Source organism: Hordeum vulgare, chromosome 7H (genome assembly GCF_904849725.1).
Source record: "Hordeum vulgare subsp. vulgare chromosome 7H, MorexV3_pseudomolecules_assembly, whole genome shotgun sequence".
Taxonomy (NCBI): Eukaryota; Viridiplantae; Streptophyta; class Magnoliopsida; order Poales; family Poaceae; genus Hordeum; species Hordeum vulgare.
This window is the reverse complement of record NC_058524.1, coordinates 465,708,330-465,780,418: the sequence shown is the minus strand read 5'-3', so window position 1 is coordinate 465,780,418 and position 72,089 is coordinate 465,708,330. Positions and strand designations below refer to the sequence as shown.

The 72,089-nt window shown below is 47.2% G+C and overlaps 1 protein-coding gene and 1 long non-coding RNA gene across 7 annotated transcripts; both read left to right on the top strand.

Annotated features, from left to right (window-relative positions):
* Positions 1-21,004: 21,004 nt before the first annotated feature.
* LOC123411944 lies at positions 21,005-43,695 on the top strand. 6 transcript variants are annotated; one of them, XM_045104910.1, is made up of 11 exons: positions 21,005-23,812; positions 23,887-23,990; positions 24,250-24,319; positions 35,140-35,952; positions 36,298-36,500; positions 36,876-36,999; positions 39,942-40,148; positions 41,576-41,856; positions 41,968-42,090; positions 42,903-42,991; positions 43,070-43,488. In XM_045104910.1, exons 1-8 carry the CDS (start codon positions 21,104-21,106, stop codon positions 41,717-41,719), a joined length of 4,374 nt encoding a protein of 1,457 aa, XP_044960845.1. In that variant the 5' UTR covers positions 21,005-21,103; the 3' UTR covers positions 41,720-41,856; positions 41,968-42,090; positions 42,903-42,991; positions 43,070-43,488. The 6 variants fall into 6 exon arrangements, with proteins under 6 accessions (XP_044960845.1, XP_044960847.1, XP_044960846.1 ...); XM_045104912.1 differs by lacking the exons at positions 42,903-42,991; positions 43,070-43,488 and adding an exon at positions 43,497-43,695; XM_045104911.1 differs by lacking the exon at positions 42,903-42,991.
* Positions 43,696-44,026: 331 nt separating this feature from the next.
* Positions 44,027-45,211, top strand: LOC123410949. Its single transcript, XR_006613135.1, has 2 exons — positions 44,027-44,358; positions 44,731-45,211. It is a non-coding gene; the product is annotated as an uncharacterized LOC123410949 (long non-coding RNA).
* The last annotated feature ends 26,878 nt before the right edge of the window (positions 45,212-72,089 follow it).

The following is a 72,089-nucleotide window of genomic DNA, read 5'->3' as shown; positions in this document are numbered from 1 at the left end:
TCCAGAAAAAATCGTTTCGTAGCTCAAACCCGTGTTCTTGCTCTTCTTGCTGGGATTTTCGATCTCCTTGTGCAAAGCACCATTCACCAAGTTGTTTTGGGGAAATTTCTCCTTGGTAAGCGACTCCTCCATTGGTCCAGTTAGTTTTTGCTCTAGTGCCTTATACTTGCGTATTTTTGCTGCCTTGGTGACCCTGTTCTTGAGCTTTGCATGCTAATTTTAGCTGGTATCAAGTAGTTTTTATGTGTGATATAGCCTCTAGGCACTTGTGGGAGTAGTTGCTACAAGTTTAGTTGAGCCTTGTTCACTTTTCCTTAGAGTCACTGAAAATTTCAGAAAGGGAAGATGTTCAAGAGAAACTATCATGGTGGTTCCTCAAGCAAGAGGGGTCCCCGTCTCGCGATTCGGGAGCCCGATCCTTACCAACAGAGGAACGCACAGGTACAACCATGTGAATGGCCTTCTGATGAATTCATGGTTGAGGCAGGTTTCAAAGACGAGTTTGATACACTTGTTCACAACGTCGGACTCAAAGAATTCATCTCCGATAAATGTGAACGGTATGTTACTCTCAGTGCCTCTTTTGTTCGTAGATTCAAATTTTCAGCTGGCCGTGACACATCCGTACTGTTTGATCTCTATGACAAATCATATACCTTGGATTTAGAGGATTTCAATAGAATTTGCAAGATACCTATTCGGGGTAGTCTCAATGATCCTCCTAAATCTTTGGTTAGAGATTTTTTTTCTCTGGTATAACTGTCGAAGAAACTAGAGATATTACACAGGCTACCATGGGGAGCATTCATTTTCCTGCCTTGCATTACTTTGCCCTCTTCATAGGCAGATGCATTAATGGCAAGATTGAGCATTGTCATCTCTGTGCACCCGACCTTAGTATTCTTAAGAGCATAGTAACAGGTGATAGAAGTTTCAACATGGGAGCTATAATAGCAAGGAGGCTGAATAAGAATGCTAATGAAGGGGATTTCTTTGGTGGGATCTAGCCACTCGCATAGCAAATTTTCTTGGAGTACCTATCCGCGAAGGAGATCCCCCGCTCCATACAGCTTCCCTTGATCGTGCCGCTTTTACACGCTATCAGTTCCTTGAGAGGGATGATGAATCCCTCCTCTACCTGTTAATATTTAACCGACATCGTGTTTTCCATATTACCCTTCGTGCTCCTGCCTTCTTTTACTTTCAGGTAAAACGGAGATATTACATAACCAGAGGAGAGGCAGAGGAGTATGAGAGGGAGGCAAAGGTTGCTCGTCTCCGTGAGGCAGCTATTCAGGCAGTGGCTGCAGCGCTTCCGTATAACCCCCATTATGATTTTGGGTATCGCCCGAACCATCAATGGGAGTAGACCAACATAGGCCAAAATCCTAAGCTTGGGGGAGTACGTGTTTCTCACCGACTTTATATTCTTGCTTACGCTTTCACTTTGTTAGTCGGTGTTCACACTTTGCCACTGTGTCATCCATGCTAGTTTATTTCTTTTTCTCGTTTTCTTCTCGTGTGTTTGTCTAGTTTGAGAAAACCCAAAAAGATTTTCTTGTTCTTATTTTTCTTGTTGGGAGCTTTCCCGTGTAAATAGTTTTATTTTTCTTTGGGTCAAGGTAGAAGACCATGTGTCGTGGGTATAAGCCTGACAGTAGATGTGTAGGGTACGAAAAGGATGGGCAGAGCCTTAGCTACGGCGAGGTTGTATGAGTTCAGGCCCCTATGCGGTGGAGGTAATAGCCCTACGTCTCAGTGCTCAGGGAGCTTGTTGTCGAGTGGAAATATAGAATACAATGAGTTGCTAACCCCTCTACCAGTGGGGGAGGGTGGCTTATATAGAGTGCGCTCCCCTCCACAACGGTTCCGGTACAGGGGTGGAGTAGTGGGGATTGAATGTGTACGTTACAGGTAACGTACGCCCTAAATGCTAATAAATGCACCTGGAAACGTACGACTGTTTCCTCCACGGGGGTTACGATGTACCGAGTGGTATCCAGTCGGTTAGCTTGATATCCTCCGAATGTTAATCTCCGACTGGATGGTCGAGGACCTGTTACCGGCTGGATGATGGGGACTCCTTAATTCAGTGGGAACTGGCTAAGGGCCTTGTCCTTTGTGAGAGGTAGTCCTTGGGTAGGACCTACATGACAGGCCTATGACCCTACCCTAGGACTATAATCCCATCATTAGTCCCCGAATGGATTGGGGTTGAAATGACGAAGCGATGCTTGAAGTTTGGATCCGACTGGAGCGGGTTTGGCTTGGGCGTTGCTTGCCTCAATCTAGTTTATCTCTTCTGACCAACGATCCGAGTGGAAGTACTCGCGAAACAGATTGTCGGAAGTCGAGTGCTTCTGCGGCATCTTTTGACGCGACCGGTCAACCGACAGCGGCGGATTTTCCGGGATCTCAAATTTCGGGTTCCGCGCGCTCAGCGGGGATGACGCCATCGCGCTCGAGTAGCGCCTGACGCCTCGATTCTCGCGCCTTCAACCTCTCCACTAATATCGTCGCGGTGGGTCGGGGGATAAGGTTTCGGACCCACCCGCCAGCGACCCAGTCGGAGCCCTACTTAAATCTCGGAGGCGAGGGTTCTTCGTTACGCTTGCCGAATCTCTTGCCCTCACCTGCTCCGTCTCTCTCGCCACCTCCAGCGCCTCTACACTCTTCCCTCCCCCTTCCTCCCGCGGGCTCGCAGTTTCCTCCATGACCAAGGGTCAGACGAGCAAGATGGAGGCGAGGAAGAAGAAGGGGAAGGCGGCGGCTCCTGCTCAGCGGCGGCAGCGGCCGCTGCCGGCGGGGTGGATTCAAGGAGACTTCCTCCCCTCCACGGTGATGGAGGGGGATCTGCTGCAGCTGGTCGAGCACGGGATGATCATGCACAAGACTTGGAGGCTGCCAGCGGAGAACGAGGTCGAGTCGGTCAGGAACTGGCAGTCGACGTGGTTCTACTGCCAGGATATCGCCTGTCCGAATGCTTCGACAGGGCTGCCTCCCTTTAGCTTAGATCGGCCCGCCCCACCTAAGCAACTCGCGCTCACAAGGGCGGAGAAGAACGACATCCAGCCTCAGGTCGGGGCGCTCGTGGATGTCGTCAGGAGGGGGGTCACTGGCATAGACTTGCTGGAGGTCTTCCTCGGTCGGCGTATCCAACCCCTGCAGGCTCGCGACCACGCCATGTGGCATTATACGGGGCCCGAGGATTCCACTCGGACCAATGTTGTGGGCGTGACTGAGGAGAGGGTGACCTCGTGGGTGCTCCAGATCACAGGCCCCTGCGAGAATCCCAAAGGATCTCGGCGAGTGAAGCCCTTCTGCGCGGATAATCCTCCTCCGAATCAGGTGAGTGGCACTTGTCGAGTGCTCCTTACTGTCTTAATCTTATCGTTTGCCTGAATCTCCGTGTGACGTCTGATGTCGCCGACTGAATTTTATGCAGGAGTGGACCAACTGGTTTTCTCCCGTCTCGAACGGGAACCCGGCCGAGGAGGAGGAAGGCAGCCAGGAGGGCAGCGTGGAGAGCGCTGAATATGTCTCCGACAGCGGGGAGTCGGAGGAAGAGACAAACGAGGAAGAGGAGGAAGACGAAGAGCAGGACTCGCCGCCTCCGCAAACAGAGCATCGGACCAAGCGCCGACACGAGCCTGCCGTTCCCTCGGCCCCTGCAGCATCTTCGAGTGCTCCGCCCACTGCCCCGGTGGTCCCGAGTGCTTGGAGCACCAAAAGGGCTAGGGATGCTGACGCTGAGCCTGCGGGTCAGTCTTCCAAGGCGTCCAAACCGAGTGGGTCCAAACCTCGGAAGGCTCTGCCGCGGATGAGGGTTGTTGTCCCCGTCACCTCCACGTAAGTGTATCGATCTTCTAATTTCTTCTGATATCCGAGCGAATTCTTGTTCATTGGTCGAATGGATTTCACTCGACAGAGTCGCTACTTCTGCCACCTCTCCGGCGCGCCAAGAAGATGACCCCATGGACACGGACAACGTCGTCTCGTCCCAGCCAGGTGCGTTGTAGTGACTTCGATTGTTTTATTCTATCATAGGTTCTGCCTCTTTATTTTTCTGAGATCTTGCGTCGTTCAGTCTATCAGGGGCGATTTGCGTGGACAAGGGCGATCAGGGGAGAGCTGAACAGACTGCGGAGTCCGTTCTTGAGGCTGCTCCGCCTGTTGTTGCTCTCGCCGCCGACGTGTCGCCGACTGAACCGGAGCTGGTGGTTGAGGTGCCGACTGGAGCGAACCTCGGGATGCCTCAGGAACTTCCGACGATGTCAGGCTCGTCGAATGTCGAGTTCAACATCCAGCGTCTCCTGGAGGAGCAGGTGGGAGCGGCCAAGGGAGCCATGGTGCAGGCGGAGCTGATGGCTGGGGAAGCCAAGAGGGCCTACAACTCCGTCGCGTCCTTGTACCAGCGGAGCTTGGAGCTGCGGGATGATATCCGAGTAAGTGGGCTAGTAAGTATTTACTTTTCTCTTGTAACCCACTGGGTGTTTTTGGATAGCAGCTGTTGTTTGCAATGGGTTCACTCTGAGTGAACCCAGTGGGTGTAGTCCCCGAGACTTCTGTCGAGTGCTTGCACCGGCAGTTGTCTTTATACATATTGTCTTTGCTTTGGTCAGGTCTGTAAATAACATGACCGAGTGCGCGTAGTTGTGGCACTCGGAGTGCACTTACTGTAAGAGTCCCCGAGAGTAATTTGTACTCGGGTCGAGTAGTATTGGCCTCGTAGGCGTAGGTGGTAACATGCATCTCAATAGGGCGGGCCTGCTTGAGTTGCATGCCAGTGGGGTCACTCTTAGTGAACCCACTGGGTGTAGTCCCCGAGGCCGTTGTCGAATGCTTGCGTCGGCAGGGGTCTGAAGAACTTAGACTTTTCTTGTTGGATTTTCTGATTGTCCCTTGGTGTTTGCTGGCAGAAAACTTGTGAAATGGGAACAGCCTATGAGACTCTCAGGGCGGAGAAGAATCGGTTAGCTGGTGAGCTTGATGCGGCGCTGCTTGCAATGGCTGGCATGAAGGATGCTCTAGCGGGACGAGAGAAGTCATTGGAGCAGGCGCGTGAAGCGAACAAGGTGTTGACTGAAGAAGTTGAAAAGATGGGGAAACAAAGGACTGCTCTGATGGGACAAATGGACGTGCTGAACAAACGGTGCAGGGCACAGGAGAAATACGTCAGCGACTGGGCTCGATAGATGATGACGCGTCTGGCTGGTAAGTCCTGCTTTTTCCGAGTGTTTGTGTTATGCGCGTCACACTCGGCGCTTATTGTTTGCTTGTCCTGTTGTCGCAGATTTTTGCTTTGACGCTGAAGCTGAAGCAGCCGATGTTGAGCGGTCGATTCTCAAGAACGTTCCACTCGGCGAGGACGCCAATCGGGATCTGCTCCGTGCGCACATCCGCGTGGGCAAAGTTGGTCCTTTCATCGGTCGACTGAGAGAAGTCGTCGGCCGAATCGACAAGGAGCTTTGGCCAGAAGATGAGTCGCGGCAGGAGATGGAGAACCTGATGACTCGACTGGAGGAGATTCCGAACCGAGTGCAGTCGTGGAAGAAATCTGCAACTCGTTGTGGTGCAGATGTTGCTCTATCCCTAGTCCGAGTCCATTGCAAGGAGGTGCGCGAGGAGAAGTTGAAGACGTTGAAGGTGGCCAACACGAAGAAACTTCGATTCGAAGACTTCATGGAAACCTTCCTTGAAAGTGCTACCCGCATCGCCGACGGTATTGATCTGGACACGTTCGTAGAGCCCTCCAGTCCTGGTGTTAATCCAGATGAAGCGTAAAAACACTTTTATCCTCGGTATGCCGAGTGTTGATCTGTAAAAAACTTTGGCCACTGCTGTTGGCCGTCACATTCTTGGTTCGGTGTGGGTAAGCTTGATCCACACCGAGCTACTATCTTTGGTTGAACTTTGAATCGAATCTTTTGCTCTTCTGTTGCAATGTTGACTCGAGTTTTTGTTTGGCGTTTCTTGGTGAAGCCAAAGGCAAACATTCGGAACATGTCAGTTGTTTTGACATCTGCATGAGCCTCATTGAGGGTCCGTGGAATTCCCTAAGTCCCCGAGTGTGACGTTAAGTGTACACTCGGAGAAGGTTAAAACTTAGGCGATTCTGGATCGCAGCTAAGTCCCCGAGTGTGACGTTAAGTGCACACTCGGAGAAAGTTAATACTTAGGCGATGCTGGATCGCAGCTAAGCCCCCGAGTGTGACGTGAAGTGCACACTCGGAGAAAGCTAATACTTAGGCGATTCTGGATCGCAGCTAAGCCTCCGAGTGTGGCGTTAAGTGTACACTCGTAGAAGGTTAATACTTAGGCGATGCTGGATCGCAGGTAAGTCCCCGAGTGTGACGTTAAGTGTACACTCGGAGAAAGTTAATACTTAGGCGATTCTGGATCGCAGCTAAGCCCCCGAGTGTGACGTTAAGTGTACACTCGGAGAAAGTTAATACTTAGACGATTCTGGATCGCAGCTAAGCCCCCGAGTGTGACGTTAAGTGCATACTCGGAGAAAGTTAATACTTAGGCGATTCTGGATCGCAGCTAAGCCCCCGAGTGTGACGTGAAGTGCACACTCGGAGAAAGTTAATACTTAGGCGATTCTGGATCGCAACTAAGCCCCCGAGTGTGACGTGAAGTGCACACTCGGAGAAAGTTAATACTTAGGCGATTCTGGATCGCAGCTAAGCCTCCGAGTGTGACGTTAAGTGCACACTCGGAGAAAGTTAATACTTAGGCGATGCTGGATCGCAGCTAAGCCCCCGAGTGTGACGTGAAGTGCACACTCGGAGAAAGTTAATACTTAGGCGATTCTGGATCGCAGCTAAGCCTCCGAGTGTGATGTTAAGTGCACACTCGGAGAAAGTTAATACTTAGGCGATTCTGGATCGCAGCTAAGCCCCCCGAGTGTGACATGAAGTGCACACTCGGAGAAAGTTAATACTTAGGCGATTCTGGATCGCAGCTAAGTTTTTTTTGAGACCGGAGTCTGCAACCGCGGAAGAACTTTGAACCTGCAAAAACTCAATCTGCTTTATATTATTTCACCAATACTTGTTCTTTACATTGCTTCAGTCGACGGTCACGTGTAGAAGCGCTTCAGGAGATCTCCGTTCCATGCACGCGGCTCGTCTGTCTCCCTCTCGATGTTGTAGAGTCTGTATGCTCCGTTGTTCAGCACCTTGGAGATGACGAAGGGTCCTTCCCAGGCCGGAGCCAACTTGTGAGGTCTTTGCTGATCCACTCGGAGCACCAGGTCGCCTGCTTGGAACGTGCGAATTCTGACGTGGCGTGCATGAAAACGCCGCAGATTTTGTTGATAAATGGTTGAGCGAGTTAGTGCCATCTCGCGCTCCTCCTCCAGAAGATCCACTCCGTCTTTCCTTGCTTGTTCTGCTTCGGCTTCGGAGAAGAGTTCGACTCGTGGCGCATTGTGAAGCAAGTCACCCGGAAGGACCGCTTCTGCTCCATAAATGAGGAAGAACGGTGATTGCCTTGTAGATCTGTTCGGGGTTGTGCGAAGTCCCCAAAGCACTGAAGGTAGTTTGGTAACCCAAGCGCCAGCAACATGTCCTATCTCTCGCAGGAGTCGGGGCTTCAAACCTTGCAAAATAAGTCCGTTTGCCTGCTCTTCTTGTCCATTGGACTGAGGATGCGCTACGGAAGCAAAATCCACTCGGATGCCTTGGCTTGTACAGAAACTTTTGAATCTGTCCGAGTCAAAGTTTGTCCCGTTGTCCGTGATTATGCTGTGAGGTACACCGAATCTGAAGATGATGTCCCTGACAAACTTGACGGCTGTTGAGGCGTCGAGCTTCTTGATGGGCTTCGCTTCGATCCATTTCGTGAACTTGTCGACTGCCACCAACAGATGTGTGTATCCACCTTGGCCTGTCTTGAATGGTCCGACTGTATCTAATCCCCAAACAGCAAACGGCCACACAAGAGGGATCATCTTCAACGCAGACGTCGGCTTGTGGGACTTATTGGAGTAGAACTGGCATCCCTCACATCGGTCAACCATATCTTTAGCCATCTTGTTAGCCTGCAGCCAGAAGAAACCAACCCTGAATGCCTTGGCGACGATTGCTCTTGAAGAAGCGTGATGACCGCAGGTCCCCGAGTGAATATCCTCCAGAATCAGTTGCCCCTCCTCTGGGGAGATGCATCGTTGAAGAACGCCTGAGATACTTTCTTTGTACAATTGGCCATCAATGACAGTGAACGACTTCGACCTGCGGATTATCTGCCTGGCCTGGACTTCGTCTTCTGGTGGTTCCTGCCTCAGGATATATGCAATGATCGGCAAAGTCCAATCGGGGATGACGGCAAGAATCTCCATGACCAGGTCAACCACAACAGGTACATCGACTTCAGTCGGATCCGTTGAACTCTTTGGTTGTACCGGCTCCTCTGTGAAAGGATCTTCTTTGACTGAGGGAAGGTGGAGGTGCTCGAGGCAGACGTCACTCGGGACTGGTCTCCGAGTGGATCTGAGTTTTGCCAACTCATCAGCTGCTTGGTTCTTCAGTCTTGGAACATGGTGAAGTTCTAGACCTTCAAACTTCTTCTCAAGCTTCCTCACTGCATTGCAGTATGTAGTCATGGTGGGGTTCCTGACGTCCCACTCTTTCATCACTTGATTGACCACCAAATCCGGATCTCCGTAGACCATCAGGCGACGGACGCCGAGTGAGATGGCCATACACAACCCGTAGAGGAGAGCTTCATACTCTGCCTCGTTGTTGGAGGAATCGAAGTGTATTTGTAGCACGTACTTGAGCTTGTTGCCCCTTGGCGATATGATCACAATGCCAGCGCCGGAGCCATTCAACATCTTGGACCCATCGAAGAACATTGTCCAATGGGCCGAGTAGATGTGGGTCGGTTGCTGTTGATCTACCCATTCTGCTATGAAGTCAGCCATAGCTTGAGACTTAATAGCTTTCTTGGCCTCGAACTTGATCTCACAGTACATCATCTCCATCGCCCACTTTGCCACTCGGCCTGACGCGTCTCGATTGTGGAGAATTTTCGACAATGGAGCATCAGAAACGACACACACCGAGTGGTCTTGGAAATAATGGGCCACCTTCTTCGCAGTCATGTAAATCCCGTAGATAAGTTTTTGATAGTGGGGATACCTCTGCTTGGAAGGAGTCAGGACCTCGGAGACGTAGTACACTGGCCGCTGAACTTTGTATGCTTTGCCTTCTTCTTCTCGTTCGACTGTAAGAACAGTACTGACGACTTGATTTGTAGCCGCGATATACAGAAGAAGGGGCTCTTTACTGAGCGGAGCAGTAAGAACCGGCTGGGTGGAAAGTAGGACTTTGAGGTCGTCGAATGCGACTTGGGCTTCATCTGTCCACTCGAAAGTATCTGATTTCTTCATGAGTCGGTACAGAGGAAGTGCTTTTTCGCCGAGTCGACTGATGAACCTGCTCAAAGCCGCTAGGCAACCTGTGAGCCGTTGAACATCGTGTATTCTGACCGGCCTCTCCATTCGAACGATGGTCCCGATCTTTTCGGGGTTGACATCGATCCCTCGTTCGGAAACGAAGAAACCGAGTAACTTTCCGCTGGGAACGCCGAATGAACATTTGGCGGGGTTGAGCTTGATATCGTACCTACGAAGGTTGGCGAATGTTTCTGCCAAGTCAGTCAGCAGGTCGGAACCTTTGCGTGACTTGACTACGATATCATCCATATACGCCTCCACATTCCGACCGATCTAGTCGAGGAGACATTTTTGGATCATGCGCATAAAGGTAGCTCCTGCATTCTTCAGACCGAATGGCATAGTGATGTAGCAGAAGCACCCGAATGGGGTGATGAAGGCTATTTTTAACTCATCGGGACCATACAGACGGATCTGATGATAGCCCGAGTAGGCATCAAGAAATGACAGATGCTCGCAACCCGCAGTCGAATCGACAATTTGATCTATGCGGGGGAGCGGAAAATGGTCTTTCGGGCAGACCTTATTGAGATGCTTGAAGTCGATGCACATTCGGAGCGACTTGTCCTTCTTGGGCACCAGGACAACATTGGCGAGCCACTCGGAGTGGTGAACCTCGCGAATGAAGTTGGCTGCCAGCAGCTTGGCCACCTCTTCCCCGATTGCCTTCCTCTTGTGCGCGGCGGACCGGCGCAGGCGCTCTCGGACAGGCCGAGCAGTGGAATCCACGTGCAGTCGGTGCTCAGCCAACTCCCTGGGTACACCTGGCATGTCGGAGGGTTTCCATGCGAAGATGTCCCAGTTCTCACAGAGGAATTGGGTGAGCTCGGCTTCCTATTTAGGATCGAGGGTGGTGGAGATGTTCGTCGGGGCAGCAGTGGCGTCCGTCGGGTGGATGCTGACCTTCTTCGTCTCTCCCGCCGACTGAAATGCAGACTCTGAAGCTGGCTTCTTCGAGCGCATCAGGTCGGCGGGGTCGACTGTTTTCTTGTACTCGTCCAGCTCGAGGACGGCCATCTGCTGGTCGGCGATTCTTGATCCCTGCTGCAGACACTCTTCAGCCCGCTGTCGATTGCCTGTGATGGTGATCACACCCTTCGGGCCTGGCATCTTCAGCTTCAGGTATACGTAACATGGACGGGCCATGAAGTGCGCATACGCTGGGCGACCCAGAATTGCGTGATAAGCGCTCTGGAAGTCAACCACTTCGATCGTCAGCTTTTCCTTGCGGAAGTTCTTGTCGGAGCCGAAAACGACGTCCAACGCGATCTGACCGAGTGATTTGGCCTTCCGTCCAGGGATGACTCCATGGAACTGCATGCTGCTCTCGCTGATTTTGGACATCGGGATGCCCATCCCCTTGAGTGTGTCGGCGTACATGATGTTCAAGCCGCTGCCGCCATCCATGAGGACTTTGCGCAGTCGGACTCCTTCTACCACCGGGTCAACGACTAGAGCCTGTCTCCCCGGGGTGGGTACATGCGCCGGATGATCCGACTGGTCGAAAGTGATCGCAGTCTGAGACCATTTGAGGAACTTGGGGTTGGTAGGGGTGGCCATGTTCACCTCTCTGTTACCAGCTTCAGTCGGCTCTTACTCTCGACGTCAGCAAAGATCATCAGGGTTGCATGGACTTGGGGGAACGGATCCTCCTTATCCTCCTCATCCTGTTCATGGTCCTTCTCACTCGGTTGCCCTTCGCTGAACCCCTGGATCAGGAGGCGACACTGTCGAGTGGTATGCTTCGCATATATGGGGTTGCCTTCTTCATCCATCTTCGTATGAACCAGACAAGGCTGGTCCAGGATGGGGTTATTGAACTGCTTCTTCTTGGGGGTGAACTGAGCCTTCCCTTTGCCCTTGAACTTGGCATTGGTTACGGCTGCAGCTTCTGCTTGCGGAGCGGTCGGAGCTTTCTGCTTCTGCTTCCGAGTGTTGCCCCCATCGCCATCAGCGACTGTTTTGTGCTTGCTGCTTCGGATGCGGTACTCTTCTTCACCATTTGCATAGCATGTTGCTATCTCCATCATCTTGCTCATGGAGATGTCGCCTGTTCGGCCGAACTTCAGGTACAGATCCCTGTACCGCACGCCTGCCTTGAAGGCGCAGACTGCTTGATGCTCGGTGATGTTCTCCACCGTGTGATAGAGAGTTGTACAGTGTTGGATGAAGTCACGCAGGGGCTCATTCTGCTTCTGGACGCAGTGCTGGAGCTCCACAAGGCCAGCAGGACGCTTGCACGTCCCTTCGAAGGTCCTAATGAACACTCGGGCCAGATCTGCCCAACTGTAGATGCTTGAGGGGGCCAACTGGTTCAGCCACGCTCGCGCCGAGCCGTCGAGCATCAGAGGGAGGTGCTTCATGGCGACATGGTCGTCCCCTCCTCCGATCTGGACTGCCACTCGGTAGTCCTCCAGCCACGTTTCTGGCTTGGACTCTCGTGTGAACTTGCTAATTCCCGTCGCCAATCGAAAGTTGGGAGGGATGTCAGCCGAACGGATGGCTCGACTGAAACACTCGGGACCAGAAACGGTGGCCCTGCTTCCACTCGGACGGTCGATATCGCGACCATCGCGGTGGGCCCGACCCCTGTCGACCCTCCGCTGGGCGATATGCCCTCTTGCGTCGGGCCTTGGGTCGTAAGTGTCACCGACTGAACGCCGATCATCATGATGTCGGGGCCCGTAGGGCCCACCCCGCGGAGGGGTGCGTGAACGGCGGCGATCTTCGTGATTTATGGAACGGCTGCCTCCTCTGTGCCGCTGATGGGAACCTGGGTTGTGAACCGACCGATGCGTATTCGCATGAACAAAACTATTATAGATCCTGTTGTGCGACTGGGAGACCGCCGAATTCTGCTGCTGCGCCGTGTGCAACAGGGCTCGGATCTGCTCGATCCCTCTACCAGCCTCTGAATCAGTCGGCTGTAGGGAATCGGCTATCTTGGCAGATGCAGCCAAGTTGAGGAGGGGTGTGCGGGACAGCTCCACGTTGCTCCGCCGAGTGTGCCGACTGGCAGAACGGCGAGGTGGACAACGTGCGCCGGACGCTTCGCCGATCTCGTGCTCGTTACGGCTAGCTTGACGGGGATCTTCATGGGAATTGGCCATGTGTACTTCAGCTGCAGGCCCGCGACCCGCATACTCGGAAGGAAACTCAGTCGGAAGCGAGCCCGAGCGCTGGGACGGCGGGGCAACCACAACTGACTCTAGAACTGCCACTTGTGAAGATATGTTCTGGCGCGCCTGGGCGTGTTGCACCCAACGCTGGAGCCGCGGACGGCGGGACCGCTTGACGCGGCGCGTGACGGCGGTGTAGGTCGACACCGGAGCCGACTGCCGGAGAAGAAGAATGCCGCGGGCGCCGGCACAGAAGTGCGTAGCCCCGCGACGGGGAAGCGCCTCGACGTCGAGGGGCGCATCCCGAAGCCACGCCGAATCGTCGACGATGAAGGAGAGAGCGCCGAAGAAGATCTGGTGACCCATGCTCGAATCTCCACCGGACGACGTGACGAAAGGAAGTAGTCGCAAACTCGCCGGAAGTCGCTTAGACGCCTGCCCCACGGTGGGCGCCAACTGTCGTGGGTATAAGCCTGACAGTAGATGTGTAGGGTACGAAAAGGATGGCCAGAGCCTTAGCTACGGCGAGGTTGTATGAGTTCAGGCCCCTCTGCGGTGGAGGTAATAGCCCTACGTCTCAGTGCTCAGGGAGCTTGTTGTCGAGTGGAAATATAGAATACAATGAGTTGCTAACCCCTCTACCAGTGGGGGAGGGTGGCTTATATAGAGTGCGCTCCCCTCCACAACGGTTCCGGTACAGGGGTGGAGTAGTGGGGATTGAATGTGTACATTACAGGTAATGTACGCCCTAAATGCTAATAAATGCACCTGGAAACGTACGACCGTTTCATCCAGGGGGTTACGATGTACCGAGTGGTATCCAGTCGGTTAGCTTGATATCCTCCGAATGTTAATCTCCGACTGGATGGTCGAGGACCCGTTACCAACTGGATGATGGGGACTCCTTAATTCAGTCGGAACTGACTAAGGGCCTTGTCCTTTGTGAGGGGTAGTCCTTGGGTAGGACCTACATGACAGGCCTATGACCCTACCCTAGGACTATAACCCCATCACCATGGCTACAATGTTTAGTGGCTCTCGCATGCATATCTGTTTATCTGTCAAAGAGCCATATTACTTTGTCTTCTCCTTTGTGTTTGCTTGCAGATTCCAGCTTAGTCCAATGCACGAGCACTCTTATTATTGTTCACATCATTCGATCGTGCAAGTGAAAGGCAATAATGACGATATATGATGAAGTGACTGAGCCTGGAAAAGTTGGTATGAACTCGATGTATTTTGTTTTTGTAAATATGACTAGCTCATCGTTCCAAATTCAGCTTTGTTGTGAGAGAAACATGTTTGCAATGACAACTTAGAGATCATAGTTTCTGATGACATGCTTAATTAGCTAGGAGCTTATAATGGTTTGTCTTGGATGCCAACATCAATTTTGAGATGACTATGATGTAGTATGATAGGATGGTATCCTCCTTTAAATGATTCAAGTGGCTTGACTGGGCGCATGTTTACGCATGTAGTTGAAACAAAATCAACATAGCCTCTATGATATTCATGTTCATGGTGATTTATGTCCTACTCATGCTTGCACTCAATGTTGGTTAATCTCAATGCATTTTGATGACTCTTGTCGCTCTCTAGTTGGTCGCTTCCCAGTCTTTTGCTAGCCTTCACTTGTACTAAGCGGGAATACTGCTTGTGCATGCACTTCCATAAACCCAAAGTTGTTCCATATGAGTCCACCATACCTACCTATATGCGGTATCTACCTGCCGTTCCAAGTAAATTTGCATGTGTCACTCTCTAAATCTTCAAGAAATAATCTGTTTTGCATGCCCGAACCGCTCATGTGGTGACAAGGGGCTATCAGTATCTTCCATGCTAGGCGTGTTATCCTCGATATGTGTTTATTCACTATCATTCACGAGAAAGGGGTCGGTAAATGGAATGCCCAGTTCCATGCTCAAATCGAAAAGATAATTGCAAACAAAACTCCCCCTGGATTGATGTTGGTATGGACGGCACCCGAGTATTCGGCTAGTCGTGGAGTGTGATTGATCGGTGGTGGGGGAGTCAAAACTTTACTTTTCTGTTTGGGAACCGCCTATAGCATGTGTAGCGTGGAAGATGGTGAGAACTCTTGGTCATTGCATTGACAATGAAAGCGTGCCACCCAAAATTACTATCTCTGTTTTCAAAGCTTGAGCTCTGGCACCTCTGCAAACCAATGCTTCCCTGTGCGAAGGGCCTATCTATTTATGTTCCTCTTCAGTCATCCTCTTCTTATAAAAGCACCAATTAGAGAGCACCTCTGTCATTTTTATGCTTTGCTTTTAACTATGATTGAGTATGACTGGATCTTCTTTGCCATGAATTGCAATGTTTAGTCAGCCCTTGGTCTTTGAAGGTGCTCTGCATTTATGTTTTGCAGTCTCAGAAAGAGCTAGCGAGATACCATCTGTTCGTACTGCTTCATGATTGTTTTGATTGAAGTGTTGACATTTGAAACTTATTATTATTTGCTCGCTAGTTGATTATGCTATTGAAGTATTGATATGAGTTTACCGTGAGACCTATATGTCATTTGCTTATGTGGTTAGCTTGTGATCTTGCTAAAATTCTGGTTATGAGTTAGACATAGTTGCAACAACAAGATCAAACAGAGTTCGTAAAAGTTTTTCTTTTGTCTCTTTCAGTTTGTCAACTGAATTGCTTGAGGACAAGCAAGGTTTTAAGCTTGGGGGAGTTGATACGTCTCCATCGTATCTACTTTTCCAAACTCTTTTTCCCTTGTTTTGGACTCTAATTTGCATGATTTGAATGGAACTAACCCGGACTAACGTTGTTTTCAGCAGAATTGCCATGGTGTTGTTTTTGCGCAGAAATGAAAGTTCTCGGAATGACCTGGAAATTTACGGATAATTTTTGTGGAATATATAAAAAATACTGGCGCAAGAATCAACGGAGGAAGTGGAGCGTGGAGCCCACAAGCCCACCAGGCGCGGGCCCCGCCTGGCCGCGCCTGGCAGGCTTGTGGGGCCCACAAAGCTCCACCGCCTCCAATCTCAACTCTATTTAGCCTCTTTCTTCCGAAAAAAAATCAAGGAGAAGAGTTCATCACGTTTTACGATACGGAGGCGCCGCCACCTCCTGTTCTTCCTCTCGAGGGCAGATCTGGAGTCCGTTCTGGGCTCCGGAGAGGGGAGATCGTTGCCATCGTCATCATCAACCTTCCTTCATCGCCAATTCCATGATGCTCTTCACCGTTCGCGAGTAATCTCATCGTAGGCTTGCTGGACGGTGATGGGTTGGATGAGATCTATCATGTAATCGAGTTAGTTTTGACGGGGATTGATCCCTAGTATCCACTATGTTCTGAGATTGATGTTGCTATTACTTTGCCATGCTTAATGCTTGTCACTAGGGCCCGAGTGCCATGATTTCAGATCTGAACCTATTATGTTGTCACCAATATATGTGCTTGATCCTATCTTGCAAGTTGTAGTCACCTACTATGTGTTATGACCCGGCAACCCCGGAGTGACAATAGCAGGAACCACTCCCGGAGATGACCATAGTATGAGGAGTTCATGTATTCACTAAGTGTTAATGCGTTGGTAAGGTTCTTTATTAAAAGGAGAACCTTAATATCTCGTAGTTTCCATTAGGACCCCGCTGCCACGGGAGGGATGGACAATAGATGTCATGCAAGTTCTTTTCCCTAAGCACGTATGACTACATACGGATGCCTACATTACATTGACGAATTGGAGCTAGTTACATATCTCTCTGTGTTATAACTGTTGCATGATGAATAACATCTGGCATAATCATCCATCACCGATCCAATTCCTACGAGTCTTTTCCTACTGGTCCTTGCTACGTTACTTTGCCGCTACTGCTGTCACTGCTGCTACTGTTACTCTGTTGCTACTGTTGCTACTTTGCTGCTACAACTGTCACTTTGCTGCTACTGGTTACTATTGCTACTGCTGCTATCACACTACCTTGCTACTGATACTTTTCTGCAGATACTAAATCTTTCAGGTGTGGTTGAATTGACAACTCAACTGCTAATACTTGAGAATATTCTTTGGCTTCCCCTTGTGTCGAATCAATAAATTTGGGTTGAATACTCTACCCTCGAAAACTTTTGCGATCCCCTATACTTGTGGGTTATCAAGAAGCATGCAGACATGACCGAGACACCTCTCCGGTCAATAACCAATAGCGTGGTTTGGATATCCATGTTGGCTCCCACATGTTCCACGATGGTCTCATCGGATGAACCATGATGTCGGGGATTCAATCAACCCCGTATGCAATTCCCTTTGTCTACCGGTATGATACTTGCCCGAGATTCGATCGTTGATATCCCTATACCTTGTTCAATATCGTTACCGGCAAGTCTCTTTACTCGTTCCGTAACACATCATCCCGTGGCTAACTCCTTAGTCACACTGAGCTCAATATGATGATGGATTACCGAGTGGGCATAGAGATACCTCTCCGTCACACGAAGTGACAAATCCCAGTCTTAATTCGTACAACTCAACAGACACTTTTGGAGATACCTGTAGTGCACCTTTATAATCGCCCAGTTACGTTGTGACGTTTGATACACCCCAAGCACTCCTACGGTATCCGGGAGTTGCAAAATCTCATGGTCTAAGGAGATGATACTTGACATTAGAAAAGCTTTAGCAGACGAACAATACGAACTAGTTCTATGCTTAGGGTTGGGTCTTATCCATCACATCATTCCCTAATGATGTGATCCCGTTATCAATGACATCCAATGTCCATGACCAGGAAACCATGATCATCTTTGATCAATGAGCTAGCCAACTAGAGGCTCACTAGGGGCACATTGTGATCTATATATTCACACATGTATTACGGTTTCCAATTAATACAATTATAGCATGAATAATAGACAATTATCATGAACCAGGAAATATAATAATAACCACTTTATTATTGCCTCTAGGGCATATTTCCAACACTTATTCCTCAAGTTGATTAAATGCATGCATGCTGAAATTCGTCAGCCACCATTTTTCATCATGCATTCCAAATTCCTCATACTATAAGTTAAATGCATGCGTGGATTACAAAATATAGGGGGAGATCTCCATGATATAAATCATCAACGTGCATTTGTAGTCCAAAGAAAATTACTCAAACATGCACATCTTCAGGGGGAGTTTCTCTATATCTTGCATCTAGTGCCCATTAGTGATTTTGGTGGATTGAAGACTTATAGGTTAAAAGACTGATATGTTTGTGAGTGTACACATGCTCTATAAGTTCCTGTGGAGTTTGAGTTATCCGAAGAATATCGTCCCCTAAAAATGTATGTCTTCGGGTGAAGACTTTGCTCATTCCTTGAAGACTTTGATACCGAAGAAGTTGCTATTCCTCATGGAGACATTGAAGATGAGGAATTCAGTGTATCCCGAAAAAATGCTTCGAAGACTTTGAAGCTTGAAGATTTACTCTTTCTGTTTCATTTTCTTCTTTCTTGAGTCATAGGAACATCGTACTGTTAAAGGGGGTCGAGGTAATACTAAGGAAAGATTTCCTCATGATGCTCAATTCAAACCTACACATACCAAATCCTTCAAGTGAGGAACATGAGAGACATGAGGACTTTCACAGCTGAAAGATCCGACCGTTGCCGCGTCGCGCGCCACCTATCCCCAATCTTATCCACACAACGGTCGTATCATTGGGGGCACTAATGTCATATCATGTCAGGATGCTCCTAGTCTATAAATAGCCGCCCCTCAGAACCACTAGTTGGTTGGCTGCTCCAAGAGAAACCGACACTTGTCATTTAGAGCAACCCAATCCTCGAGGACTCTGGGCGAAAATCATCAAGTGAGGAAAAACCCCAAACACCCAAACATAAAAACCAAAACCCAAGTGATTGAGCGTCACTGAAGAGATTGTTCCTGTGTGGAATCGATGCTTGTTACCTTTGAGGATTGTGCATCTTCCAAATGGTTAGGCGTCATGGTCTAGAGCATACAACAGTCAATTGTGGATCGCGAGGTGACCAAGTTTGTGAGGGTTTGGAAGTCTGCCCCGAAGACTTACCACGAGTGTTGGGCGAGGACTCCGTGTCTTTAGCTCAAGGAGAATACTGTAGGGAGTGTGTGTCCCGGGACTGTGTGTCCTTTGGTTTGAATACCAAGCCGCTTCAAACTAGACGTACGACTGTCACAATAGTTGGAACTAGGTCATCAAATCATTATCTTCATCAAGCTACGAGTTCTATTTCTTCAACTCTTTCATTTCCTTAATTGCATGTTGACGACTTTGATTTGTACTGTTTGAAGAATTTGACTGAAGACTTTCTTTGAATTCCTCACCTCAAATTCTTTACTTCAGTTATTCATCACCTTCTTATCCTGTTCACGTGACTTGTGCAAACCGAACACTTCAACTCATTCTCAGGACTGAGCTATAGTCATGTTTGCATATCTGTTTGAGTACTTATTCCGTTGCACTCAGTTCATGACTGAGGACTTTCCTCACTAGGAATTTTCTCAGTGATGAATTCATAAAAATCGCCTATTCACCCCCCTCTAGTCGATATAACTCACTTTCAACTACAAACCACCACCACCATACTGGATCGACGCAACCATGATCTAGCGCAGGAGTGAACTCATGGACAATGCCTTCAAAGAGGAGAACAACGTCCACATATTGATGTCGCCGCCGCCACTGCGAGCAGCACAAGCTGCACCATGCTTTCACACAAGCGCATATTGATGTCGCTCGCGAGTCCAAGCTCCGACGCATATGGTCCACCGATGAGGCGTTGAGCTTCTACGACTAGCCTCCCTTGGATCTTGAAGGCCATTGTGGTGCTTACCTATGTATGTACTCGAGTAGTGTATGGAAATTCCTCTTCTTGACACTTCCCTAGTCTAAAAATGTATGCTATGCACATGAACTATCATGTAAATTTTATCATTACATATATGAACTAACAAGTTTCAAGTGTTTGATGCTGACCTTGCCAAAGTTTATTAAAAATCAATGACAAAAAGAAATTCATTATATGCAAATAAAAAAGAAATGCAATATAATTGTTTTTAGGCCGGGATACGACAAAGTGAGTTCTTAAATACGCTCTGCAATCGAGGAGGCCTATCTAACCCTAGCCGCCCCTCAGAAAAGCTAGGGCTCCACCGCCTCCCGCCGACACCGTCGCTGGTTCGCCCCGTCTCTGGTGGCCTTAGGACCATGGAGGCGGAGTGGATCTTGGCCCTTGCCAATGGGAGGGCTCCGTTTGTAAATCTTTCTTCGAGTTTTGTTAGGGTTTGTGTTCTACTGAGGAAAGCGAGACGATGGCAGTTCCCTGGAGATGGAATAAAGGTCTCCCCGCCCAGCCCTCATTCCAGTGATGCGTCTAGCATCGTCCGTGGGCGTGTGGAGGTGTGTCTTCGACGGATCTGTCTTTGGTGGATTTGCTCGGATCTGTTCGTCGTTCATCTTTGTTCGTGTGTTTCTAGGTTGGATAACTCCGATCTACACTCTTCATTTGCGACGGTTGCTGTTCTGGTGTATTGGTCCTATGGGGCCTTAGCACGATGACTTCCCGACTGTCTACTACAACAACATTTGCCCGGCTCCAATGAGGGAGGGACGATAACAACGGCTCGCTTCAGTGCTCGTAGTCGTCGCTACTCGCTAGGTGGTTTTCGCATCTAGTTGTAATTTTTTATTTTTCTAGTTTTTATTGTACTACCATGTTTGAAGATGAATAGATTGATTTTTTTCTCTAAAAAAAGCTCTGCAACCTTCAATATTTTTTGGGGGTGCACTCCAACACATTTTTGAGACCACAGAGTGAACCAACCAAAATTATATGCACATTAACTCTCTTTTCTTTTGAAAAAGAGTTATATTTTATTTAGAAAATAAAAATAGAAAAAACATCTTAATGAAACTACTCTTATTAAAGAATTAATTATCAAAAAAATAATCTTATCAAAGAGTTTCCCTTAAAAAAACTACTCCCGCCGTTCCTAAATATAAGTCTTTCTGGATGTTTCATTAGTGTACTACATACGGATGTATATAAACATATTTTAGTGTGTATATTCACTCATTTGATTCCGTATGTAAATCCTTAATGAAATCTGATAAAAGACTCACTCCTTCCGTTCCTAAATATAAGTCTTTTAACTGATTTCACTATGTGTCTACATACGGAGCAAAATGATTAAATGTACACTCTAAAGTATGTTTATATACATCCGTATGTGTTCACTAGTGAAATTTCTACAAAGACTTATATTTAGGAACGGAGGGAGTAGTATTTAGCAATCCGAGGGAGTACCAAGGAAAACAGTTTTTTTAGCAGACCAAGGTAAACAGTTGACAATACAACGAGCCGTTCCCCAAAAGAGAACTAGAGAAGTCGCCGCTCTCGTGTTACTTGTGCCGTACAGTAGTCTAGTTTACCCGCCTGGGCTGGGAGACTGGGATCATCCAGCGACCACCGCCGGGTCGACTCTCCTCCTCCCAGATCTCCCCGTCCATGAAGTGCCACTCGGTGGCCGCGCTCTGGTCGCCGTCGCCGCCTTCCCACCACATCACCGCCGTCGCCGCCACCCCCGCCGCGCTCTTCACCGGCGCTGCCGACGGCACCGTCCTCTACTGGCCTCTCCCTCCTTCCCCGCCCTTCTGCCCACGCCCCTCCTCCCTCCTCTGCGCCCACGCCGCAGCCATCACCGCCCTCTGCCCCCTCCCCTCCCCCGCCTCCCTCCTCGTCTCCTGCACTGCCGGCGTCCTATCCCTCTTCTCCGCCTCCGCCCCCCTCCGCTGTCTCCGCCGCCGCTCGCTCCCGCCCTGGGCCGGCTCCCCTTCTCTCGTCGCGCTTCTCCCCACCACCTCCTCCTCCACCGCTTCGTCGAACCCCCGGGTCGCGATCCTCTGCCACCCTCACGACGACGGCCACGCCCACCGCCACGTGTCCGCACTTGTGGTCGTCGACGCCCGCACCCTCGCGGTCCTTCATACCGCCTTCCACGGGGCCCTCTCCGTCGCGCCCCCTAGGGCGATCGCGCTCACGGTCTGCAGCGATGACAATGCCGTCAGTGTTGTGCTGGCTGACGCGCATGGGAGGGCGCAGATGGTGCCCGTGGCGGAGGGCGCGGCCATCCAGGGTGACTCACCGAGGCGGCTCAGCGTGAGCTCCTTGTCCAGCTTTGCATCTGCAGAGGCGCCGGATGGTTCGGTGGAGGCCGTGGCGTTATCTGACGACGGGAAGGTCGTTGCCTTGGTGCTGAAGACGAGCTGTTTGTTGAAATGCGTTGTCGAGGGTTCCGTGCTGGGTGAGGTGTCTCTGGCGAACACTTCGCTATGCAAGGAGGAGGAAACAGGGGTCAAGGGCTGCCTTGCTGGAGTTTTTTTTCTCCACGGTGGGGAGTGTGGAGGCCCTCGCTCTGAGGATGGCACTGTGGTCAGGAGCTTGGTGTTGTGGAGTAGCAATGGTGGTGCCATGGTGTACAAGGTTGCTGTTGGTACTCCTCCATTGTTTGGGTTTGAGGCTGTCTGTGAAGTTCCTGGTATTTCATCTGAGCAGGGAGAAATGCCAGTAGTTCAATATTGCCAGATGGGCAACTGCCTTATTAGGGTGGAATCTCGGCCGTATAAGATTGGTGGTTCCTTGTTTTGGAAACCGTTCATCTCCATATGGTCTATGGATCAACTGGATTCGAGTATTACAATGAACACAGAGAGCCCACCTTTCAGCAAAGTTCTTGGAGAAGGCAGTCTTCAGGGAGAAGAATTTAGGTCAGAGCTCTTTCATTCACTACCCAAGTCAGACAATGAAGTGGAAATAAGTTCACAGCTGTGCTCGTCATATATCAATGGATCGGGAAAGCACGGAAGGACCGTATCTTCTTCCATGGTACTTTCCGAGGATTCTCATGCTCCGTATGCCATAGTTTATGGTTTCCATAATGGTGACATAGAAGTTATCCGATTTCTTAATCTGTTGCCAGCCGCACAATTTGGTAGTGGAGGGGTTTACCCACATATTTCTGAAAGATTTTTCTTGGGGCACAAGGGAGCAATTCTTTGCTTGGCTGCACACCACATGCATGCCCACTCTGACTCTAGAATCTTCCGACGAGCACTCATATCGGGGAGTTTGGATTGTACGATCCGTGTCTGGGATCTTGATGCTGGCACCCTCCTTTCTGTGATGCATCACCATGTTGCGTCGGTTAAGCAAATAATACTACCACCAGCTTCGACTCACCAACCTTGGAATGATTGTTTTGTTTCTGTTGGAGAAGATGGCCTTGTAGCGCTTGTTTCTCTTCAAACCATGCGTGTCGAGAGGATGTTTCCTGGGCATTCTTGTTACCCATCAATGGTTGCTTGGGATGGAGTAAAAGGGTACATTGCTTGTTTATGCCGTAGTCTGCACTCTTGTAATGATATGGGCAGCATATTGTATATATGGGATATGAAAACAGGTGCTCGAGACAGAATTATTAGAGGGACAGCATCTCAATCAGTATTTGAACACTTCTGTAGGGGCATTTCCAAAAATGCAGTTACTGGTAGCATCTTGGGAGGGACAACTTCAGCATCTTCCTTACTTGTTCCAATTTTGAAAGGCACTAGCACCCTTCAGTCTCATGCAAACAGAAATGGGCTGAACATTTCATCTATACCAATGAACCATCACAATGCTGCACATTCCATAGCCTTGAGTGCCTCTGCTGCACATGATGTGAAGGGGAAGACACCAGCTCCAGTTGATAGAGATAATTCTGCATATAATTCAGGAAAGTCTGGCTCTGCTCAGATAACAAACAAAAGAAAAAAGTACCCCATAAAGTGCTCATGTCCATATCCTGGCATTGCAAGTCTGAGATTTGACCTCACTGTAATTATGTCCGCACAAGGCATGTCAAATGGCAATAGTGATAGGCAGTTGAGAGATCATCTTTATGGTGATGCTAACAAAGAAACTATGCCGCCTGGAGCTTTAGATAGTATTTCCGGAATCCAAGAAATGGATAGCCCATCTAGAGAGTCACTGGAAGGGCAATTACTTCGATTTAGTCTCTGTTTCCTGCATTTGTGGGATGTTGATTGTGAGCTGGACAAATTACTTGTGGATGAGATGCAAGTTTGCAAGCCAGAAGGTTGTCATATAGCTTCAGGGGTGGTAGGGGATAGAGGCTCGTTTACGGTGATGTTCCCAGGGAAAGAAGCTACTCTTGAGGTGGGCTGTTAACTTCATTGTTGCTTCGCATTTAAGCACATTTGAAGTCTAAATATGATATTTTTCTGTTTCAGCTTTGGAAGTCCTCTGCTGAATTTTGTGCTATGAGGTCGCTATCAATAGTTTCTCTTGCCCAACGCATGATCACATTATCTCGGTCTTGTACAAATGCTAGCAGGTACTGGGTCATCTGTTCATTTGCATTTCATGCGGGTTCATATTCTACCTGTGAGCACCAAATGTTTGGGAACTCTTTTGTAATTTGGTTAACCAGCATTTGTATTGTACCACTTCCTGGTTGTCGTATCAAATATGATACCATTACACTATTTAGTTGTTTTTCTCAGTTGTGATAAATATGATTCTTTGTTACTTTCAAGATAGCATCAAATTCATGTCTTCCATTTTTCTCATCTACTCTGCTTGACTTGCTGCAGTGCCTTGGCAGCTTTTTATACAAGACACTTTGCTGAGAAAGTCCCAGATATAAAGCCCCCATCCCTCCAGGTTCTACTGTTATTTATTGCTCACATTGTTTCTTTTAGTCCTATGATTTTTTTCTTTTATGAAACCAATTTCTTTGATTATCTTTATCGCGTGAAGAAAAACATAAAGTGGAGTTATATTTCTTTTGTTGCAGTGGCTTGTAGGAAATTAATAGATAATAGGTGATATTCTACATATAGGTGAAGGCTTAATTAATATCTGTGATACTCCTCCCAGCCTAGTTGGCTAGTTTGGTTAGGCCATGAGGTGTCACTGCCTCAATATATTGCCCTCATTTCTTGTGTTCGTCGTGGGTTATGCCAATGGGATTTGGAATGCAGGGTGCTAGGGTCCGTTAAATAGACACAAGACAACATATAGATTGGATGTATTTTTGGTTATGGTTAGGACCACTGCACACTTGTCTTTGATCAGCCACTAAGATTTTTATGTGACGTCTTGATTTGTCTGGTTAAGTTCTGTGTGTATGTCCCTCTAGGAACAAGTAGGATAGGATTAACCCTTTGAAGGCACGCAATGAAGACAAAATTTAGCTGTTTGTGGCTTTGTGCACATTGGGGCCTTGGTGCATCACAATTTATTATCACATAAAAAATATTCTGGCATGCTTATACTTTCGAGTTCCAACTGGGTCACCAAAATAGATCCCCCCACCCCGTGATGTTCATAGATAAATGTAAATGGTTCTGTAGTTTATTCTAGAGCCATATTCACATACATAAGAGATACTTAAGGACCAAATAAATGTCCTTAGATGCATTCCAGATAGTCTGCTTTTTCCGTATCTATTGACTTAGTAGCAGATGCAACTGTCATGCTGTAGACCTGATTATGGCGATATCCATTACCTTTTACTAGACCATAAAGGCATGCCTTGCCGCGCCCGTTCATTATTAAACGAATCAAAAAATATAAAAAAAGTAAATATAGTAGTAATATACGATAAATTTTAGTGTTTCAAACTACATGCCTACAGTGTTTCAAACAGGTAAACACTAGACGGTAGTTTTATTAGAGCACATGTTGTCTACTCCCTCCGTTCCTAAATATAAGCCCTTTTAGAGATTTCAATACGGACTACATACAAATGTATATAGACATATTTTAGAGTGTAGATTCACTCATTTTGCTCCGTATGTAGTCCATATTGAAATCTCTAGAAGTGCTTATATTTAGGAACGGAGGGAGTAGTGCTCAACCAAGAACAGAAGTTGCAGATTCTCATTCCTTGCTGCAACTGAGCAATAGACCATCCACATCTGCGTTTTCCAAGCATTGAATGTATTCCTAGCTTGCATGGGACAATTCATCAATTGTTAAATAAAGTAAATTTTCTTCTTTGTAATGATCCGATAGGTTAGAGTTAGTGAGTACTCCCTCAGTCCCAAAATAAGTGTCTCAAGCTTGGTACAATTTTATATTAAAGCTAGTACAAAGTTGAGACACTTATTTTGGGACGGAGGGAGTATTATGTAAGAGCACGAACGGAAAAAAGAAAAACACTGAAACTACAATGAGATGAGAATAACTTTGTATATCTTAGAATTTGAGTTTTGGCAGATAACCTTGGAAACTGAATGTATGTCATTCGTCACCCATTACCTAGTATCTACTAAGAAGAAATAATTTATAAATGACGGACATTAGACTAAATATTACTTTGATTCGGAAATAAAGAATGAGAATCAGTTTCTTTTTTGCCGTATAAGATAATCAGTTTGCCCCCCCCCCCCTTGTTCCGTAATTAAAACATACATGCCCTTAGCCACAACATCAGGACCATCTTTGCTGTCAGCATTTTCTCCCCAAAGAATCTTGTGAATTGCACTGAAACAATGAAAATTGAGTTTTGGTGAACATATTGAAAGAAAAACAGATTGACAGATTGCACATGGAATGCAAATGGACAGCACAAAAATTGCGTGCTACACGTGCGACCTAATACTTAAGAGTCATCAGAAATTATGGCACAAAAGATTGATATAGATATCGCCAAAAATATTACACCCTCTGTTCATAAATAGGACGTTTTGGCAGTTCTATTTGAACTGCCAAAACGTCTTATATTTAAGAACAGAGGTAGTACAAGTGTACAACACAATAATAGCTGAGTGCTTGAATTATCACACATGTTAGCCAGAAATAAGGACCGACAATAAGATCCTAGTAAACATCGGCTAGCTTATCAAACTCAAAATATTTTTTTCTGAACAATTACTATCAGCGAGCTTAGATAGGTGGTACTGTTATGACCGGTACAACGTACCAACGGAGGACGCCCAATGGGCAGGGTTAATTACGGGCTTAGCCCAAGTTATCTTACCTATCTTAGAGTCCAAGTTAGAGTCCAAGTTATCTAGGGTTTAGTGGAGGCTGTCCTCCTATATAAACACATGTACCCCTTCGATATTAAGCAGACAATAAACCGTATATTCTGTTGTCGTCTCCCTCAGGAGACGAGAGCCCCAAACCCTAGCCGCCTCTCTCTCTCTCACGCCGCGACGGCGCCCAACCGCCGGCGCCAGCGTCCCCAACCTCGCAGCCCGCACTTCCACCCCTACAACCTACGTCCGAGACCTGGTAGAACCCTAGCCTCTACCAATTTGGTATCAGGTAGCTTGGGTTCGATGATTTTGTCGGACCTTCCCACCACCACCGCCTTCCCCGCCACCTCGCAGCAGCCGCCGCCGCCGCACCACTCGCCGCCGCCGGCCACCTCAGGTCCGGCTGCCTCCGGTCCCGCGGCCCTGGCGGCCGAACCCGCCCCCGTCCTCTCCCCGGCGGAGATGTCCTTGGCGATCCGCGACCTCAACCTGGCGGTCTCAAACCTCCGGACTTTCCTCCAGGCTCCGTACGCAACCCCGCCACCACCGCCTTTGCCGGTGGCGCCCTTCGCGCCACCGCCCCCGGCCACTGTCGCGCCCCAGGGCCTGCCGATCACCAAGGTCCGGTGGCCGCCGTCGCTGTCCCCGCTACCGACGTGGATTGACACGCCGACCTACACGACGGTGCCACTACAGCCGACGGTGTTGCAGCCACCTGCCCCCACCTTCGGGGGGTTCGGCGGGTACACTGATCCGTACGCCGGGAGCTCTGTGGTGCCGCAACACTCTCCTTCCGCCGCGCTGGGTCGTCACGAGGGCACCTACGCGGCCTCGCCACACGTGCAGCAGCCACCCCGCTTCACCAAGCTGGAGTTCGCCACCTACGACGGCACCGTCGACCCCCTGAACTGGCTCAATCAGTGTGACCAGTTTTTCAGGGGGCAGCGGACCATGGCGTTCGACCGCACGTGGATCGCCTCCTACCACCTCCGTGGCGCCGCCCAGACTTGGTACTACGCCCTCGAGCAGGACGAAGGCGGGATGCCTCCGTGGGAGCGCTTTCGCGACCTGTGTCTCCTCCGGTTTGGCCCCCCATACGTGGGAGCCGCTTGGCCGAGCTCGGTCGCCTTCCCTTCACCACCTCGGTGCAGGACTTCGCCGACCGCTTCCAGACATTGGCCTGCCATGCGCCTGACGTCACGTCTCGCCAACGCGCCGAGCTCTTCGTCGGCGGCCTTCCCGACCACATCCGCATCGACGTTGAGATGCGCGACCCCCAGGACCTGCAGACGACCATGTATTACGCACGTGAGTACGAGCAGCGCGCCAACGCCCTGCAGCAGGCGTTCCTGGGCCGCGGCACGCGTCCCCCGACCCGCCCCGCCCCGGCGGCCGCCACCCCGACACGCCCCGCCTTGCCGGCCGCTACTGCGGCTGCCCCCGCGCCGACACGCACCTTCCGACGCTTGATGTCGGCCGAGCAGCTCGAGCGGCGCCGCAAGGGCCTGTGCTTCAACTGCGACGAGCCGTATGCGCCGGGTCATACGTGCGCCCGCCTGTTCTACTTGGAGACCGTCGACGACGCGGAGGTGGAGGCCCTCACCGCGGAGCTCGACGCCACCACACTCTCCGAGGCCGGCGTCACGACCTACGGACCGGTCGACGCGACCGCCTTCGTTGTCTCCCTTCATGCCATGGCTGGCATCAAGACGGCAAAGACGATGCTGCTTCCGGTGATGATCAACGGGGAGCGTCTCACCGCGCTCGTGGACACGGGTTCGACGCACAACTTCCTGTCCGGGGACGCCATGCGCCGCCTCGCACTCCAACCGACGGGCTCGGAGAAGTTCAGCGTCACCGTCGCCAACGGGGACCGCCTTGCTTGCCAGGGGGTGGCGCGGCAGGTTCCCGTCCTCATCGACGAGGAGCCGTTCTCTATCGACTGCGTCGGCATCGACCTGGGCTGCTACGACTTCATCCTCGACATCGACTTCCTGTCCACTCTCGGCCCCATCCTTTGGGACCTCGATGTGTTGTCCCTCATCTTCTGGCGCGAGGGCGGCCGTCGCGTTCAGTGGACAGGCATCGGCGGCTCCGGCGCCGTGACTCCACAGCTCCAGTTGATGGCGGCCGCACTGGACGAGGCGCATCCCCTCCTGGTCGACCTCCTGCAGCAGCACAGCGACATCTTCGACGAGCCACAGGGCCTCCCTCCCGCGCGGCCCTGTGACCACCGCATCCACCTGCTGCCGGACACGGCACCTGTAGCCGTGCGTCCGTACCGGTACCCTCAGCTGCAGAAAGACGAGCTCGAGTGTCAGGTGGCGGTCATGCTCGCGCAGGGCATCATCCGGATTTCGACATCGCCGTTCTCCGCCCCGGTGCTCCTTGTGCGCAAGCCCGACGGCACATGGCGCTTCTGCATCGACTACCGCGCCCTCAACGCCCTGACGTCCAAGGACAAGTTCCCCATCCCCGTCATGGATGAGCTCTTGGACGAGCTACACGGAGCGCGCTTCTTCACCAAGCTCGACCTTCGCTCGGGCTACCATCAGGTGCGCATGCACCCTGACGACATCGAGAAGACGGCGTTCCACACTCACCATGGCCACTTCGAGTTCCTGGTGATGCCGTTCGGCCTCTCCAACGCGCCGGCGACCTTCGAGGCCCTGATGAACGACGTGCTCAGCCCATACTTGCGCCGCTTTGTGCTTGTTTTCTTTGATGACATTCTCATCTACAGTGCATCTTGGGCGGAGCACCTACAACACGTGGCCATCATCTTCAACGAGCTTCGAGCGCATCGTCTTCACCTCAAGCGCTCGAAGTGCTCGTTCGGCACGACCTCCATCGCGTACCTGGGGCACGTCATCTCGGTGCACGGGGTAGCGATGGACGCGGACAAGGTCGCCGCCCTCGCCGCGTGGCCGATCCCGCGGTCACCGCGGGCGCTCCACGGCTTCTTGGGCCTCACCGGCCACTACCGGAAGTACATCCGGGACTTCGGCCTCATCGCTGCGCCACTGACGCGTCTCCTTCGACGCGACGCCTTCTCCTGGGACGAGGAGGCGACTACGGCATTCAAGGCTCTCCAGCGGGCCCTCACGACGGGACCCGTCCTCCAGATGCCGAACTTTGATATGCCGTTCATGGTGGACTGCGACGCCCCTGGCATCGGCTTCGGCGCCGTCCTCCACCAGGGCGAGGGACCGCTCGCCTTCTTCAGCCGCCCCTTCGCCGCTCGCCATCACAAGCTCGCGGCCTACGAGCGCGAGCTTATTGGGCTGGTTGAGGCGGTGCGCCACTGGCGGCCTTATCTTTGGGGCCGGTCATTCCGTGTGCGCATGGACCACTACAGCCTCAAGTTCTTGTTGGACCAGCGCCTCTCCACAGTTCCGCAACACCAGTGGATCAGCAAGCTCTTTGGCTTCGACTTCACCGTTGAGTACCGCCCCGGCCGTCTCAACACGGTCGCCGATGCCTTGTCCTGCCGCGACACTGAGGATGTCGCGGACGACGTCGCCATGGCTGGCACTATCATGTGCATTCGCTCCGGGCCTCTTTCGCCTTCATCGACGACATTCGCCGGGCAACTTCGACGGCCGTGAACGCCCAGGGCCTGCGCCAGCGCCTTGACGCCGGCGAGCTGGACGCGCCCTGGCGCTTGGACGAGGGGCTGCTCCTACATGGCCGCCGCATCTTCGTGCCCGACCATGGCGACCTGCGCCACCAGGTCCTGACCTTGGCGCACTCAGCAGGGCACGAGGGCGTGCAGAAGACTCTCCATCGTCTCCGTGCTGATTTTTACATCCCCGGTGATGGCGCGATGGTCCGCGACTGGGTGCGGTCGTGCGTGACGTGCCAGCGGAACAAGACGGAGACACTACGACCCGCGGGTCTACTGCAGCCGCTGGACGTACCCTCCCAGGTGTGGGCGGATATTTCCATGGACTTCATCGAGGGCCTTCCCAAGGTGGGCGACAAGTCCGTCATCCTCACGGTGGTTGACCGCTTCTCCAAGTACGCGCACTTCATCGCCCTGGGTCATCCATATACAGCTGCCTCCGTGGCGCGAGCCTTCTTCGACGGCATCGTCTGCCTCCACGGTTTTCCGTCGTCCATCGTTAGCAATCGTGATCCCGTGTTCACGGGACATGTCTGGCGGGATCTCTTTCGACTGGCGGGCGTGAAGCTCCGCATGAGCACGGCGTTCCACCCTCAGACAGACGACCAATCCGAGGTGGTCAACAAGGTGATCGCCATGTACCTGCGCTGTGTTACTGGTGATCGTCCACGAGCTTGGGTGGACTGGTTGGCGTGGGCGGAGTACTGCTACAGCACCTCCTATCACTCCGCCCTGCGCACCACGCCTTTCGAGGTGGTCTACGGGCGCCCACCTCCGGCGATGCTCCCTTACGAGCCTGGGACGGCTCGGTCCGAGACGGCCGGCGACTTACTCCGCACCCGCGACGACATTCTGGCTGAGGCACGCCAGCGTCTTCTCCAAGCACAACAGCTGGCTCGGAAGTACTACGATGCTCATCATCGCGAGGCGGAGTTCGAGGTGGGCGATTGGGTGTGGCTGTGCCTCCTCCATAGGACCTGGTCTCTGGACTTGCGCTCCAAGCGCAAATTGGGACCTCGCTACGCCGGTCCCTTTCGTGTGCTGGAGCGTGTCGGCACACTCGCATACCGCTTGGAGCTGCCAGCTGGTTCTCGCCTCCACGACGTCTTCCATGTCGGCTTACTGAAGGCCTACCGCGGGGACCCTCCTACAGCGACGCCGGCCCTTCCTCCTACTTCGGATGGCCGCCTCCTTCCAGCTTCCGCACAGGTGGCGAAGGTGCTGCAGGCGCAGCAGCGTCTGGCATGTCTTGGTACAGTGGACCGGCCTGCCAGAGGAGGAAGTGACTTGGGAGAAGCTCGACGATTTCCGCCAGCAGTTTCCAGATGTTCAGCTCGAGGACGAGCTGTTTGAGAAGGCGGGGAGAGATGTTATGACCGGTACAACGTACCAACGGAGGAGGCCCAATGGGCAGGGTTAATTACGGGCTTAGCCCAAGTTATCTTACCTATCTTAGAGTCCAAGTTATATTAGAGTCCAAGTTATCTAGGGTTTAGTGGAGGCTGTCCTCCAATAAACAGTATATTCTGTTGTCGTCTCCCTCAGGAGACGAGAGCCCCAAACCCTAGCCGCCTCTCTCTCTCTCTCACGCCGCGACGGCGCCCAACCGCCGGCGCCGGCGTCCCCAACCTCGCAGCCCGCACTTCCACCCCTACAACCTACGTCCGAGACCTGGTAGAACCCTAGCCTCTACCAGGTACCCTATGGGAACACCCTCTACATAGAAATGTGTTGGATTCAGTTTAGATGATTTGTTAGAACATGCCTTAGAAGACATACAATTTATGTGACAGATGAATACAATTCTGGGCGACCATGGACTAATTAGTAATTACATTGGAACGGCACATGAACAAGTCACCATACTGAAGAGCTTTCATGCAATATGATATAATCATAGTATTTAGATAAGTTGCAAGCATATTAATTAGAGAGGATCTGAACTCCACCGGGTCAATAAGAAAACTGACTTTGAACACAGTTCACAAGAAATTGGTTGGGAGGATTTCTAGTACAGGTAGCCTGAAGATTGATTATCCTTTCCCATTGTTTATAAAGCGTCCCGCTTCAGACGCTCAAGCGTCGCTTAAGCGACAAGGCGCCCTGGCAGCGCCTTAGATATTTGCCCGCTTTAGGTGCTTAAGCGCCCGCTTTAGGCGCTTAGGCGTCGCTTAAGCATTAGAGCGGGTGGTGCTCTCTTCAGATCGCTTTACCGCTTTATAAACAATGTTCTTTCCAATGTGTTTGAGTCCAGAATGGAACAGATCACTACAGTGATATTATGACCCGATCGCTCCAGAAATACCCATCAGCGAGGGGAGAAGGCAGTGCCATAGTGGGAGTGCATGCCACGTGTTGCACTCCCATCGTGGGTAGGATGGGTGGCAGGGTGGCATTGTGTCCTGGAGCCGTTTGACGCCATGGCCTACTCCTCGGTCCCTTTCGCCGCTGACATCCTCTCTACTGTATCGCCGCCGCCGCCCTGATTCCAAACACAAACACAAAAAGTAGGTATTAGCACCTATGCAAACCGAGAAAAAGTGACGAGATAGAAATCAAAATGTCTGCAAGCAAGGAGGGGAAACGTAGGCGTCAAACATGGTTGCTCAGGAAGCAAGAAGAAGAGGAAACATGTAGTGGAAAAGAGCATAAATAAATAGCCTTGTGAAGAAGGGAATAGAAGGTCCAGTCCGGAAACAGCCATCCACTACAACTGGAAGGGAAGAGAATGGAATGGCAGCGTCGGCACACCTTCTATGCAATTAATGGCACAAATAAACGGCGGCGACTCCACCATCTCCTTCGCCGCCTTCTTTTTTCTTCTGAGCGATTCCTTTTCTAGTCACGTCGCTTTGGCTGTCAACCTGGCTCATAGCAAACTTGATGGCCCAGTTATAGTTTTCGGCCTGATTGATGAGAATGCAGCGTGCGACCGGATGATCCGGTGCTTTCCTAGGCTTTATCCGGCGGCTTACGAGCTCAAATCGCTGTAGGAGGTCATAGGTAGCTCAGTTTTACTGTTTTTGTAATGAAGTGCATATGTTTTTAGAGTTTGCATGTGTAAATTATAATATATACTCCCTCCGTCCCATAATAGTGTCAAAAACGCACTTATATTATGGGACGGAGGGAGTAATTCTCTATATTTTATAGTTTGCAATGCTGATTTTATTGTAGTATATGATACAAAGGCCAATTGAAACAAAACTTTTGGATTAATGCCAGCCCATGATTTGGATCAGTTATTATTGCTAAATAACTTCTTACAGTTGCATCTGTATTTCACATATTCCGGTTGTTACAATACAGGTGCATCAATTTACAGTTTTTTTTCTTCTTCGAACCGGGCTTTGACCCTTTCAATTGCAAAGAACGGAAATACATCAGTTCTAGAGAAATAGGAGAAGAGAAAGGAGAAAAGCGAGTTTGACGCATCACACATGAAACCCACTGTAGCCGCTGGACATCGAAACGGCCACTATGGGACTAAAACCTGGTGACACCTAGTTCAACATCAATTTACAGATTAATTTGGAGCACTACATGTCCATGTTTTATAATTCATCCCTATAAGTTAAACCTTATTTAGCCTTGCGGTAGAAACTTGCTTGGATAATAGCTTATCTTTGTAGTGCCATGACCTGTAAATTAGATTCTTTTGAACTGACCTCAGCATGCATCATTGTTGAGGAGACATGATGGATAGTGTTAATGAGAAATGGTGCATATGGGAAGACTATGTTAAGCTTCATGCACTAGCCAACCCAATCAAAAGTCCGAACTGATGGAAAGGGCTAGTGCAATTCACATATACTGTAACACCCCCTCTCGCGTGTGACGGGGAAGACAAGTCAACACGTGCAACCGGAAGAGAGCGATGGCGCGCGGAACTCACGTATGACTCAAGAGGCCTCTACATGGACACAAAGGGGGGCTACCAACAATTTTTAATAAATTGCGAAGGCTAGGACTTGAACCCAAGACCTTAGCTCTGATACCATGTTAAGCTTCATGCACTAGCCAACACAACCAAAAGTCCGAACTGATGGAAAGGGCTAGTGCAATCCAGATATACTGTAACAGACTATACCCTACGGGGTGGACATACCGAGTCGACAAAGGAGCGTCTAGGGAACCCCGGGGCCTGCACCTAATCATGCCAAACTAGTAACTTGGAGGAAATAAGGATGAACACACTATTTCTAGGATTGTATTGTTGCAGGAGGTATGTTCCCTGTAACCATGCAAGATCGGATCATATCGTATCGTCCTGAGGATAGTTACGTTGCTACCAGAGAAGGCCGGCCTATATAGAAGTCTCGACGGCCCTCGCCGAAGGTCATCTTGAGCCCCATTCGCGAGGCTATACTCACATGACCCAGTTTTCTCAGATCCAATCTACACTCCAGAATCTCTCATTCATCAATACACATCCGAGGGCCTGAGCCTGGTAAATCACCGTGTCTCCATTGTCTCCGACGAGATATCTTAGGACACCATCCCTCTCTCTACTGCTCTCCACAACTCCTTGGTAGATCGTAAGATCGGCGGTGAATCATTTGTCGACAAATGGGGTCAGCATATTTTGAAATTTCCCTTTGATTGGAAAGTATTGATCACTTGGTTAGTATGCTAGCTTTGCTTCTATTCTGGCAATGGCTTGAGTGCCAACTGCTTTTGTTCTACCTATAAAGGGTAACCCTGTGACTTGTCAGAAATTCACCTGTGTATTTTTTTTATAGGAAACGAAGTAACGTGTCTTGGTATTCTGTTGCACTTCTGCATACTTCTATTTTCTTCCTAAATACATGAAAGTACTACCATCTTTTTGCAGATATAATTTCTTAACTTAGTGATATGTATTTTTCCAGCTTCTGGTGAGCTTTTGGCAACATCCTTCTGAACATGTGCGAATGGCTGCCCGCTCCTTATTTCACTGCTCAGCTCCTCGTTCTGTTCCACAACCCCTCCGTGTACAGAGAAATAAAATTCCCGACCACTTGTCTTTATCTGATTATATGGACAAGCTTATCCCAGAGATGCAGAGGGACTCAGTGTCTAGTTATGGACAGTTGAAGGCGGATGGCGAAAATCTTGATAGAGATGATGATGATGTTGAGGATACTTCTCAGATAAGCTTATGGCTGGAATCATTTGAAAATCAGGAGTGGCTATCTTGGATTGGGGGAACAAGCCAGGATGCAGTGGCATCAAATATCATTGTTGCAGCTGCTTTCGTTGTTTGGTACCCAAGCATTGTGAAAGTTAAGCTTGCAAAGTTGGTTGTCAATCAACTAATCAAGTTGGTTATGTCGATGAATGATCGTTACAGTTCAACTGCAGCTGAACTTCTAGCGGAGGGAATGGAAAGCACATGGAAAACATGCTTGGGAACTGAGATCACTCATTTCTTGAGTGACGTCCTTTTCCAAATTGAGTGTCTAAGTAGTGCACCTTCTAGCAATGCCATCTATAAAACTGCAGTTGCTGTTACAATGAGGGAGGCATTGATTGGTACCCTTCTACCAAGCTTAGCTATGGCTGACATAATGGGATTTTTTGGTGTCATAGAAAGTCAAATTTGGGCCACTTCATCTGATTCACCTGTTCATGTAGTCTCACTCAAAACTCTCATCCGAGTACTTCGAGGCTCTCCAAAGGCCCTGGCTCCTTATCTTGACAAGGTATGCATTGTTTCCTTATTGTACAAATTGTAATTTTTTATACAGAGTTGTTGTAAGCTAGAAGCTCCTCGAAGTTGCAGCAAAATTGATAGTATGTGATTCCTACAAAAAGGGAAAATCTCCCATGTACATTCCTGTTTTTTTTGTGGTTGTTTGCTAAGTTCCATTAGAAGACCATGGAAATGTTCCAATATTGTTCAGATGCTCTATTTGTATGTGATCCAGCTATTTATTTGAACTTTTCTTATCAAGTTGTCTAGTACCACAGTGAGATGTCATGCCCAAACATTATATATTTATTGAAATGCCTTATGTCCAAAAGAAAAACGTTTCTTTATTGTGCAGGCAATCAGCTATATCCTACACACGATGGATCCAAGCAATTTAATAATGCGTAAAGCTTGCATTATCAGCTCAATGATGGCTCTAAGAGAAATTGCCCGTGTATTTCCAATGGTTGCTCTCAATGAATCCATGACAAGATTAGCTGTTGGTGATGCTATTGGAGAGATTCACAGTGCCACAATTCGTGTTTATGACATAGAAAGGTACAGTCTTCAAGTTGCAGAAAGTTGTTATCATAGAGCTGTTAAATTATGCATCACCAATGGCATATGCTGACTTTACAAAGTTCATTGTATACTCATGGAATCTACCGGTTGATACTTTTCTTGGGATTACAATATTTTGAAGTTCTTCTGAAATGTATTTTGTTTCTTTAGGCCCAAACAGCACAGTAAATTACTAAATTTTCTGCGCAACTTGTTTTAAATGAAACGTATGATATTATTGTTTGTAGCACTATTGGTGATTTATGATCATTCAGAACTGTGAGTTCTCACCAAAAATGAATTTGAACTCAGAGAGGCCATGCTGCTTCGTACTTTCATCATCTCCATTTTCCCTCTTTTTTTTGTTTGCAGTGTCACAAAAATAAGGATTCTCGATGCATGTGGACCACCAGGTCTTCCAAGCTTTCTCAAAGGACCATCGGATACAACAACAACCATACTGATAACAGCTTTGAGTTTCTCACCAGATGGAGAGGTTTGATATTGCTATTTTCATAACGAAGTCAGAATGCTTTAAATAAAGTACATATATGACTATTGTACCTGTAGCTTGTGCTGGCTTAAGATTACCTCTCAACTTATTAGTGTATATGTATATTTCATTATTGCTCCAGTCAATTGGTTCTATACAAATCATATCACTCATGTCCAAACTGAGTATTAGGTACTTGCTAGATATTATTGAACTTGACACTACATGTTACCATTTTTTGTTTGTTTGATACTACCTCCAGACAAAAATTATCAAATATATGTTGATAAGCATTTCTTCTGAAATTTGCTACATGAAATGTCACGTGCATATTTGGTATTGAATTGTTTTGCTTTTCATATCATCATCATATTCCTCTCATCTTATTAACCTACTGTATTGGATAAGAATCAGGGATCAAATTTGTGTTTCAGCGACTATGCAATACATAAAGAACATAGAGCACAAGTAAAATGCTGTTCATATTCCCCATGGAGCTGTAGACACTCTAGTCTATGGTTTAACTGTAACACACTTAATACAATTTATCAACCTATGTGTGTTTCCTTTTTTTCTATGTATATATCCTTGTTATAATAGGAGTATAAGCTATTGATTTAACTTTATTATGGATACATCATTATATAATGTTCACTCTGGCACTACAAACAGACATGTGGCATTAATTCATGTAAAAGCTGGTCCTATTACACCAAATAATCACTAGTTTTTCCTCGAATACACGCAAGCATGCGTATCATATATTGAAGGAAATGATCACTAGTTTAAATGGAATGAAACTATCATATCTTGTAATAACTATCCTAGATGTCTTGTTAGGAAATCAACTTATCATTATTGAAGGCCCAAGGGGCATATATATTACACATGACTTGAGGTGCAAGGAAAGTAAACATAGACTAATAAGGACTCCTAGATTAATACTAATACTTCCTAGCACCCCCCTCAAATGCAAAGCGTATGCAATAGCATTGCATTTGAAGAAGTGTAATACTAAAAAAAATGATAATCCAAATCCGTGTCTTGAGAGTGTCATCGTAGCATGAAGAGTCTTCAAAACTTGTCGAGTCGCCGAAGAAGATAACGAAGAGATGGCACATCAGAGGTAGACACCGCATCACTTGAAGATACAAGATAAGTATCAAGAGAAGATGGGTTGTCAAAAGAAGATGGCACATAAGAGGAAGACACCGAAGAGATGGCACATCAGAGGAAGACACCGCATCACTTGAAGATACAACATAAGTATCAAGAGAAGATGGGTTGTCAAAAGAAGATGGCACATCAAGAGAATAAAGCATTGTGCAGAAAATCATAGTCCACGACAACCGACGGCGAAAGAAGCTGGGCGGTTAAGGCACGATGAACATAGATTGACAATGCAAAAGAAGTCCAGAAAATCCTATAGAAAACAACAAGGACAAGTAGGCCACAAAAGTTGCATAGAAAGGATCAGGACCGGAGAAAGGCTGACGGACTAAGGTATGGTGGACTCGCATGGCATGAGAAAACATAAAATATCAACGGATTTGGTGGACGCAGCGGAAAACAAGGTAGCTAAAAGCTAGGAAGCATACACGACACAAAGATGCAAAATCCATCGTGTATGCAGAAGACATAGTACTTTTTTTTTTATTGTTGTTGAAATCAAAATAGGAACGGAGCAGAAGCTAGCACGTCACCAGCCACGTACGTGACGGAAAGGCAGCAGCTAGCATGCATGAGCGAACGCAGCAACTAGCAAGCAGGCTAGCAGGAACGCAGCAGTTGAGCAGTGCAGCAAAGTGCAGCGGGAACAGAGCATGCAATTAGCAGCAGCACGCAGATGGAACGGACGGGCGGAAGCATTGGATCAATCAGCCGACAGAGCGTTGATCTGCAGGACACGAGAGATCTAATTGGACGGCGGTTTCAGCTCTTGTAGGCGGATGGGATCCTGCGGGCGTTGACAGGAGCCGCACGCGGGATGGCGGAGCCGCGGAAGCCATGCGCGCCAGATGACGGAAGCCGGCAGGAGAGCCAGGGGAAGCAGCAGCCGGAACAACAGCAGCAGCCAGCAAGAAAAGCATCCTCGATCTGGGGCCGCCTCGATCTGGGCAGACTGGGGCGGCGACAGAATCAAAGGCGTGAGGCGGCGCGACCGGATCTGATGAGGGGGCGGCGGCGGCTGGATCCGAGGCAGGAGACCGGCGCGACCTGCGGCGGCGGGTCCTGGACCAGCGAAGGGAGACGAGGCAGCGCGAGATCCAGCGGGATGAGGCGGCGGCGGCTGGAGGCGGATCCGCACGAGGGCTGCAGCGGTTGACCAGATGGCTGCAACCTGAGAAAGCAGCGGCGACGCGCGAGATTGGATCGGGAGGGCGAGTTGCGGCGCCCGAAAAAAATAACCTAAGCTCTAATACCATGTTAGGAAAGCAACTTATCATTATTGAAGGCCCAAGGGGCATATATATATTAGGCATGACTTGAGGTGCAAGGAAAGTAAACATAGACTAATATAGACTCCTAGACTAATACTAATAGACTAATAAGGACTCCTAGACTAATACTAATACTTCCTAACATTACTATCGACCATAGGAAACATTTACGGTATCTTCTTTACCCAATAGATCATTATCCAGTAGCTACTTGGGGATATCAAACTAATTTTTTTGTCTAAAGGCTACATGGTTCTTCGATGTCTTAATTTGTATTGTGATTTTGTGCCTATGGAAATGGGATTTGGCATAACTGTTCCATGAAATATGGATAATGGTGAATGGGTTGTTATTTGTAGTAAGAAAGGTGGTAGCTTTGCTAAAAGATTGAGCTATATGACAAACATAATCTGCTTTCTTTGAGCTATAGTTTGTTTTTGAGATGTAAATCTTATATATGGAAATCCAGATTGTGTTTTGTAATTTTTACTCCTTTTTACCTAGGGCCTTGTCGCTTTTTCGGAGAACGGATTGATGATTAGATGGTGGTCTCTTGGTTCAGCCTGGTGGGAGAGGCTAAGCAGAAGCCTTACTCCTATTCAGTGCACAAAGCTTATCTATGTTCCTCCATGGGAAGGATTTTCACCCAACTCAGCTCGCCTAAGTATAATTTCTAGCATCTTGGGACATGATAAACATAAAAATTCAGAGGTATATTTTCGACTAGTTTCTTCTCACTGATTATGTCATGTTGTTTGGCATTGTTGAATATACTGTTAAGCATGTTTATTTTGTAATTGCCAGTCTGGCTAGCGCAGGTACAGCCATACTGAGTAGTACCACCCGCCCCCCTACACACACACACACACACACACACAAAGCGCAGTCTGCCAAGGGATTAATTGTATGTCTGATCTATCTTAGGTGTTCCTCTTAGCAAGTGCCACTCTTTTCATAATGTTCTATGAACAAGGTGTAAAAATCTTCAGCCCCAAGCAACTGTGTTTCATCCCATGTCTGTGTGCCTATTACCCTTATCTCAACTCTGAATATCTTGGACATAATCCCATCTCATGTGGTTCTAATTTGGATGATAGACTGTTTACACTACATCCCCTTGCAAAAGATTTTGCCCCCTTGTCTACCTGGTTTGAATTATCTGACTTTGGTCAAAGTAGGTTCCAGTATCCTGCGGTCCATCCTGAAATGCACCAATCAGTGTTAAACCTAAGCTGGCCCTAAAACTGAACCAGATGGCTCCGCATTTTGCCTATTTGCTTGACAAAAAGGCAGCCTTCCAATTTGAATTGGACCTGTTTTCAAAACCTACTGAATATATGTTGGAATGAGTAATGACAGTCATGCATGTTTCTATGGAAGTTGTAATAAAATCCATTGTTTATGGAATCAAACCACCCTTATGAACCTGTTATTGCTGTTTTCTGGAACCTGGTGTTGACTAATGGGAGGGTCACAGCGAACCGTTTTCCTGGACGGTGGCAAGATGTTGTAAATACGAGGAACTCCAGATTCTGTTAATTTGTGAAGCTCGGTTTCCCCTCCTCCTAAAAAAATGCACTACGGCCCAAGGCGCGGAGCTAAAGCGTTCGGCTCCGTTTTCTGTCTGGAGTTTGGGAAGCTGAGAGTGAGAGATTCAGAACACGCCCTAAGTCTTTGCATTTCTTACATCTTAAATAGCGGTAAGAAGTTGAATTGAACAAACTGTATATAAACTGCACTTATGTGAAGAATAATCAGCGCAGAGTGAGTGTTAAAAAAATGTATCTATTGGTGAATTAATCTGGCACCGTATAACTTTCAAGTTGCTTATTTGTACTAGAACTTACTGGAAGGGCAAGGATGATGTTTTTTTTCTGACAGGGGCAAGGATGATGTTAAGACTTAAAAGTGTCCTAAGCAGAATTTTCTGTCGTTTCCCATTTCATGCTTTCTGCTTTTCTATCTTGTATTTAATGTGAAAGTGTCATCTTCAGTTCTTTTCTCATCTATAATAGGCTGTGAACACATAATACTAGTTATATTTCATTCAAACTTGCTGATTATTGTTTAGTCGGTTTTCTTCATATTGAATCTAAGGCAGTTACATTTAATATATGTTTTGGTTATGGGCTTTGCAGAGTAAGACGAGGGAACTAGATGAGGCTGATAATCTGAAACTGCTGTTACATAATCTTGACCTTTCTTACCGCCTTCATTGGGTTGGTGGAAAGACCATTAAACTTACAAGGCATGATCAGGATCTGGGTACATTTCAGTTGTGATTAAAAGATGAGTTATGGCTTGTTGATAGCTTATGGATCTGGTTGAGTTGCCTTGGAGTTTTACTAGGCAGATGTACTGAAGTCTGACAAGGGTGACCCAAAGTAAAGCGAAGCCACCAAGTGCAGTTATATATCATGTAAGACACTTATCTTTGTCGTCAATTATAGAACATATTCTTGTGCATATTTGTAACAACAAATTATATGTTTCCTAATGTACTATTTGAAAAACCTGAACCCAAACGCAGCACCAACAGGATTGTTGATTACAATATTACATGGAGGTCTCTGGAAGGTGCAATTCTGTTTCACCATCAGGCAACAAATGCAGCATGCTTTCTGATTGACAGATCAAGTAGTGGAAACCTAAGGTAGTCTAAGTTGATCTCTTTCAGAAGTCTAAACTGATGTCTGGTTCATGCCCCTGTTAAACTTGGTGATCTCCGAGCTTCCATTTAATCTAAATTTATACTCATGCTTGATGTTAAGACACAAAATGAAAAGTGTGAGAAAATATTGCGAGAAACCTGTTTGTTAAAAGGTTCAATCATATTTAGGTCTAAACAATCTGATATTTGTGTGGACATGGATTTTTGGAACATGGGTACACGCGTACCCCCCATGAACAGTAAAATCGAAACAAAATGGTAAAAAAAATCAAACAGTTCTGATTTTTTTGGTGACATACATGGTCGAATGTTCCACTCATGTGTGAAGTTTCGCTGAAAATGGCATCTATTGTATTTTGGGCAAAATAAAAAGAATCTGTGCTATAAAAAGGACCATGTTTCAAGCAATTTGGAGGTCCGATCTTGTTTTCTTTCCCAAGAATACCACCGATGTCATTTCTTCACGATACTTCACATGTGAGTTGAGAAGTCAACCAAGTTTGTTAACCTAAAAGTTTAGAATTGTTTTTTGTTGTTGCTATTTTTAGAAGTGTACTATTCATAAGAGGTATGTGTGGGACCCATGTTCACCATTCTATTTTCAGGTATTTGGCTAGATGAACTAGTCATGTACAGAATCAATTACTCATGTACTCCAAATTTGTTTGTTACTTAATTTAAGCAAGATTGAACTAGCAATGGGCAGTCGCCACAGACAATTCAATCTTTGCTAAGTTGCCTGTGCTGATAAATAACTTTCCTGAAAGGTAGCTCATGATACAATCATCCTGCAGTATCATTCGCGGGAACTGTCAAGAGTTAGGAGCTTCTCTCCGTTAATTATGAGCTGACGGCTTGAAGAGTTGAAGGATAATAGATTCTGGTAGTAACTTGCTTGAGTTGCAGGCACACATCTTTCTTCATTCGACTGCTTGTCATCAGTGCTGTACTACCATCACAGGTACCACCTGAAGAGATGGACAGTGTTGAGATGACAGGCACCAAAGGGACATTTCACCAAACTAGTACTCCCTCCGTCCCAAAATAACTGTCTCAAGCTTAGTACAATTTTATACTAGAGCTAGTACAAAGTTGAGACACTTTTTTGGGACGGAGGGAGTAACTTTTATAACTAAATATAGTTAAATCCTGATTTACGGGCAAGGCATATTTTCCGGCTTATGTAAGGGAATGTACAACTAAGGTTGATCTGACGTGTTAAACAATTTGCCTGACAAGAATGTTGTATAGTGTAAAATGTAATGATTGTACCTGTACAAGAAGTTTCTTTTTGACATTGTACGCCCATGTAAGAATAATTCATTTTGAACTTGATGTAATGATTTTAGATGGGCAGATAATAGAAGTTTTGTTCTCTTTCCTGCAAGGTGCAAGGTTGGACGAAGGTAATGCTTGCAGGGATAGAAACGGCAAGCAATTTCTTATACCACACCACTAAGCGTCACCACCATTTAAGCTTCGTTGTCCGTTTGTTGTATTGTCTACTTCTTCCCTAATAATAAAGCGCCGATCATAGATTCTGTCGTTCGTCGTGGCATTTTTGTAAAAAGGTCCCTCCGTTTTTAGTTAATAAACCTGCAGTCCTTTCTTTAGCGAGGAAAATGTTTCACTTTTATATTATACCCCCTGTGGTTTTCCAGTGCTGGAGCTGCGATGAGCTAATGCGATGAGCTGATGACGGCCAGGCCGAGCTAGGCTTTGGAGAGGGCACGGCCAGGCCGTGGCGAGGAGGCATGTCGGCGGCAGCAGGGGCCCACGCGCGCACGAGGAGGCATGGCGGCGGCAGCAGGGGCTCTCCGGCGCGGATCTCGACAGAGGACCGCGCGGATCTCGATGGGGGACCGCGGGGATAGGTCGGTGGAGGGGCGAGGCGCCGCCGTCGCCTCCCCAGCCTCCCTCGCGCGTCGTCCGTCGTCGCCGCCGCCGATTCCTAGGTCACGCCACCGCTCCCCTGCCTTCTCTCTTTCCTCTCCCTCTCTCCCTCTCTAATCTCATTTTCTCTCCTTCTCTCTAGGAGCTCAGCGTGCGAGGGCATCTCCACCGGCCAGATCTGGTGCCTCCCTCCCGGATCCGCGCGCCATCCACCTCCTCTACCCGATCCGGCGCCGCCCAACCCGCCATGACCTTCACGATGGCGCCCGCCGAGATCCTGTCCTCCCCGTCGACGCGCCATCGTCGCATGAGGACTTGGATGCCGGGCTCGCTGACAACCTCCCCCAAATCCTACAGGTCACCAGCACATGTGAATCATTCTTTTTGGCTGTAGTTTAATTTGAACCACCACAACGTCAAGGAAACAGAGGGAGTACTATTAACATTTTTGCCTGATTTTCCGAACTAAATCGCTAATTTGAACTATTTATTTCTGAGCTACGGAGGAGAGCAAATATTATTCATGTATATTGTAATTAAGAAAGAATAGTGATTTAATGGTAAAAAAACATGATAAGTATTGCACCAATACAATACTCACAAATACAGTATCGCTTTGTACGCAGCAATTTGATTTGTTTGAACCGTAAAGGCGTAGCTTCCTCTTAGCTGGAACCGCGTACTATCCCTCCCGATTCAGGTTTGTTGACATTTTATCTTTGATGTCAGGGTTCAGTTGAAGGCTTGTGAAGATGGGTTGGGGAATATCCCGGTTGATTGGACTCAAGGCAGCTGTCTTGCTCACTGACAGCTCACTGCGGCGTATTTCGCTCATGGACTGGGCATGAAAGTGCTCTCATTGCCCCTCATATGCGCTTGCCTGATTGCCGTGCTTATCTCCATTGCTTCCCATCCGTCGGTCGACCTCCCGTTGCTCCTCGGCAAGGCATCCAATGGAAGCTTTCCCCTATGGTCATGGGTCATGTTCTCGCCTTTTCTCTTTTTCATTCATCTGTTTGTGCTGTTGCGGAGATTTGTTAAAAATGTAAATTTGCTAGCTTTGATATCGAGAAAGATATTTTCCCGAATAATGGGCAATCACTTATACCAAGAAACCTGATATTTTCAAAACTGCCTATGGTGTCATCCTCTGGCATGGTCTCATGCCTGAAGTTGCGCCCAATAAGAAGGGTGGTGAGGTTTTTGGAGATTTCAAGAATCTGAAGTGCATCTTTTATGTTTGTAAGGTTGTTATTGTAAAGTGACAGGAACGATAGGGACTACAGATTGCCGATCTCTTTTGCTAACTAGCCATGGAACATATTGGGAGATAGTCGCAGTGCAATTAGATTTCTGCAAGTGTATATACTTTATGGAATTGTGCCATCGAAGTTGTTCCGCATAAGATCTAAAGACGGTAGATTAGATAGGTTGGAAAAATTGACCTTGATGAGTTGTCCGCTGAAATTACTGCAGTTGAGGTTGATGATTATGAGATTTGTGCAGTTTTTAGAGTTGATGGCAGCTCCCCATACATGATATTATTGTTCAAATAGAGTTCCTCCAATCTCTTAAGATGGCTTATAGACCGTGGAATCCTGCCACTGAAATTGTTCTCTACAACACGAGATAATCTCCTTATAACATCTGTTTTTCATTTTGATATTTCCTGCAGATTTCAGGATATAGAAGGCAACTTCGCAGAGGGATCGCTGACGAGCAAGGTGAGGCCATTGCATCTATTATTCTGTTATAGTTTGTTTCAAAGAAATCACACTATTTTCTCTCAGTATATGCCTATACAGAGAAATGTCCTGAAGCACGCTTTAGTGAAGACTACTGATCTAGAAGACTAGAACTGGTTGTTGCTGAAGTAAGTCTTTGCATAGGATTCTTGTCCGTTTGGATGGAGCCAAGTTTTGTCTTGGTGTTGAACAACGCTACAATTGCATAGTTGTAAGTTATTTAGGACTGTCTCTGTTGGATACGACTTGAAGTTAGAAGAGGTCCAGTACTAATTTTGTGTATGTATGCACTTGTGCGCTCTTCCGTTCTATATACACATGATTTCGAAGCATCTTTTACCGTACATTTTGTTTCTTTGCTCGGTACAAAATGTATTGCAAGTTTTGTTCTTTTTTTCCTTTTATCTAAATATAAAACAGACCCTCTAAGGGCTCAGTTTTCTTCCCGTTGTCTGAATATTTCCAGATTCATTATTTTTTATTCTGCATATTTAGAAAACCATTTAGTTAACCACTTCCACTTCATTCTTCTTTGTCATGAAACCATATATATAAGTGTGTGCTCAAGCTATATTATGTGTGTTATTGGGAAGTACTCAGGAGCTGCTGGGTGCTTCACACCCCTGTATGAAATTTAAATTTAAAATATACCAGTTTTTTAGAACACTCTGTAATTTTGGGGATAACAAACCTGGGTGCCTAATTTACTCCCATGTGAATTCGTGAAAAAATTGGTGGAAATACAATCCAAACTAATATCCATCCAAACAGTTTTTCCATACATAGGATTTTTTTTGTCTTTCTTTGTCATGGATAGTTTCATGATATTTTTTCACGATATCACACGAAAGTAGATAGGACACCCAAGTTTGATATTGCAAAATCCCAGTTTTTTTTTCCAATTTTCCATGCATTTTTTGTACTTAATGTTCATATACGGAGTGGAGCGGCTCGGTGCTATAAATCCTCTTCTGTATGTTATTATATTGCCTTGATTGCTATCTTAAGATACTATTATGTAATATTTCATATGATCCTTTTTTGTCAAATCTTGTAAAGGGTTTGGAATGTTACAACATCAATTTATTTTGGATGTCGTCATTATTTTTTGGTCATGGTCGGCATGTTGCATCATATAATGCTCACTTGCTAGAGATGACATATGTCAAGCATGGCTGGTCAGGATAGGATTAACTCATTGGACTACAGTCGAAAGATGAAGTTAGTAGTCATCACAAATTGCCACAAGCGATGCATGCTCTGTCCCCTTGATACATGATACAATGAGAAGTGAGAAAGGTGAGTAGGGAGAACAACTACACAAACAATCTTCTCGCGAGGTGAAGACTGAAAATGTTTGGCTTGGATTAAAAGGTTTACTAATTGTAAACCCTATGTTTGATCATGTGTGATATGTACACATCAACCATATAACATTGCTTCGATCATGTCTCCGTACATCTGTTATCATCTATAAAAACATATGAATTTCTGATTATAACTTAAATCCACCTAATCTTATGTGATCCGTAGCATAGCACGGGCATTTTACTAGTATAATCAATATGCTGAGAGAGTACTTTCTTAGAGCATCTCTAGTGGAACATGTAAATTTGGACGTGTATACTTCATATACACGTCCATATATACCTTGCTAAATTTTAAAGCTCCCAGTTTTTCAGTGAAACGTGTATACATGACGTGTATATTCCAACGGCTATATTTTCAAACGGCTATATTTCCAACGACTATATTTTCAATGGCCATATTTCTGGTCTATATAAACCGCCCCAATCACCTCTCTTCCAGCATTTCTAGTTGTGCCTCATCTTCTCACTTCTAGATTTCTCTATCGTCTCTCACACAACACAATGAACACATCCTCTTGGGACATGAGTTCTTCGTCATCTTCATCGGGCGACGATGAACTCATACTTGCGGCATTAGCCGATCGCGAGGAGGAAGAGAGGATGAACACTCGACGCCATGGCGGTTCCAAGCATGGACGTCAGACAATCGATCGAGGAAGAGATGCCGGATTTGTTCTTGTGTGGAACGACTACTTCAAAGAAGTTCCTCGCTATCCCAAATATTTGTTTCGACGAAGGTTCGTAATTAGTACACTTCTCTGCTTTAGCCCATTTTTTCATTTCCCTATCTCATTTACTTTTTATGCACAGATTTAGGATGTCCCGTAATTTGTTCAACCGCATAGCTGATGGTATACTTGAGCATGACTCTGATGGTTATTTTACGCAAAAAAGAAGTGCTTCTGGAGCTCTTGGGTTACATCCACCATGGCATGGCATGTTTAAAGGCCATGTGAACGAGCCCACTATGATCTTGGAAGCAGTTGCTTCACATGATCTTTGGATTTGGCATGCTTATTTTGGTTTACCAGGGTCTCTCAATGATATAAATGTTCTTCAACGTTCTCCTGTTTTTGCAAAGCTAGCCCAAGGTGAAACTCCTACAGTGAATTATAGCATCAATGGCCATCAGTACACAATGGGGTATTATCTTGCAGATGGTATCTATCCAAAGTGGGCAACATTTGTGAAGAGCATACCAGCTCCAGATACCAGAAAGAATAAAACTTTTGCCAAGAAGCAAGAGGGAGCTAGGAAAGATGTGGAACGAGCCTTTGGAGTTATGCAATCCCGTTTTGCCATTGTTCATGGACCTGCTAAAGGATGGAAACGTAAAGAAATCGGTGATGTCATGAAAGCTTGTGTCATAATGCACAATATGATAGTTGAAGAGGAGCGAGAAACTGGTCGGCAAAGCTGCACTTTTGATGCAATGGGAGAAAGAGTCTCAGTCTCTCGTACTCATGCTGAACAACTGAGCTCTTTTATTCAGATGACTCACCGGATTAGAAATGCCCATGAACATTCTCAGCTTAAACTTGATCTAATTGAGCATGTGTGGCAAAAGTTTGGAAACGAGTGATGTAATCCATGTCTTTGTAATGCAAAAACAGCAATAACAACAATAACAGCAATTAACAGCAAAAATCTCACCAGCAGCCCGCCCCACACCCCCGCCGCCGCCCCGCACCCCGCAGCGCCGCCCCGCCGCCCGCCCCGCACAGCGCCGCCAGCAGCCCGCCCCGCCGCCCGCAGCGCCGCCAGCAGCCCGCCCCGCACCCCGCTGCCGCCCCGCACCCCGCGGCGCCGCCCTGCCGCCCGCAGCGCCGCCAGCAGCCCGCCCCGCACAGCGCCGCCAGCAGCCCGCCCCGCACAGCGCCCCCAGCAGCCCGCCCGCACCCCGCCCGCCCGCATGCCACGTTGGGACGACGCGAGCTCCACGAGCGTGGCTGGCTCGTGTTTATTTCCACGAGGAGTAGCCTCGTGGATGGACGTGTATAACTTGCACGCCCGTATACACGTTCCACTGAGAAGCATTTTTCAGTTTGCATCGTGTATATTTACCATCCACCTCCATATACACCATCCACTAGAGATGCTCTTAGCAAGATCATTTTGTCCCAAATCCTCAACATGGCTCTTTTCCTGACCCTAAACTCTCTAGCACCAGCTAGCATGTCAAACTGCATTCCCAGGTACAGAACCTGCGGCTGCGATGCAACTTTGTCAAAATCCCCACCTTCTATGACTAGGCTCTAGCACCATGCGCAATGTGTATTTCTGCTATATTCCTACATTCGAGAATGGATTAGCATTGCATTCTGTAGTAGTAACATCTTTCAGCTCAACCGGGCACCATATATTTGCTCGGTATTTGGTAAAACACGTCGAATTCGAGGTTCTCCACCATGCCGAGACTGAGGGAGACGATGGACCAAGGGGGATGGGTTGGGGGTCGTCTGATTCGGCACCGAAGGGGCTCGGAAGAGCTGGGGCGGGAAGCTATGTGCTAAAAAGTTAGTCCAGATGTGCTTTAGCAAAATGGAAAAAGTTAAGGTTAGCGATTCACGGATTTTCAATGTTGCGTGCCATTTTGAAACGATGTAACCTGACATGCTACGATGACTTGTAGTGTCTGCTGCAATGTTTGAGAGCATGGTGCAAGTATCATAGTGTTCCTAGTGTTGGTTACATCGATCGCCGCTCGATCAGATCGAATTGGTTGATTCCGATGCCGTTGTTTCGCTCGCCTCGTTGCGTTCCGGTTGCGAGCGAGCCCAGGTGAGGGGACGCGCCGCACGGCAAAATTGACAAATCTAACCCCTGGGTTGAAAGAACTCGCAAAGTGAACCCGTGAAGAAAAAATTCATCGAGCTGACCTTTTCGTGTGGCGTCCGACATCTAGGCGCCGCACTACACTGTGTGACGCTTAAGTCGTCGGCGCCACACGCCCGTCCATGCTGGCACAGCTGGCCCCACCCCCCCGACAGTGCGACGCCTAAGGCTCAGGCGTTGCACACTCTGCAGTGTGGCGTCGAGCGCTTAGGCGCCACACCGTGAGTCACGGGCCAACCCCTTCCTCCATCCACCCCCATCCCCTTCCATTCTTATTCAAACCGACGGCTGGCTCTTCTTCTCATCTCAATCCCCTCTTCTAAATGCTTCAGATCTGGTGATTTCTTCCGTGGATTTATCCCCCAAACTTGTCTACGAGGCAATTTCTTTCGTTTCCATCTTTCTATCCAAAAAGTATTGCGTATTTTTCAGATTTGTATTAGTTAGGTTGAGAGCCATGTTTTGATTGGATTTAAAATGTAGATGAGGAGTTGGTCCTATTTTATGAATCCTTGATGAGTAGTTTTGTTATATGACTATTCCTATGAGTAGATGACGTGGATTTTATGAGGAAATGAGTAAATGATTTTTTTTTCTGAAGATGAGTAGATTCATATGAGTATCTTTTTAGTAATATGTAGATGAGTAGATTCATATGAGTTTTTTTTGAAGATGAGTAGATTCATAAGTGTATTTTTTTGTGATATGTAGGATGGTGTGGCTTTTAAATGATGCCTATGACGTTAAACATCGGGCCTATTTGATGTCGGAGAAGGGGATGATAAGTAGAACATATGTTCAATAATCATGTATTTATTTAATAAGATGAAACCATAACCATATCACTCCTCTATGTTTGTAGAAGCTTATGCCCTTGAAGATTCGGTCTCACGGGGCATCGACGGTCATGTCGTACGATGAGTGGTACACACCATATATCGAGATGACATGACTCCTTCCATTCATTCAGCTTGTGAGTCAGTCAACACCCTACCTGAACGCTGCGGCAATCAGTGCACTTACTGATCGGTGGAGGCCGGAGACCCATAGTTTTCACCTCGGACCGGAGAGATGACAATGACTCTTCAAGATGTTTCCATGATCACCGCACTTCCGATCGAGGGGAAGCCTCTTTGTATGAGCACTGATTCTGAGGGATGGCGGCAACAAATGGAGGCCCTTATTGGTATGTCACCTCCAGAGCCGGAGGTAGAAGATGGAGGGAAGAAAGATAGAGTCCCGGCTGGCGCTTCTTTCACTTGGATTGCATCCAACTTTGCTCATTGTCCTGAGGACGCAAATGACAAGGTGATCCAGACTTATGCTTGCATGTACATGTGGTATGTTATCTCTAGGACTATATTCGCTGACGGCACTGGCAAGAATGCTCCATGGATGTGGCTGAAGGCATTGACTGTTTTAGACAACAAGTTCAGCTGGGGGTCGGCCGCACTGGCCTACTTGTATCGGCAGGTAATAAATTTTTAATAATAAGATCAGTTTTATACTTTTGCGCTTAACTGATCCATGTTTGTTGTTACTTGTAGTTGGACGAAGCTTGTCGCAGGTCCACAAAAGAAGGTGGAATTGATGGTTGTATGCTCCTACTTTCGGTATGAAGCTGGGAACGCCTTCCTGTTGGACGCCCTAAATGCGCAACATTCAAGCCCTGGGATGACCACGTCAACCATGTACGGGTTCCTACCTGGGCTTACAAGTGGGACGTGGTATCGGAGGTGACGAGCATGTTGTCGGTGTTTGAACATGTTGTCGGTGACGAACCATGTACGCCTTCCTGTTGTCGGAGTTTGAACAAGTAGTTGTCGATGTTTGAACATGTTGAACATATTTGGCTATGTGAACTTATTTGACTATGTGGGTGTTTTAAGTTGTGAACCATTTGCACTAATGCTATGAATTGTTGTGAACTTGTGTGAATTAATATGCTCTGAAATGCTGTGAATTAATGCTCTGAAATGCTGTGAAAAACAAGAGATGCCAGTAGGTTTAACATGTGTGGCGCCTAAGACTCAGGCGCCATAGAGGTGCAACGCCCAAGGCTTCGGCGTCACACAAGTGCAACGCCTTAGTCTCAGGCGATACACATGTTCAAGCTACTGGCATCTCTGTGTTGGAAATATGCCCTAGAGGCAATAATAAATTAGTTATTATTATATTTCTTTGTTCATGATAATCGTTTATTACCCATGCTATAATTGTATTGATTAGAAACATAAATACATGTGTGGATACATAGACAAAACAATGTCCCTAGTAAGCCTCTAGTTGACTAGCTCGTTGATCAAAGATGGTCAAGGTTTCCTGACCATAGACAAGTGTTGTCACTTGATAACGGGATCACATCATTAGGAGAATCATGTGATGGACAAGACCCAAATTATAAATGTAGCATGTGATCGTGTCATTTTATTGCTATTGTTTTCTGCGTGTCAAGTATTCATTCCTATGACCATGAGATCATGTAATTCACTGACACCAGAGGAATACCTTATGTGTATCAAACGTCACAACGTAACTGGGTAACTATAAAGGTGCTCTACAGGTATCTCCGAAGGTGTCCATTGAGTTAGCATGAATCAAGACTGGGATTTGTCACTCCGTGTGACGGAGAGGTATCTCGGGGCCCACTCGGTAATACAACATCACACACAAGCCTTGCAAGCAATGTGACTAAGTGTAAGTCACGGGATCTTGTATTACAGAACGAGTAAAGAGACCTGCCGGTAACGAGATTGAAATAGGTATGCGGATACCGACGATCGAATCTCGGGCAAGTAACATACCGAAGGACAAAGGGAATGACATACGGGATTATATGAATCCTTGGCACAGAGGTTCAACCGATAAGATATTTGTGGAATATGTAGGATCCAATATGGGCATTCAGGTCCCGGTATTGGATAGTGACCGAGAAGTGTCTCGGGTCATGTCTGCATAGTTCTTGAACCCGCAGGGTCTGCACACTTAAGGTTCAATGATGTTTTAGTTTAGTTGAGTTATATGTGTTGGTGACCGAAGGTTGTTCGGAGTCCCGGATGAGATCACGAACATCACGAGGGTTTCCGGAATGGTCCGTAAATGAATATTGATATATAGGAAGTTGGTGTTTGGATTCCGGAAAGTTTTCGAGCATTGCCGGTAGTGTACCGGGAGTGACGAATGAGTTCCGAGGGCCCACTTGGTGGGCCCACCACGCCCCAAGGGGTTCACGTGGGTTTATTGGATGTACAATAAGGTATAATGGGCTGACGAAGTCATCCAAGGAAAGCCCATGAGGAAAAAGTGGAAAATCTAAAAGAGGTGGGAAAATAAGGAAGGAGTTCTAATCCAAGTGGGATTGGAGAAGGACTCTTCCCTTCCCCAAGTCGGCCGACCCAAGGAGGCCTCCTTGGCCAACGCCCTAGTGCTTTGCCCCACCCCTTGGCTCCTCCTATATATACTAGAGGTTTAGGGCTGATTTGAGACAACTTTGCCACGTGCAACTCAAACCTACACCTCGTAGCCTCTAGATTAGATTTTTGTGGAGCTCGGGCGGAGCCCTGCAGGAATAGATCATCAACAACACCGGCGCGCCGTCACGCTACCGGAGAACTCATCTACTTCTCCGCCTCTCTTGCTGGATCAAGAAGGCCGAGATCGTCATCGAGCTGTACGTGTGCTGAACGCGGAGGTGCCGTCCGTTCAGCGCTAGATCAGAACGGATTGTGGGACGGATCGCGAGACGGTTCGTGGGACGGATCGTGGGATGGTTCGAGGGACGGATCGTGAAGACGTACCACTACATCAACCACGTTTATTAAAGCTTCCGCTTAGCGATCTACAAGGGTATGTGGATCCGATCTCCCTCTCATAGATGAACATCACCATGATAGGTCTTTGTGTGCGTAGGATTTTTTTGTTTCCCATGCAATGTTCCCCAACAGTGGCACCATGAGCTAGGTTCATGCGTAGATGTTATCTCGAGTAGAACACAAAAGGTTTTTTGGACGGTGATGTTCGATTTGCTGCCCTCCTTAGTCTTTGCTCAATTCGGCGGTATTGTTGGATTGAAGTGGCCCGGACCGACATAACTCGTACGCTTACGAGAGACTGGTTTATCTACTGACATGCAACCTCGTTGCATAAAGATGACTGGCGGGTCTGTTTCTTCAATTTTAGTTGAATTGGTTTTGACCGAGGTGGTCCTTGGAGAGAGGTTAAATAGCAATTTGCACATCTCCGTTGTGGTTCTTGCATAAGTAAGATGCGATCATACTAGATGCCCATATCGGCCACGTAAAACATGCAACAACAAATTAGAGGACGTCTAACTTGTTTTTGCAAGGTATGCTTGTGATATGATATGGCCAATGACGTGATGTGATATATTGGATGTATGAGATGATCATGTTGTAATAGTTAATATCGACTTGCACGTCGATGCTATGGCAACCGACAGGAGCCATAGGGTTGTCTTTAAACTAAAGTTTGTATTTGCAGATGCGTTTACTATATTGCTAGGTTGTAGCTTTAGTAGTAATAGCATAGATAGCACGACAACCTCGATGGCGGCACGATGATGGAGATCATGATGATGGAGATCATGGTGTGGCGCCGGTGACAAGAAGATCATGCCGGTGCTTTGGTGATGGAGATCAAGAAGCACAAGATGATGGCCATATCATGTCACTTATGAATTGCATGTGATGTTAATCCTTTTATGCACCTTATTTTTCTTAGAACAATGGTAGCATTATAAGGTGATCTCTCACTAAAATTTCAAGATGAAAATGTGTTCTCCCCGACTGTGCACCGTTGCGACAGTTCGTCGTTTCGAGACATCACATGATGATCGGGTGTGATAGACTCAACGTTCACATACAACGGGTGCAAAACAGTTGCACACGCAGAACACTCGGGTTAAACTTGACGAGCCTAGCATGTGCAGACATGGCCTTGGAACACATGAGACCGAAAGGTCGAGCATGAATCGTATAGTTGATATGATTAGCGTAGAGATGCTTACCACTGAAACTATTCTCAACTCACGTGATGATCGGACTTGAGTTAGTGGATTTGGATCACGTACCACTCAAATGACTAGAGAGATGTACTTTTTGAGTGGGAGTTTATTAAGTAATTTGATTAGTTAAACTCTAATTATCATGAACATAGTCAAAAGGTATTTGCAAATTATGATGTAGCTTGCGCTATAGCTCTACTGTTTTTTATATGTTCCTAGAGAAAATTTAGTTGAAATATGATAGTAGCAACTTTGCGGACTGAGTTCGTAAAACTGAGGATTGTCCTCATTGCTGCGCAGAAGGCTTATGTCCTTAATGCACCACTCGGTGTGTTGCACCTCGAGCGTCGTCTTTGGATGTTGCGAACATCTTACATACACGTTTTTGATGACTACTTGATAGTTCAGTGCGTAATACTTAATGACTTAGAAGCAAGGCGCCGAAGACGTTTTTGAGACGTCACGTAACATAAGAGATGTTCTATGAGATGAAATTGAGATTTCATGCTCTGCCCTTGTTGAGAGGTATGAGACCTCCGACAAGATTCTTTGTCTACAAAGTAAAGGAGAAAATATCAATCGTTGAGCATGTTCTCAGATTGTTTGAGTACAACAATCGCTTGAAGCAAGTGGGAGTTAATCTTCCAGATGCGATAGTGATGGTTCTCCAAAGTCACTGCCACTAAGCCGCTAGAGCTTCGTGATGAACTATAACATATCAAGGATAGATATGATGATCCTTGAGCAATTCACAATGTTTGACACTGAGAAAGTAGAAATCAAGAAGGAGCATCAATTTTTGATGGTTAGTAAAACCACTAGTTTCAAGAAGGGCAAGGGCGAGAAGGGATACTTCATAAAATGGCAAACCAGTTGTTGCTCTAATGAAGAAACCCAAGATTGAGCCCAAACCCAAGACTAAGTGCTTTTGTTATGAGGGGAATGGTCACTGAGGCAGAGCTACCCTAGATGCTTGGTAGATAAGAAGGTTGGCAAAGTCGAGAGAAGTATATTTTATATACATGATATTGATGTGTACTTTACTAGTACTCCTAGTAGCACGAGGGTATTAGATACCGGTTCAGTTGCTAAGTGATTAGTAACTCGAAATAAAAGCTACGGAATAAACGGAGACTAGCTAAAGGCGAGGTGACAATACGTGTTGGAAGTGTTTCCAAGGTTGATGTGATCAAAACATCGCACACTCCCTCTACCATAGGGATTGGTGTTAGACCTAACTAATTATTATTTGGTGTTTGCGTTGAGCATGAACATGATTGGATCGTGTTTATTGCAATACGATTATTCATTTAAAGAGAATAATAGTTATTCTATTTGCTTGAATAATTACCCTCAATGGTTTATTGAATCTCGATCGTAGTGTTACACATGTTCATAATATTGGTGCCAAAAGATACAAAGTAATAATGATAGTACCACTTACTTGTGGCACTGCCGCTTGAGTCATGTTGGTGTAAAACACATGAAGAAACTCCATGCAGATGGATCGTTTGGACTCACTTGATTTTGAATCACTTGAAAGTAACTTGTTGGATGCAATATATTTCTGATGTGTGCAGTCCAATAAGTGTTGAGGCACGCAGTGGATATCGTTATGTTCTTACTTCGCTGATGATTTGAGTAGATACAAGAGTGTTTACTTGATGAATCACAAGTCTGAGATATTGAAAATTTCAAAGTTATTTCAGAGTGAAGATCGTCCTGGCAAGAGGATAAACTCTCTACGATATGATCATAGAGATGAAAATCTGAGTTGCGAGTTTTGGTGCACACTTAAGACAATGTGGAAATTGTTTTGCAATTTATGCCACCTGGAACACCATAGTGTGATGGTGTGTCAGAACGTCATAGTAGCACCCTATTTGATATGGTGCATACTATGATGTCTCTTATCGAATTACCACTATCGTTTATGTGTTATGCATTAGAGACAACCGCATTCACTTTAAATAGGGCACCGCGTATTTCCGTTGAGATGACGCAGTATAGACTATGGTTTGGAGAAACCTAAGCTGTCATTTCTTAAAGGTTTGGGGCTGCGATGCTTATGTGAAAAAGTTTCAGTCTGATAAGCTCAAACCCGAAGTGGTAAAATGCATCTTCATAGGATATCCAAAACAGTTGGTATATCTCCTATCTCAGATTCAGAAGCAAAGTGTTTGTTTCTAGAAATGGGTCCTTTCTCGAGGAAAGGTTTCTCTCAAAAGAATTGAGTGGGAGAGTGGTGGAACTTGATGAGGTTATTGAACCGCCACTTCAACTAGTGTTTAGCAGGGCGCAGTAAGTTGTTCCTGTGGCGCCTACACCAATTGAAATGGAAACTGATGATGGTGATCACTGAGCTTCGGATCAAGTTACTACAAACCTCGTAGGTCGACAAGGTCGCGTACTACTACAGAGTGGTAGGGTAACCCTGTCTTGAAGGTCATGGTGTTGGACAACAGTGAACCTACTAGCTATGGAGAAGCAATGGTGGGCCTAGATTCCGACAAATGGCTGGAGGCCATGAAATCCGAGAGAGGATCCATGTATAAAACAAAGTGTAGACTTTGGAAGAACTACTTGATGGTCGTAAGACTATTAAGTAAAGATGGATATTTAAAAGAAAGACACACGATGATGGTGAAAAGTCACCATTAAAGAAAAGCTCGACTTATCGCAAAGATGTTTCCGACAAGTTCAAAGAGTTGACTATGATGAGACTTTCTCACTCATAGCGATGCTAAAAGTATGTTGGAATTATGTTAGCAAATTCTGCATTTGTTTGTGAAATATTGCACATAGGATGTCAAAACGTTGTTTCCTCGACAGTTTCCTTGAGGAAATGTTGTATGTGATACAACCATAAGGTTTTGGCAATCCTAAGGATGGTAACAAGTATGCAAGCTCCAGCGATCCTTCTATGGACTGGTGCAAGCATCTCGGAGTTGGAATATACGCTTTGATGAGATGATCAAAGCATTTGGGTTTGTACAAGGTTTATGAGAAACTTGTATTTCCAAAGAAATGAGTGGGAGCACTATAGAATTTCTGATAAGTATATGAGGTTGACATATTGTAGATATGAAGTAATGTAGAATTTCTGTGAAGCATAAGGGTTATTTGAAAGGAGTTTTTCAAAGGAAAACCTGGATAGAGCTACTTGAACATTGAGCATCAAGATCTATAGAAATAGATCAAAACGCTTAATAGAACTTTCAATGAAATGCATGCCTTGACAAGTTTTTGAAGGAGTTCAAAATAGATCAGCAAAGAAGGAGTTCTTGACTGTGTTGTAAGGTGTGAATTTGAGTAAGACTCATAGCCGGACCACGAAAGAGAAAGGATGAAGGTCGTCCCCTATGCCTTAGCCGTAGACTCTAAAATATGCCATGCTCTGTACCGCACCTGATGTGTGCCTTGCCATTAGTCTATCAAGGGGTACAAAGAGTGATCCAGGATTGAATCACTAAAAACAACGGTCAAAGTTATTCTTAGTAACTAATGGACTAAATTTTTTTTTCTCGATTATGGAGGTGGTTAAAGAGTTCGTCGTGAAGGGTTACGTCTATGCAAGCTCTGACACTAATCCGAATAACTCTGAGTAGTAAAACGGATTCGTATAGTAGAGTACATATTTGGAGTATTTTCGAATAGCACGTAGTAGCAGCATCTACAAGATGACATAAAGATTTGTAAAGCACACACGGATCTGAAAGATTCAGAACTGTTGAGTGAAACCTCTCTCACGAGCAAGACGTGATCAAACCCCAGAACTGTATGGGCGTTGGATTCGTTAAAATCACATAGAGATGTGAACTAGATTATTGACTCTAGTGCAAGTGGGAGACTGTTGTAAATATGCCCTGGAGGCAATAATAAGTTAGTTATTAGTATATTTCTTTGTTCATGATAATCGTTTATTATCCATGCTATAATTGTATTTATTGGAAACACAAATACATGTGTGGATACATAGACAAAACACTGTCCCTAGTAAGCCTCTAGTTGACTAGCTCGTTGATCAAAGATGGTCAAGGTTTCCTGACCATAGACAAGTGTTGTCACTTGATAACGGGATCACATCATTAGGAGAATCATGTGATGGACAAGACCCAAATTATAAACGTAGCATGTGATCGTGTCATTTTATTGCTATTGTTTTCTGCGTGTCAAGTATTCATTCCTATGACCATGAGATCATGTAATTCACTGACACCGGAGGAATACCTTGTGTGTATCAAACGTCACAACCTAACTGGGTGACTATAAAGGTGCTCTACAGGTATCTCCGAAGGTGTCCGTTGAGTTAGCATGGATCAAGACTGGGATTTGTCACTCCGTGTGACGGAGAGGTATCTCGGGGCCCACTTGGTAATACAACACCGCACACAAGCCTTGCAAGCAATGTGACTAAGTGTAAGTCACGGGATCTTGTATTACGGAACGAGTAAAGAGACTTGCCGGTAACGAGATTGAAATAGGTATGCGGATATCAACGGTCGAATCTCGGGCAAGTAACATACCGAAGGACAAAGGGAATGACATACGGGATTATATGAATCCTTGGCACAGAGGTTCAACCGGTAAGATATTTGTGGAATATGTAGGATCCAATATGGGCATCCAGGTCCCGGTATTGGATATTGACCGAGAAGTGTCTCGGGTCATGTCTGCATAGTTCTTGAACCCGCAGCGTCTGCACACTTAAGGTTCGATGATGTTTTAGTATAGTTGAGTTATATGTGTTGGTGACCGAAGGTTGTTCGGAGTCCTGGATGAGATCATGGACGTCGCGAGGGTTTCCGGAATGGTCCGGAAACGAAGATTGTTATATAGGAAGTTGGTGTTTGTATTCCGGAAAGTTTTCGGGCATTGCCCGTAGTGTACCGGGAGTGACGAATGGGTTTCGGGGGCCCACTGGGTGGCCCCACCACGCCCCAAGGGGTCCACATGGGTTTATTGGATGTACAATAAGGTATAATGGACTGACAAAGTCATCCAAGGAAAGCCCATGAAGAAAAAGTGGAAAATCCAAAAGAAGTGGGAAAATAAGGAAGGAGTCCTAATCCAAGTGGGATTGGAGAAGGACTCCTCCCTTCCCCAAGTCAGTCGACCCAGAGGCCTCCTTGGCCGGCGCCCTAGGGTTTTGCCCCACCCCTTGGCTCGTGCTATATATACTAGAGGTTTAGGGCTGATTTGAGACAACTTTACCACGTGCAACTCAAACCTTCACCTCGTAGTTCTTCCTCTAGATTAGAATTCTGCGGAGCTCGGGTGGAGCCCTGCAGGAATAGATCATCACCAACACCGGCGCGCCGTCACAATGCCGGAGAACTCATCTAGTTCTCCGTCTCTCTTGCTGGATCAAGAAGGCCGAGATCGTCATCGAGCTGTACGTGTGCTGAACGCGGAGGTGCCGTCCGTTGGGCGCTAGATCGGAACGGGTCGTGGGATGGATCGCGAGACGGTTCATGGGATGGTTTGAGGGACGGATCGTGAAGACGTACCACTACATCAACCACGTTTATTAACGCTTCCGCTTAGCGATCTACAAGGGTATGTGGATCCGATCTCCCTCTCGTAGATGAACATCACCATGATAGGTCTTCGTGTGCGTAGGAATTTTTTTTGTTTCCCATGCAACGTTCCCCAAACCTCTGGTGGCAACAATTTAACATGTGTGACGCCTATTAGTTAGGTGCCACACTAGTGTAACGCCTATGCCTCAGGCGCCACACATGCGCAACCTACTGGCATCTCTGGTGGCAACTATTTAACATGTGTGACGTGTGGGGGTTAGGCGCCACACATGTTCAACCTAGTGGCAATTCTACTGGCAATAATTTCACATGTGTGACGCCTGGGTGTTAGGCGCCACACTAGGGCAATGCCTATGCCTCAGGCACCATACATGCTCAACCTACCTGTCACGCCCAAGATGCGGCCCTATCCTCAATTTGGCACGAAGGCCTCGTCAGGGATAGAAGCGCATCTCGTTGTGTCGCAAGAATGGATATCGTTACAAGTACATGTACTGAAAAGAAGAGATATATATATACAGAGTTGGCTTACACTCGCCACATACTACATCAGAGTCACAACAGTACAATACATAATCATCAAGAAGAAGAGCAGGGTCCGACTACGGACGAAAACAAACGAGAAAAGAAGAACGACGTCCATCCTTGCTATCCCAGGCTGCCGGCCTGGAACCCATCCTTGATCGATGATGAAGAAGAAGAAGCAACTCCAAATGAACAATCAACGCGCTCGCGTCAAGTAACCATTACCTGTACCTGCAACTGGTGTTGTAGTAATCTGTGAGCCACATGGGACTCAGCAATCTCATTTCCAAAGGTATCAAGACTAGCAAAGCTTATTAGGTGAGGCATGGTTAAGTGGTGAGGTTGCAGCAGCGACTAAGCAATTTATTTGGTGGCTAAACTTACGAGTACAAGAAATAAGAGGGGGAATATCTACGCATAACGGACATGAACTACTGTTGATCAAATGAATGATCCTGAACACCTACCTACATCAGACATAACCCCACCGTGTCCTCGATCGGAGAAGGAACTCACGAAAGAGACAGTCACGGTTACGCACACAATTGGCAAGTTTTATTTAGGTTAACTTCAAGTTATCTAGAACCAGTGTTAAACAAAGTTTCCACGTTGCCACATAACCGCGGGCACGGCTTTCTGAAAAGATTTAACCCTGCAGGAGTGCTCCAACTAGTCCATCACAAATTACCACAAGCCGCATAGAAATCCTCAATCACGAAGCTCGCGATCTCGTCAGATTCCCTAGTGGAAAACCTCAACTCTAAGATTACCCAAAGCATCACCGGAATCCCGATGCACAAGATATCTCGTCAAAGGTAAAACTAATCCAGCAAGGCCACCCGGTGTGTCGACGAACCCGATAGGAGCCGCGTATCTCGTTCTTAGGACACACCGTCTATGCATAGTGGACGGTAGCCAAACCTCGAGTTGCCCCGAGGTGGCACCGCCGACTGCTAGGTGGGTGGACCAACACTCATGCAGAGCACTGGCCCGGGGGGTTGATTAAATTATCCTCGGGGTCCGAAAAGTCCCTATGCAATTTTATAAGGTTATTAGGCAAATGTAGTACCAAAGTTGGGCCTTGCCAGACCAGCTTTAATCTAAAACGAATTATCAAGGGGGGTCCCCATAACAACCCCGATCGTGTTAGGAGCGCTCAATTATGGAACATAACACCGGTAGCCGAAACTAAGGGGGCAAAGGTGGAACAAAACACAAGGCTAGAAAAGGCCGAGCCTTCCACCTTTTACCAAGTGTATAGGTGCTTTAAATTAAATATCGTTTAAATATGGTGATATGACAAGGAACCCATGTTTTCACATGGAAGCAACTGCACCTGCAACTAGCAACGCTAACACAAGGTTAAGCAAGCAGTAACATAGCCAATCAGTGGTTTGCTAGGTCGAACAGGTTGAAGATTAACATGGCATTGTTGAGAGGCTGATATTTAACATGTGGTAGGCAACGAGACATAAACGGTAGCAATGGTAAAACTAGCATGGCAATGATAGTAATGGTATCTGGGGAAATGGTCATCTTGCCTGAGATCCCGCTTGGAAGAAGAATGCTTCCGTGAAGCAGACGAACCGACGTAGTCGAACGGGTCCTCACAATCCGACACGCTGCGGAACTCTATCGAGACGAAGCAAACCGGAAACACAAATCAACACACGATATTCACCACACCATGCACAACACATATGATGCATGAGCAGCTGAATACATACAAGTCACGGCATGACAATTCACACAATCAAACACTACACATTAAGTGAAGTTCAATATGCAACGAGTTGCATATTGACGAAACTCCACATACGAGTTATTTATTTAGTTCTATCCCGATTAGATACACGGCAATATTAAATGTTGTTAAACATGGCACGAGGGTGAAGCACAAATTAATCTACCTAGCTAGGCATTTTAAATGAGACCGGAAACGACATATAGCATCTCCAATATGACCCCACATGTTAAATCTTAATTCTGTCCAGATTTATCCTAATCACGTTTTAGGTTTGTTAAACAGCAAAACAAAGTGGTCACGTGATTCTACTCGTCGTTCTGCTCCATTTACATATACGACACATCTCCAACGGAGGTACAGACAAATAGTTACGACCTAACCCGTTTCCAACACGTCGACAAACAAACTTATGCAAACAACACACTAAACAATTCGAATTATGCATGAGAGTTGGAAAGTATTAATCTACGCAAAATTCTACACATTCTACATATATAACTTGTTCCGGTCCATTACACGGTTTAAAAGTTGCATGCGTTTTTAAAGCATGCTATTACTGAATCTAGCAAAAACGCGGGAGGAAAAAAATGAACGTAGGCCGAATTGCAACATCTTGCAGTGGCCATTAGAGGATTCTGCCCAAGTGGCTGTGCACACAGAAGACAAAAATACCAATAACAAAAAGAACAGAGGCTTCCCTGGGATTTGATCCCAATACCTTTCTGGTGCAAAGGAAGGCACAAACCAGCCGAGCTACGAATCAGTTGTGATAAGGCATGTGTTTTAGCCTATATGAAAGTGCACAAGGAACCAACCTGGAGTAAAAGTAAGACAAAGCAAAACAGAAATAGGGGTGAATGGGATTCGAACCCCAGACCCCCTGGGGTTGGCGTTTCTAGGTTGACCAGTCAAGATGGTCATTGCTTGTGCTATAAGCATCTCAAATACCGAAGAAGAATTAGCAACAGGTGTACATCGAACATGAATTAGCAACAGGTGTACGTCAATGGGGCAACAAAAAATAAATAAGAGCTCGCTGGGATTTGATCCCAGGTCTCCCGGCTCGAAGGAGAGAGCGCTAGCCACTGCGGTAACCATGTGCTCGTGTAGGAATTCAGTGGCAATACTATATAACAGAAACATGGCGGAACAGATCTTGGAAAGAACTGAAATTCAGATACGCAGGAACTTGCTCACATCGAGGGACGGGGAGGCCATGGCGGTCTAGGAAGGAGAGGTCGCGAGCCGGCGCAGCTGGAGGTGGCTGGGGCGATCTCGGGCACAGGAGAGGCATCACGGAGCTCGGGAACACCATGGATGTCACCTGAAGAAAATAAACGAGGCAAAGGTGTTTGAGAGAGGGAGAGCAGCGGGGGAACAGAGCAGGGGAGAGAGATGCGACCGGGACCTGCGCAGCTCCGGCGGCGCCGTCCTCCAGCAAGATCCTGGAGGTCCACACGGACGGAGTCGGGGGCGGGCGGATGCGGGGTCGGGGAGGCGGATCCGGCCATGGGGAACTCCCGCGAGTGGGCGGCTGCATAGGTTGGTGCCCATGGCGAGCTCGAGGCCATGGCCATGGTGGTTTCCACTCTCCCTACAGAAAACGAGAGGAAGGGAGAGATGAGAAGCGGGGAAGGAAACCGAAGGAAGGAGGATGAAGGGAGAAGGGAGAGGGCCGGCCTGGTCGGGAAGCATGGGGAGAGGCTCCATGGAACACCAGTGTTGGGGCTGCATGAGGCTGGTCGGGAGGTGGAGCTCGAGGACGAGGTGCGACTGTGGGAGGCTCGACGGGGATTGGCACGGGGTGATTTGGATCGGAGGTGTGGGTGGCTAGTTGATTCGGTGGGGAAAACGAGAAAGACAGTGGCGGTGGCGGCTCATAGATGGATGGGACAGACGGAGGGGAATCCCTAGAATTTAGGGTTGGGTCTATATTAGGCACGGGAGGGCTCTCTATTCATAGGAAACATGCTAGGTTAGCTATTTGCTTTGTTTTCGGGCCGTTGGATAGTGTTCCGACGGCTCCGATCGAAGCGGGTTGGCTTGGTGGGTTGGTTGGGCCATGTAGAGTGGGTGTTGGGCTAAGACGAGAAGGAAATGGTGCGACCCGACAACAATATTTTAAAACCGAGAAACGTCCGACGACAACCAAATACGGTGCCGCTACGGTCGACCGTTCGGGTACCAGACGGTCTCCGATCGCGACCAAATTCGACAGGCGTCCTAGCTATAACTAATCACGAACGCATGCCAAGTTTCACCCCGATCAGAGAAAGTTTTACGCACACTTTTGAAAACAGGGTTACGACGATGTCGCGGGCGCGCGTGTGTGCGGTCGGGCTCAGAACGGACAACGACAAGAACCGGCAACTAACAACGGATGCAAGTTTTGAAAACTGGCGGCAACGGAGATGCCGATGCAATGCAAATGATGTGAATGATGCGATGATGATGCAACAAAAGAAAACAGTCACACGATGAAAACAAATAGAAGGGGAATCTTCTCGAACGTCGGCATCGGGCTGTGACACTACCGCCATGTGAGTTGCAACTAGTGGTATTCTGTTTGGCTCAGGCGCCACACATGTTTCATCCAGCATAGCAACTAGTGGAGTTTTATCATTTAGCATAGCAACAAGTGGAGTTCTATCATCCATCATAGCAACAAGTGGAATTTCATAGTAAGAAAGATACATAATAGGTTGAACAACACAATAGGTTCAAACATACATAATAGGTTCAAAGTTACATAATAGTGGAGTTTCATAGTTAGAAAGCGCGCAAGTGAACAAGGTTCAACAACACAAAGGGTTCAAAGATGAAAGCGTGCATATGAATAGAAGCCTCCGACTCTATTGTGTCGAGCAAGGCCCCTTTCCCTTCTTCTTCTTCCTCTCTTCTTCCTCTTCCCCTTCCCTTCTGCGCATTTTGAAGCCTCTTTCATCACCCTCTGCGTGAAGCGTTGATGCTCCCGCTCTCTCTTTGTTGCACTCTCTGCCAATGTCTTCTTAAAGCTAGCTGCAAATTCTCTTTGACGTTTGTCCATCAACTTCTTGTGTTCCTCCTGGATCCGCTTCTCATATCTCCAGTGGTCAATTGTTATTTTTAGCTCCTCCTTCATCCTTGCTTCATACTCCTCTTCCTTCTTCTTCTGCGCTTTGGCTGTGTCCTCCTCTCTCAACTTCTTTGCAGCCCTCTCCCACAACCCCTGGTCCTCACCGACTGCATCCTTCTCCTCCCCCCACTTCGTTGTTGCCTTGTTGGGTTGAGACGCCGCCATACCTACATAAAAACAACAAGGCTCAGAGTTAGTACAATAACATAGAAAGGAGCATGAAAAACAACATGAAAAAGATAAGTCAAATATGTGACATATGGAAATGGTCCTCATAGGTATCCACGCATACCAATCCTAGTAAGTCCACCACCTATCCCACCACTACCTCTAGCACCACCACGACCTATCCCACCCCTGCCTCTAGCACCACCACGACCTATCCCACCCCTGCCTCTAGCACCACCACCACCACGTCCTCTAGTAAGCCCAAGTCGGCTAGGAACATGTTGGAGAGGAACATGTTGTGTAGGAACTTGTTGGCTTGTACTTGCTTGCCTAGGACCTTCTTGGCTACTACGTGCTTGGCTAGGACCTTGTTGTTTACTACTTGCTTGGCTAGGACCTTGTTGGCTAGGACTTGGTTGGCTTGACCTTGAATCATTTTTTTGGACTTCTTCTTTGGCTTCGTATACCTTCTTGTGTTGTGCCCTGTTACACCACACCCTCCACAATGCGATCTCTCAGTAGGCTCTTGGAATTGGTTGTTCCCCATTTCTCTGCCACCACCATGGCCCCATCCATCCATGTCTCCTCTAAAACGCTTTGTCTTTCGTCTTCCCCATTTGACCACCTTCCACTCCGGGTCAGACCATAGTTGTACTCCATGATACTCCGGCCATTGTGATTGGTCAAAGTATGGTTCAAATCTAGGAGCCCATGTATGCTTCATGGTCATAATCGAGAACTCGGACCCCCTCACGATTAGTGGATGGTTGAAGTCCACATTCCTAGTGCGAGCTACCGTGTACAAATGCGAGCATGCGAGATGAATCAACCTTGGCCTCCCACAAGAGCAATCACACAACGATAAAGATACCTTGAACGCCCTGTTTCCGTGTTGCTGGCCATCGTTTGTCGTTCCTCCGGGCTCATTCACTTGGTATGTCCAATCCTCGTTGTTGTACAACGTAGCCGTTTGGGAGTCAGCCTTCCGTGATTGAAATACCATCCATTTGTCAACCTTTGGTGGAAACTGGTACTTATACTTTTTCTTGTTCTCTCCCGCAATCTGATCATCTGTTTCTTGTGAGTACTTTAGAAAGTATGCTCTCAACTTGTCGAATGTGTATTGAACTATTGCCGTCACCGGCAACGCACGGACACCCTTCAACACCCGGTTGAAGCATTCTGCCATGTTACTGGTCATTTGACCATATCTTCGGCCATCTTCGTCATAAGCTCGTGCCCACTTGGCCCGAAGTTCAATGTGCCTGTTCAGAAACTCAAGCCCACCTGCATCAAGTTTTTTGTTTACAAGCAAAGCATTGTACAATCTTGCAAATCGTTTGTCCGAAAATGCTTGACAAAAATCTTGAAGATCGTCCGTCAAATCCTTGCTACCACATGCCTGGTAGAAGTTTGCATAGAAATGCCTCATGCACCATCGATGGTGCAAAGGAGCATGGTCGGGAATGACAATGTCAACCGCATTAAGTATGCCTTGATGGCGATCCGATATGACACATATTTCCCTTTCAGACGGTAATACTTTGGTTCTCAAAATATGTAAGAACCATTCCCAGTTAACATTGTTCTCCGCCTCAACCAAAGCAAAAGCCAAAGGCATCAACAAGTTATTGGCATCACTTCCTATTGCAACCAACAAAGTGCCCTTGAATTGTCCGGTCAAAAACGTGCCATCGATGGTGATGACCGGCCGACAGTGCTGAAAAGCCCTCACACATTGCTCAAACGCCCAAAATGCACGACCAAATACGCAGACATTCTTTCCATTGTGAATCCTTGTTTTCTCCCCGTACAGCTCGACCACATGAACCATGCCCGGGTTAGTGGCGGCAATAGCTCCCAACAATCTAGGTAGTCGGTTGTATGCTTGCTCCTAATCACCATACAACATCTTGAATGCGGATTGCTTAGCTTTCCATGCCTTCCCGTATTTCACATGATAAAGATAAGTGAAATATGTGACATACGGAAATGGTCCTTGTAGGTATCCACGCATACCAATCCTAGTAAGTCCACCACCTATCCCACCACTGCCTCTAGCACCACCACGACCTATCCCACCCCTGCCTCTAGCACCACCACGACCTATCCCACCACTGCCTCTACCACCACCACTTCCTCTAGTACCACGTCCTCTAGTAAGCCCATGTCGGCTAGGAACATGTTGAGTAGGAACTTGTTGGCTCATGCTTCCTTGACCCGTCCCTTGTTGGCTCGTGCTTCCTTGACTCGTCCCTTGTTGGCTTGAACTTGGTTGGCTAGGACTTGGTTGGCTAGGACTTGGTTGGCTTGACCTGGAATCATTGTTTTTGGACTTCTTCTTTCGCGCCGTACACCTTCTTCTGTTGTGCCCTGTTACACCGCAATCTCCACATTGTGATCTCTCAGTAGGCTCTTGGAATTGGTTGTTCCCCATTTCTCTGCCACCACCATGGCCCCATCCATCCATGTATCCTCTAAAACGCTTTGTCTTTCGTCTTCCCAGTTTCACAACCTTCCACTCTGGGTCGGGCCATAGTTGTACTCCATGATACTCCGGCCATTGTGATTGGTCAAAGTATGGTTCAAATCTAGGAGCCCATGTATGCTTCGTGGTCATGATCGAGAACTCGGACTCCCTCACGGTTAGTGGATGGTTGACGTCCACATTCCTACTGCGAGCTGCCGTGTACAAATGCGAGCATGCGAGATGAAGCAACCTTGGTCTCCCACAAGAGCAATCACACAAGGATAAAGAAACCTTGAACGCCCTGTTTCCGTGTTGCTGGCCATCGTTTGTCGTTCCTCCGGGCTCATTCACTTCGTATGTCCAATCCTCGTTGTTGTACAGGGTAGCCGTTTGGGAGTCAGCCTTCCGTGATTGAAATACCATCCATTTGTCAACCTTTGGTGGAAACTGGTACTTATACTTTTTCTTGTTCTCTCCCGCAATCTGATCATCTGTTTCTTGTGAGTACTTTAGAAAGTATGCTCTCAACTTGTCGAATGTGTATTGAACTATTGTCGTCACCGGCAACGCACGGACACCCTTCAACACCCGGTTGAAGCATTCTGCCATGTTACTGGTCATTTGACCATATCTTCGGCCATCTTCGTCATAAGCTCGTGCCCACTTGGCCCGAAGTTCAATGTGCCTGTTCAGAAACTCAAGCCCACCTGCATCAAGTTTTTTGTTTACAAGCAAAGCATTGTACAGTCTTGCAAATCGTTTGTCAGAAAATGCTTGACAACAATCTTGAAGATCATCCGCCAACTCCTTGCTACCACATGCCCGGTAGAAGTTTGCACATAAATGCCTCATGCACCATCGATGATGCAAAGGAGCATGGCCGGGAATGACAATGTCAACCGCGTTAAGTATGCCTTGATGACGATCCGATATGACACATATTTCCCTCTCAAACGGTAATACTTTGGTTCTCAAAATATGCAAGAACCATTCCCAGTTAACATTGTTCTCTGCCTCAACCAAAGCAAAAGCCAAAGGCATCAACCGGTTATTGGCATCACTTGCTATTGCAACCAACAAAGTGCCCTTGAATTGTCCGGTCAAAAACGTGCCATCGATGGAGATGACAGGACGACAGTGCTGGAAAGCCCTCACACATTGCTCAAATGCCCAAAATGCACGGCCAAATACGCGAACCCTATTTCCATTCTTAATCCTTGTTTTCTCCCCATACGGCTCGACCACATGAACCATGCCCTGGTTCGTGTGGGCAATAGCTCCCAACAACCTAGGTATGCGGTTGTATGCTTCCTCCCAATCACCATACAACATCTTGAATGCGGCTTGCTTTGCTTTCCATGCCTTACCATATTTCACCTCGTAGTGAAAGAGGGCTTTCACAATGTCTTGTACGATTTTTATGCTCATTGTAGGAAGAGAGGAGATGGAGTTGGAAAACCTATAAGCGATGAACTCGGAGGTGAATTGTCTATGGTTTTGCGACGAAAGCTTGCCATCAACCCTCTTGCCTCGACACCTGTGAGGCATACAACGGACAGTGTTCCATCCTGGCCCTCCTTTCCATGGTCTTGCACGGACAATCCATGGACATCCTGAATCCTCACATGCAACCGTGTAACGCAGCTTCATGTTTGAATGAACAACTTTGTGTGGCATATAATGCGTAACGGAATATTCATCCAACCACATCTTCAGTTCAAGGAATGTTTCGAACTTTGACCCCGACAAAATAATATTCTTCCCATGTTTGTCTCGGTGAGAAGGTGGCCTAACTCCAAACAATATGCCTTCGCCTCCGTCAACCACGACTTCATCCGCAAGGCTAAGATCCTCGAACAATGGTGTCCGATGATCCCGCCCTAATACCTTCGTGAAAGCTTCAACCTCCTTTGACGTGAACCCTTCCTCATCAACTTCTTCATCGGGACCCTCATCATCCGACTCGGATGCATAGCCACATGAGTACGGAATAGAATGGTCCATTGTATCTTGCAAATTATATTTGTCCAAATCACTAAGGCTGTTGTCATGGAGAACATTATCATCATTCTCATCATCATCATGCTCATCATTCTCCTCTAGCAATGGTTCATGTTGGATACTCGATTGTTGTGCTGAAAGAGGTTTAATGTCGGCCTCTTCGTTGATGCGTGGAGGACTTGCTTCACCAATCGGAGAGGCAACCCGGTTCAAATCCAAGTGCAAGTTAGGAACATTTCTTTTGATGGCAAATAACTCTAGAGCCTTATCTGGTGATTCGGCCACCGTATCCTTATATGCAAGCCAACGTTGCTCGGAGTTGACACGCATGGTCTTCCAACGAATGTGCATTCCGAATCCCACATCATGCCTACCATCAAACTCAACAACATCACTAGAGTCCATCCAATTCAAATCCTTTCAGACTTGTTCCAACAATTCAACATAGCTAGGACAGAAATCGAACACCATGTCAAGCTCATCCGGGTCCGGATCAATATTGCCTTTTAAAAAGGCATCCTTGTCCACGTGATGAACATAAACAGATGTTCTCCCCGTCCCTAAACAACACAACATACAATATTTTCTATAAGCAATCATCCAAATACTACAAAATCTACTTAATAAAAATAAACCCTATTCCTAACATCCAAACATCCATAATCCTAACCCCATCTTACCCCTAACCCTAACCCTAGCCTAACCCTAACACAACCATAATGCAAACATCCAAACAACCCTAATTCTAACCCCATCATACCCCCTATCCTAATATATAAATAAATACAACGATATCATATACATCTCAAATTTCATGAAAAACTAGGGTTTCCTCACATTTGCAAAAAAGTCACCAAATGATATATTTTTTGGGATGAGAATGAGTGGATCGGGGGGGGGGGGGGGATTACCTCAGGGGAGGGATTGTACAACAAATGCCGGGACCAACCTTCAGATCTGTTGATTTGGAGAGGGATTTGAGGAAGGGGGTGACTTCAACTCGAGTTGTGAAGTGAGGGGGATGAATGAGGAGGGGGTGGGGGAGGGGGCTGACCCGTGGTCGGATAAGTCACAGTGTGGCGCCTAAGCGTTCGGCGCCACACTACAGAGTGTGCAACGCCTGAGCCTTAGACGTCGCACTGCCGGAGGGGGGGAGGGGGTGGGCCAGCTGTGCCAGCGTGGACGGGCGTGTGGCGTCGACGACTTAGGCGTCACACAATGTAGTGTGGCTCCTAGGTGTCGGGCGCCACACGAAAGGGTTAGCTCGATGAATTTTTTTCACCATGGGTTCACTTTACGAGTTCTTTTTGTCCAGGAGTTAGATTTGTCAATTTTGCTGCGCCGCACTCAAACAAGATTCACGATCGAGCGTACGGAGGAAGCCAGAGCGGCTAGCGCGTACATTTAGGCCTTGTTCGGTTTCTTCTCAATTGAAGGTGTTTGAAGGGGATTGGGAGGGATTAAATCCCCTACAAGTCAAATTCCACCTATCCCCTCTAATCCTCTTCAATCCCCTCCTTGATGGGATTAACCGAACAAGCCCTTG

Bases quoted from the DNA above. Each gene is read 5' to 3' on its own strand.
- LOC123411944 (XM_045104912.1), top strand. From the start codon at position 21,104: ATGAAGTGCCACTCGGTGGCCGCGCTCTGGTCGCCGTCGCCGCCTTCC. The intron at 23,813-23,886 runs GTGGGCTGTTAA...TTTCTGTTTCAG, and splicing joins GGAAAGAAGCTACTCTTGAG to CTTTGGAAGTCCTCTGCTGA. The intron at 23,991-24,249 runs GTACTGGGTCAT...GACTTGCTGCAG, and splicing joins TCTTGTACAAATGCTAGCAG to TGCCTTGGCAGCTTTTTATA.